A 69464-nucleotide genomic window follows, 5' to 3' on the forward strand; every position below is an offset into this window, starting at 1 on the left:
CCAATAAAAAGTGGAACACAAGGCAAGGGGGAAAGGGGAGGGAGAAAACAACTTGACAAGAATACTACGGAAAAAAACTTTTTAGCAATTACTTGTTTTTGTTGGGATATCCAAGTAAAAATAAATAAATAATTAATTAATTAAAAAAGAAAAGAAAAGGTTCATCAATTGGCCGGCAACGTTGAATCTTATGATAAAGAAGGAAAAGCATTTCATATTAGTCAGTATATTCAAGTAGTGCCTTTTTCTTTAGCACGAGTGGCAAGCAAAATTTATTAGGGTTAGGGTTTCAAATCAAATTGTACTACTCTTCTAGAAAACCATAACTAATTTAATTGAAGACTTGGACTAGAACTAAAATTCCTCTTTGTTAGCTCATCTACATCAATTTTATGACCTAACTAAAATAGGTTTTTTGTTTTTAGTTTTTTTTCTATAAAATATATGTTTGAATATGTTTATTAAATTTTGACTTTATATTTTATTAGGTTTGAAGTCCCAAGTCTTTGGATGTATATTTGATTTAAAGACAAATTTATTTGTTAAAAAATGTTTTTTATCTTTAATCCAAATTTAGGTTTTTTATAATCCTGATTAAATTAATTTAAGAGGGTTTTGTTTCCTTTTCTTTTTAACATAGGTTTTCTCGTGTAGTAGTGATCTTATTTCTAATCTATGCACAACCTACATTATTTTAAAATGTTTAATTTATTTAATACATATTTATTTAAGTTAAAAGCAAATAAAGTAATTTTAGTTTGATTTTGTAAATTAATTCAAATTTAAAATTTATTTTAATAAAGTACAATAATCCCATTTTAAATAACGAAAATAAAAAACAAGGGCGTGCGCACAAACCAAAAATTGATTATCTAGGCCATGTGTACTCACCCAACAGTACAGAGTTTGGGACCCATTACTACTACTGTATCTAACGAGACTTAATCTCGAGACCTAGTAAATATTTCACACGTTTTTTTCAATAACTATTTTCTGAATTTTCTTAGGCACTTACCTTGAAATTAACACGTGTCAAGTCACTCAACCTCCATTTTAATAAATCAAGCCCATGTTAGTGGGTCACTTTACCGGCCCATTTAAATGACATGGGCTGGTGAAGCCCATAAAAGGAAAAAGGCCCGGCCCATTTACAGAGCCCTTCTTGCTTTCACTCAGAGCTCTCTCTCTCTTTCTCATTCTCTTCGTTGCTTTTCTATGGCTTCAATGGCGGCGAGGGCGGCGACGACGGCAGCGGCGGCAGTGAGGGCGGTGGCAAGAGCAGCGCCGGCATCGGCCGGAAGAGAACTCCATGTACAAACGCAGCCGCCGGTGCAGCAGCAACAGTATCCATGGAAGGAGAAGCTGGAGAGATTCAAAGGAGAGCTCTCGAAGGGAGTGTGGGGTTACTGGCACCTTGGAGCCTGGAAACCACTCGCTCTCAGCGCTCGCAAGCGCGCTCGCCTCCGCAAAGAGGTCCTTCTTGCTGGAGAGTAAGTGATATGCCGGATTTTGCTTCCTTTTTCTCTGGATTTGTTTTGGGATTCAAAGAAGCTAGCTTTTTTTTTTTAGGGATTGGCCTTATGATCCTGCGAGGAAAGAAATGAGGAAGAAGCGGAAAGGGCACAAGTGCGATCGCGTTGCAGCCGAGAAGTATTGTTCTTCAACCATTGAATTTCTGGATTTTTTTTTCTTCTTCTATTTCTAGGGTTTGCAACTTGATTTTGATATTGTTTCTTTTCTAAATCTTTTTTTAGGAGAGCGGTTACTGCAGAACTGATGAAAAAGATGCCACAAATGCTGCTTGACTACAAGGTTAGTAATTTCTTTTTTCTCCTTGTTGGCAACTCTATGCTTCTGTATCAAAATTGAGTTTTTTTATTATTATTGAAAAATATCTCAAAATTGTTCTTTTATTCTAATCTATGTGTTGGAAGTTATTGAAAAGCACTCCTTGGAGAATATGTGTTGATTGAGAGAGTAGTTCTTAGGTTACTTGCTTTTGTTTAGTTTGGCAGCCCCCTGTATAGCTAGCATGAACAATTGAAGGAAAATTAACTAGCAACAAAGATGATATTTAATATATAATTTTGGTTAATGTTGCATGTAAATGGTGGAAAATAATGTTGTGTTGTGAAATTTGTTGGTTAATGCTGCTATTGTTTTTTATTGCTCCAGAAACAAAGTCTTCTTTTAGAAAATCTTAGAGAACAAAATGTTCGACATGTATCCACACTTACTCTAATTATCATGTTTCAACAGGGTAGTGTATGGTTACCTTTAGACATTATGGATGCAACATGTAAATAAATGATTGAGAATATTGATTGCAAAATAATCAGTTAGAGTTGCTGTCGTTTTTTCTTCATTTGAGAAATGAACTCTTCTTTTAGAAAATGTTAGATTCACTATTGTTGAACTAAATTTGGACATGTATGCACATCGTGGCTTCCAAAGTTTTATGTTGGGCAGCATGCTCTTCTTAGAGTTACAATGGATAAAATTAAATGACTAGTGATTATTAATTGACCTGGTATGTATAGCATTTTCGCCTTCAATTTATGGTTGCAGTTTACACTTGTTTTTACTAGATCCATACAAATTGTGAATGCTGAAGAATGTTGATTAAAATTACTTTATTGGGTTTGTTAAGGAGTTATTACTATACCCTTGGCTAGCATAATGTGAATTTATTTATAACCATGTGCGTATTTGAATCAAATTATTAATGTTTACAGTTTGTTCAAAATATTATGAGCTTTGGGCGTTGATATTTTAGTTTGATAATCCACAGATCCAGTGAACTATACTGAAAAATATTTGCATTACTTCTAAATAAAGATGTTTGTTATCTTATGTCTTCTGGAAAACCTGAAGAAAAGCTTTAGTTTTGCTTGGCAATTTCTCTTCTCTTTGTTTTTTCATGAACTAACATTTTAATCCTAGAATGTGTAGTCCCATCTTCTAAACTTTCTATAGTTGTAGTAGTCTAGCAGACTGAAATGCAACTTGTGATGAGCAGTTTGTGATTTTAACTACAATGAAAAAATCTTAGTTTTATTGTCCTAGAGTGCATTATATACTAGATGGCAAAAACTAGATTGAACCTCTAGCTTTACGGAATCAGTCTTTATCGTGTGGGACAAGCAGCAGTGTCTCTCTGTGTGTGGATAACAAGTGAATATAAGGTACCATATATTTCCAAGCCCTTTTTACCTTGGTTTTTAATTTGCTACTTTGTATTTAAGTGATTTGATGAAATGTGATTCCAAACTTGATTAAACTAATTTCTGATGAAAATATTACACTGACATTTTGCCATGGGCATTTTTCTTTCCTCAGAAACGAAGATGGGAGAAAAAGATGAAGGAAGAAGAATCGAAGAAAGATGATGACTGAGCTTCGCATGTCACAGAATGTTGTTATGTTTTGCATTGTTTTCAATCATCACATGCTGCATAGATTTTCAAGTAGCATACGTAGTCAGAACTATTGGCAATGTTTTATAAAGCAATCATCTGACCATTATCTCATAATTCTAGGAAAGAAAATATTCGAGTAAATGATAAGCTTTGTTGTCTTTAATAAGTATCTTGTCTGCGCATATACAGCATGAAAAATATCAAATATTGGTTATTTAATTGCCATTTTTTCCTTGCAAAGAAGATTTTAGTGGGGAGATAAGTTTTGTAAATTCTCACTCTGCTTTTACTGTAAAATACAGTGAATTAAAATTCTCCTGGATACTGCTCCACTCAAAAATAGGTATACATTGTTCATATAAATACCAATAATTCATTAACTTCACGAGTCAATTACGTTTAAAAATGTCATAAATTTTACCAGTTCTAACATCCTCTCCTTTAAAAGACATTTATATAGTCAAAATTGTGCTAATCAGTGAATTCTAATGTGCAACAATAAAGAGTAACATGGTCCGTTTACAAAAGCATCAGCTTCTGCCCAGAATGGTATATCTATCTTTATCCCTGCATGTACAATTGGTACAGTGCATAAATAATAGGGAAACTTGGGAACCACATTGTGAGAACCCTGATGCAGTGCTGATTGGAGCGGACAGTTATAACTTAACTATAAAACTCTCACAACTCTGATCGAGATTCCGTATCATCTTCGTCGTCAGTGTTAGTTGAACCATCAGGCTGAACTGGTGATGGGGTAATAGATTCCGGGGCTTCAATCTCTTCGCCGAAGATCCTAGCAGTGACTCTCCTGGCTTCCGCGTCCAGGTCTGGCCATTCATGAATGATTCTCCTGGCACCCTGTGGAATATAATGTCGTAAGAAGCATTTACACAGGTTAAGCAAGATATGATAAGGTGTATGATTAGAGGAAATTTGTTGGCTCATGAGTGTACCTGAAGTTTGGGTTCCTTCGTCATTGGATTGTTACAGAGGTCTATTGTCTTCGCTTTGGATTTGGTAGCATTACCACACCAGGATTCACACCAGAGCCATTCTTGGGGAAGTGAAAATATGGGCACACTGTGCTGAGCATAGTTTGGTAGATCCTGAAAAATCCAAGGTGTGAGGTAGATTAATATCCAGTGAAAAATGAAATAGGGCACTCTATGCTACTGTTATCGTTTCCAAAGTTCTCTCGCAGGTGATGATCCAGTCAAAAGTATTTAGCAGAATATAAAATATATCTAATAAATATTGCAACGAGACTCATTTCCTACTTTTACCGTGTGTTTGGTCATCTGATAAAGTAAGAACTGCGTGACTATAACTAATAAAATATGGGTATGAAACACGCACCGGAATTTTTGTTGAATGAATATTATGAAAAGAAAAATTTTCACAGTTCTAGGTATGTAACATGAACATATTGGAACGCTAATACTCTGCATGTCAAGAGCAAAGGCGTGTGACATGACAATTTGAGGTTTTTTTTTACCTGATCAAGATTGGAAAGACTGTTAGGGTCCTTGCTAAGAGTCTCATAGAACACCCTCAATGTGTCTCCAGCCGCTGTTTGCCGGAATTTCACCAAGTCCACAACATACAAAGCACTGTTTGAATATCCGCAAGGCAATGAAAATTCATTTTTCTTATAATCATATTAACAAGAAGAGAAAGGAAATAACGGAGAGTGGAAAATGCAAACCTAATATGATATGGCTTCCCGCGTAAGTGGTCCCTCCAAAAACCCTAAATAGTAAAAGAAATGTATGAAAAAGGAAGAGTGCAAATTCAAATATGTCTACAATTTAAGGCATTAGGGAAGGGCACAAACTTGTCTCCAAAAGCGATAGCCATCCATTTCCTTATTATTGTCACAAAATGGGGTATAAGCAAGAGGTCTCCCTTTTATATCCATGTCATAAAGTTCTCCCATGTCTGCTCTTACAACTTGATCCGCATCAACAAAAATTACCTGCAAAATTACCACATACAGAAGCATCAGAAAGAAATTAAATTTGAAGACTTCTGAGAAAAGTATCAAGCAAACTGATCATACTCTAGAAGAAGAGAAACTACATACCTTTTCAAGAGAGAGTGGGAAAATAACATCAAGAAATAAGATTTTATAAGCCCAGATGATTCTCTGCTTCTCCTTCTGCTTGTGCAACCAGGTTGGCCATTTGTAAGTGATGAGCTCATATTCAAAACCATACTCTTGTGCCATGTGAGGTATAACATCCTGCAAGAGAATAAAAACATACACAAGTTCATATTACACTAAGGATTTCTTTATTGCAGACAAATTAAAAAGAAAATAAAACCCAAGATACCTTAAACTGTGGAGAGAGGTAATTCTTTATGAACCAAAATTTTACAGGTCGTTCAGTATTCTTAAAAACACTAAGTATCATGATTTTTAGAAACCTCTCATACCTGAAAACCAAAAACAATAGTACAAATCATTCACTTCGACCAAGTATTGTAAGGTAACAAGAATTATCATGTAACACAGTTCTCATTAAAGAAAATGGAGCACAGACAGCAATTACAAACGCAAAACTTAACAAAGCTTGTGAATGGGTGCTATTTGTTCATCCAATAAGAGTGTTTAAGAAAAATACCTCAACAGAAACAGAATCACCAAGATAAAAAGAGATTGAAAGGGAAACCAACAGAAATGTGTCTCTAATCTATCACTATCGAAGCTCTAGAAAATCATAGGATAGAAAAAAGATAATGAGACACTGACTTTAGTATAATAGGATGCTGATCTTGTATCTAATTAGAATCAAAAGCTTGAGGGTTGGATCTCAATGCAAATAATATATTGAATACTGCATGTACGCACTGCCATTACATGATGGCTAAGTGGTTTGACCTAGATTCAACCAATTGGTCCAATTCATTGTAACTATGAAGTAAATCAGCCTGATACTTCCATATCAACTCGAATCTTTGCTCACTCAGGCCCATCAACTAATCCTAATTTCTCATGCTGTGTGAGAGACACACTGCTATTTTAGAATAGAATATGGTTTACAATCAATTTTAATCAATCAATAACGAAAACATGGAGGTTGCGCTGTACAAAGAGACAATATTTTGCAACTAATCATTGAGTTAATAATAGCTTTCATGTCAATTATATGAAGTACTGCACCAACCAGCACAGATTCATTCATTCACATGTCAACAAAATTCATTAGAAAGAGCTGTCATTGCAGAAATATGAAAAAAGAATATTCTCAATAATTGAACATGGCTAAGAATGCATATAGGAATACAGAAAAGAAAGGATGGTTCACTCACAAATGTCCCGAAGCTATTGAAAATATATTTATTGTTATCCCATGTCTTCCACCCTTTTTCTGCACCTAAGATTCAAGGACATTACAATATTTTAAATGAATAAGCTAACAAATTTAATGGCATTGCAGACATTAATCTATGAAAAATCAATAAAAATAAAACAGAAGATAAATGAGTAGTTAAGGAAATAAAAAATTTACTAGTATTTAATATGGCAAATATAAAGTCACAAGACTAGCATTATCATCAAAAGTCAACATGTACATGCTATGTACCCGCATCTAAAAAGAAAATCACATATAGACAACTAAGTTACAGAAGGAATTGGCTGTATATGGTTCAGCAGAAAATCTGGGAACTCCTATAGCTTTCCAACTCAGACTGCATTCATCTAGCATTTTGTAAATCAATTACAAAAAGCTTCAAATGATATTGAATCAATTATTTTAACAAGCTATGGAGGGTATAAATGTTCTGTGGACATATGTTTATCTGACAGAAGTTCAAGGGGGTAATAAATTTACCTCATTAATCTCATTTGGTTTCCTTGGCTGCCCATTGCCACCAATAAATCCAGATGCCCATCTCAGCAAGTTAGTATTCCAGCTATTACTATTTCCCTGCACAAAAATAAGACCGTAAGAGAACATTAGCCTCTTTATATGATACAGATAGTCCTAAATATCTAGTATCTACCTTCTTTCTTTCTGTTGGGTTGGCATCATCAGAAGCATCAAGTAATTCCTCATGCTCCTTTCCTGGTTTCTTCTTTACCGCTATGTGCACTAGCTTACCCCTCAAATCATTTATCACAATGCGCTTTGATAAAGGATAAGATTGATCGTCGTCATTGCTATCATTCAGTACATAAAGATCCGAACTTCTACCAGGTGCAAGCTGCAGGTACCATACACCAGGAGAGAGTTTCATCTGCCAGTAGCCTAAATTAGCCATAACAAGTGTGTCCACCACATGAGGCATTCTTTTGGTTCCAAGAATTAATTGAAGTCCACGGGGAGGCTCATGGTCTTTCTCAGAACAATGGCCTGCAAAAACAAAATCTGATTTAACAACTAACAACATATATACATGCATGCAAAAACAGCTCACACATAACCTGTCAAAAGAAGTGCTTCAAGTTCAAACACAGCTTGCAATGTCCTCATTTCACCTATGTTCTCCAGCAGAATATTGTCCACATCATGGCTGATAGAAGTAATACGGATATGCAAGTCGAAATAAAAGATATTAAAAGATATTCTCGAAAATTATAAAATTATACGTGCAAAACAGTTAAACTAAAATTGAAGAAATATAAGCAAACATACATGGCAATCACTGGCTCAACAAGCCATGGCTCAGGGACATCAAGATTCATAGTGAGGGTTTTAGATTGTGGCATATTTGCGAAAAATGCTCTGGGGCCATTTACTGCATGGTCAACAGCACTGAAGTCATCCTGCAAATTAATGTAACATATTACATTGAAAATATAAAAAAATACCAATTTTGAGTAAATTAGCATACATGCGCAAACACATACCATTGAGGGAACAACATATCTGTAGTAATTTTTTAGAGGAAGATCAACCAGAGAGCTCTGCAAAAAATAATTATAAAAAATTACTGAAGTCCTCTATTTAACGAAAAGAATGACAGTGGCAATTATGCAAAAAAAATGTGAAGAAAAATTTCCATGAAGATTTACGAACATGAAAGAGGATTTCGCTAAACATGAAAGCTCAAAAAGGTTCAGGAAATCATGCTAAGCCAATAACACATATGACCATCAAGCAGGAATCTGATTCATAAAAAAGTAAATGAAGTGACAGCTACCATCTACGTATTATTTTTTAAGATGTTCACCGAACAGCAATGGTGGAAATAAACAGACATAGAATTTTGAAAACATTATAATGATAATATAGTGGCATATTTTTTTAGTTTGCATATGTTAGTTATTTTGTTAAATACTCAATACCAGACCTCATCTGTGCTGGGGCCATAACACAATCCATGGAGTAGAATGGTTAAGGGTTATGGTAGAAGAAAAGTGTATATATGTCTAACCCCCTTGATATTGTAATATCCAAATTGATAAATTTCTTTAACAATGAGCTTAGAGAAAAATAATATTCTCATTTAGGATCAATAAATAAAAACCAGTCACGTTACTTCTTTGCTAGGTAGAGCCTCACATTTTAATAGAAAGGGTGCCCCCTCCAACAAGAATCAGAAATGAATGAAACCATAATCAGAAATTAAATTATTAGCTTATTGAAATTTCCAAAATTTTCTTAAGGTAGCATTTGGCACACTGCAATAGAGAACCTAGAAGAAATTAAAATTTGGTAACCGCACACAAAAAAAATCAAGGATTAAATAATTATAAACAAAATAACAAGGAAATAACAGAACTATTAGCATTGCTATTCCTCCACAAAACAAAATTATAATATTGTTCCAAATGTAATAATAAAACTCACTATTGGATTAAGGACAATTCTCATGCTTGGCTTAATGCATTTCCACAGTATACGGAGAAGCGGAGAAAGCTTTTGACCAGAGGGACTTAATGGATCAATAACAGCATCAATATGTATGCTAGAATTCTTACTTTCAAGAACAATAGCGCTGAAAAATAGAAGTGACACATTAGCTACCCAAAGTGAAAATTGGCATATGAATACTTTAATAAACAAGCCCAAGCAACGGGAAAAACAGTAAAACACAATCTATAAATTTTTCAGTAAGGTGACTATAAACAACATGGAGATTGGAACTTCAAAACAGATAACACGGGCTCAAAAACAACTAGTAAATGCGAGTGATGCTGCACAAAATTGAGCAGTTTGTAAACACAAGAATCACAAATGGCAATTTGAATTCTAAGATTCTCAAATCAAACAGCCCAAGGTTATCCAAAGAAAATGCCTATGAAAATCTTGCAAGCAAAATATTCAAATAAAATGCATGGCAATTAAAAAGAAGGAATGGTTCTTGTCAACACAATGATATGGGAACAAATATTAAGCATAACTTGGCATTGGAAAATGTTATAAAACTTAAATGAAGAAACTTATCCACATGGTTTTTACATTACACTCAATTCATTAGTAACTAGAACATATTGTGAACAACAAAATTTAAAAGAGAATGAGATCCGTGGAAGAGTGTAAAAATATACTACTGTATGCTAACTAGATGTCAACTAACCTATATTTTGCATTTAAAATTTCAAAATGAGCCCGTTCAGTGCTGCGCTCGCGTGTTGACATTGCAGACGAGACAAGCATGATAACATCACTATAAAATTTGCTGCAAACAATGAGTGAAAAAGATGTCAAATCATCATAACCATTCTTAGCCAGTTTAACATCAAGTGTCTATTAAATATGTAAAACACAAAATTGAACCCATACAAAAGCTACAAATACGAAAGTAACCAAAATAAAAGGTTCACTGACAGGAACCAAGTACACTGGGACAAAGATGCTAAATCCTCTTTATTATTTTCATGAAAATTTTAACATACACCTATTTAACCTTTTTTTTAACTAAATGAAACAAATTTGTATCAACGTGATGCACATGACAAATTGAGTTCTTTTAATTTCATTTACCATGAAATAAGGGAAGCTTATGCCACATTGCTGGCAGCTGTGATAGATAAAATCACTTGATCCTGCTTGTAGATGGCATCAATCCTACTTCTTGCAAAGCCAATGCATGATGAAAATACCATTTCACTTATCATAAGAAGTGAAATCTAGGCTATAGGTCTATATGTTGCAGGGTCCCCTCCATTATTCTTATTTCTCCCAATTATGACAATACTAATTCTGTAGAAGCTGACAACGCAAAATAAGCAAACAGTTCCAGATTTCCTTTAGATGCACTTGGATTATTCTAATTAATTCCTTTTATCAGTCATTGGCAAGAGCACTAACATAATGTACCACATTGAAGTGATTAATTTACAATTTTCAAAAAATCATTAAAGTATCATAGGTGTGATTTTACTTCATCCATTAAAAAGAACGATGGTGGGTATATATTGGATCACTAGTTTTACATCTACATGTGAATTTTGTATTAATTTTTAAGAATTTCAGGTTTTCAAAGAAGGAATCGTAATAGAAATAAAAAGATACATATTCTTACCTGGTTAAGTCATCAGGGTCGATATCCACCCACTCAACTTCATTAATAACTTCTAAAATGTATTTTATCCGTTGTTCATACTCCACAGATTCCAAAAGGCTAAAATCAGCACTTAAGATTGGCTTATTTTCAACAGGAACAATTACCTGGAAAGGATATAAGAGGCATGTCAATCTACATTTAAACCTATTTCAAAATAGCCAAATCATGTGGAAAGTAGCCTCATATTATGAAGTTATGACATTCTACATGTAGACATCAATAGTACTGTTCTGAAAAAACAGGAGTGTCCATGGAATCACGGAGTCAGTGGTAACATGTACACCAGGCGCCAACAAAACTTACCCTTCCATTTGTAATCACAGAATTAATGCCAAATTCAAGACCAAGTTGCCCATAGAGAAAACTTGACACCTGAACACCATTTAAGAACAAGACAAGGATTCAGCTTCCTAATATAAATTTTAATTGTTTCAAATACAGCTAAGTATCTAGAAAGAATAGGCTTTCAATAAGCATGAAGGTAGTTGCCTCTTGACTGCATCATGCACACACTCACACGCAAAACAGCAACATATTAAAGACTACTAAATATTAAGGCTCTCATCTACTGCATGCAGGCAAACATTCACACTGAGGAATCAAACTCTCTAACATTCACATTAAAAAGAATCAAGCTTGGTGCTATAGAGTAGGATAGAATATTTAACTGAGTAAATTCATGACAAAAGAAAATCATGTCAAAAGGGATTGATTTTGGAAACTTTTACTCATCTTTTTCTTTCTTCTATAAAGCGAAATCATACAAGAAAATCATAGGTAATCATTTATACTTTGACTCAAAATGATAATTAAAAAAAAAAAAACACGCAAGCTTATAATTTCCCTCAAGACAATAAATAAAAATTGAAACAAATAATGAAATTTCTTCAATTTAGCAAGAATAGTAGCAACTAGCTCCATACCTTTTCCATTTGTAGTCTTACTGCATCCTCTGAAATACCTGAAATAATTGTTTTATAATCCTCTGATGGTAAAGCATTTGCCTCAGCTAGCTCAGAGACTTTTTCTGCAAATAATTTGAGACTATTGGAATCCCAAAATGGACTTGACACATATTGACCTTCATAGAAGGAGCACACTTGATCCAAGAATTCCAAGACTTTATCCTTGTGACTAACATTAATGAAACAAATTATCAGTAACTAAAGCAAACAATAGCTTTCAAATTCAATGACAAAGATCTGTACAATAAAAAAATAAAATAAAATAAGTAAAAATAAGCTATTTAATAGTGCCCTTGGAAGAATGAAACCTACAGATCCCGCGCAGATTACACAAATTTCAAATTATATAACTCACCTGAACAAGGATGTGGTTTTCTCAAATATCTTTGCCAAAAGTAGTGCAGGTGATACAGCTCCATCACTGAGGTGAAATATTATGCCAACACGAGATCTTTTAGATGAGCCCATCTACATCAATTAGTTGCAAGTTAGTAAAAGTTGAGTTGCACACTTGTGCCATTATCATGGGATTTAGTTGCAAGGTCTATAGATTAACCAAGAAATGAAGTCCTTCACGCAACAATCGAATCCCTTCCCTTGATGCACCATTAACAGCAAGCAGATGTGTTACTGGTTTCAGATCATCAGCCACTAACAAAATGAATCATATCAAACTAGTTAGCTAAAAAGGTTTTGATAGCGTGTACAGCACAAGTGTAGCTGCAATCATTTCATTAATCAAGCTTACTTCCTGGCGAATGTAAATAATTGACATCTCCTAGTATTGATTCCTTTTGAAGATAAGTCGGAAAGAGTGAGACAAATCTTTTCATGCCTTTTCCTTCACCAATAATCTGCAGATCCAGAACCAATCATGTTAACTCAGGTAATCAATAAATTACACACGCGTGAAATATGATTTGCAGAAGCTTGGCTAAAGCTGCTAACAACTACCTGAGGATTATAGCGCTGAAAGCCACTTTCAGATAAAAATTTTTCCAAGATATCTGTATGTGAGCTGATATGTCCATAATAAACTTGTTCCTGAATTCTGGGGAGTTCCTCATTCATAGCATTTATAGAAGCCTCCTACAAAAATAAATAATATACTACTTCAACAACAACAAAGATAAACAATAAGCAATTTTCATGTCAGCATAGGATTATATTATTTTAGTAATCAAATATTATGTTTGTGAAGAAACAACAAATAAAGAAGAGATTCTCAAGAGTATTGGTCTTAACAAAGGTTAGTGCACAAATGACATGATTAGAGAACAGTGATTAGGTAGACACAAGATGTGTGCAAGCAAATAAGTAGGTGGTAACTTAGTGTGCCTTAACTCCAACATTCAGTGTAACATACAAAAAGAAGGCTCAATGCATCAATAATTCCACATAAGCTCAAAAATATCATATCGAAGCAACAAAATCAATGAATTTAACAACAAATTCCATCAAGCAAATCCAAAAAAAAAAAAAGGGATTTGACCACAGTAATTAGGAACAATCAGACTAACAAAATGTTATATATCCCTCCACTGAAGATTCCTATCCAAAACAAAAACTGCCTCTGTAATTAAAAAATAATCACCCAAGATTATAATGTTATGCTTAACTCACATGTATCCTTTTGTTTTAAAACTATCTTTCCCAACTCAGGCAGTTTGCTTTTCAAAAAAATGATAGCATTGAAGCTTAAAAGATGAAAATTGCATGCAAATATGCAATCAAGCTCAGTATGCATATTTCCAAAGAAGGCATGCAAGAAAACACAGTTTGATACCTCATTGGACTCATGGACAAGCCCATTCATCAATAAGCAGCAATGTAGCTCAGATAACCCTAAGTTGAAAACAAAACGGGAACTTTCTTCAGCTTCCACTTTATATTTTGATTCCTTTCCTATTTTTAGTAACATCTCTTGAGGAGGAGATTTAGCCTTGGATCTGCAAGAGAAGGGCTTGGATTAAAGTTTAAGGGTAAATCATAAATGGTACAATCTAATTACAATAACCAATTAATAATATAAACATGAAGTGTCAATGCTTACAGAAGAACTTCAACAAACGCCCCTTCAACATGATGCATTTCAAGGACGTCGTCATCAGTATCTTCTCCAGCATGCCATAACTTGTTTACCTGTCGTAAATGCGAATTAGGGTATTGTCCTAGCTTTTATAAGCATTTACAAACACAAATATATCTAACATAATATACCATAAACAAACAGCATGTATATGAATAAAAGGTTATATGAATATAGCATGGAAATTGAATTTAAAAGCAGATTATGAGCAATAATGTCAGCAATGCAGGACACCAACTGTGTGATTTCAATGCCTACATATTATACTTCACAAACGTTTGGCCACATGCACCATATAAAAATATATAATAGTGATTGATGCAGGAATTGATGAGCCAAATTATGAAGTGAACATACGCAAAAGCCAGATCCATCTCACTAAAATCAATACTTTATTAAGGGTTAATTCTGCAAGCAATCCAGGAAAACATCAATCAAATTGTATTGTTTCCATTCGACTCCAAAGAAAGCAAAAGAACATAATCAATTTCATCATCTGAAAGGCAAACAAACTAAATAATTGCCTCAGCTAGGAAAATAACATACATTGCTCAGAAATTGGAATGCCAACTGACTGCTGTAGTTCTCCTTAATGTACAGAAAAAGTTGTATGATCTGGCACAAGATGCAAAAAATGAAACAACAGCAAAACAGAGTTAAAATGAAGAGGCAAACATAGATCACATAATCAGAATAAAATCAAGCTAAGAACATATAAAAAAGAAAAGCACAGTACATGATCTTTCTCAGTGACATCAATGTAGAAATGAGCTGGCATTAGCATTACTAAATAGAGATTGATCAATTCGAAATTAAGTTTTAACAAAGTGATCAGCAGTTTATCTACCAGTTTCCACATAATACTGTTTTCCTAATTTGCTATATAAATTATTCAATCAGACTAAGTTCATAGGTATAATGCCAAAGCATTGATTTATATTTGAGTGAAATAACCTTGCCAGAAATAGTCTGCCATCCGGACAAACTTCAGATGGACCTGAATCTCACATTCAAATGCTAAAGAAGAAACAGAGGGACAAGCAAGCGAAAATTGCAAGGATGAATAGCAATGCCACTGAATTGCAGATTGTAAACAAGAAAACATTGCAGAACCATAAAGATGTAGTGCATGCCAGAAAAGGTTCCACTGTTTTTTGAGTAAATTAAAGAAATAAAACTATTGGTTCAAAAAAGGAAAGCAATAGCAGCATAAGAAAGCAAATAATTACTATTACCTACTTGAGAAAGTTTCATTATGAACAGAACATAGCATTTTCAATCCAAAAAGGAGAAAAGTCTAAAAGGGTCGGCCTCACTAATAAACGACAAGTTGCAAAGAGCATATACTTATATTTATTATTGAAAGGCTTTTGAATGCCAAAAACTTGGACAGGCTTTCTGCCAAGCAGAAGAACCAGTTGGAGAAGTTGCAGAGAAAAATCAACAGTTACAAATTCACAATGCTCTAACAAATAACATTTTCATTTCTAGAACTAACACTACAAGGATATGATGCCATTCAGTTGCTTAATTTGAATAAATAAAAAAATATCACTCCAGACCTACCCAGATAATAGAGAATTAAGTTCATTCCTAAAAGGAAACATCAATTATAAACAATTAAGCATCATTTTTTTTCATGCTTCTTAAGCTGTTAACTGCTGCTAGGATGGCATGAAATTACCGAACTCGATATATCCTCTCCAACTTTTTGGCTGTCATGCATGGTAGAAGCTGCAGGAAGTTCACGGCCTTCTTCAATAAGCTTGATCATTTTTGAGGAATACAGCAATACTCCAAATCTCATTGGGATGCTACTCTCATACATTGATAGGATCATGTCAATTGTCTGTAAAGTTTCAAGAAAAACAACATTCACACAAATAATTCTAGGGCGAGCTACAAGTAACATTGAAGCCTCTAAATATAGAGATGCCAAATAATTTTGCAAATCCACATGTATGTAAAATCAGCATGCCTTGGCACCACATGATGTTGCAGGATCAATAACATAAACTGCATGGAATAGATTCTTGCGGATGTACCGAAGCTGACCAGGGAAGACAGGCATCAAAATCTACAGCACCATTAAGAATTGTGTCAACGGAGATGAAGATGAAAACAGAACTTTCATTTATTCAAGTACACTAAAAATATATATGTACACAACAAAAACCATTGTGTAAATACAACCTCATTGATGTTGCTCCTCCACCGCCTATACATAGCATCCTCCTCCAAGTTATTAAGGTAATGAACATGAGTTGAACGAAAGTCAACACGGAATGCATTAGACTCAGAAGGACGTGCTGCACTCAACAGCTTCAGAACAGCATCTTGAGGAATCTGAAATATTTTAGTATAAGTAAAGCGCATGAAATTATTTACAGATCACAGGTGTTGATTCATAGCTGTTCAATCATTTTGATGACTACAGCACAAGAAATTGTACAAAAAGGAAAGTGAAAGTGAGATTTATTCAGCACACTCCAAGGAGATTGCTCTGTTTTCTATTACTATCCGGAAAGACATAGCTCATATCATGAGAAGAAAGCACAGAAAAAATAGAAGGATGATAAGCATGCAAAATTAGCGAAAAGTAAATATTTTATTGCCTCCCTAGAGAAGTTATAATAAACTAAAAGATTAAGGTTTCAAACACCACCATGGGTACATTATGAGAAGTAAAACATTATAGCAGATGTTCCTAGTCACACAGTTGGAAGCCACTGGATGCGTAAATAACCAAACAACTCTTAATTCTTAAAATCTCATAAATATAAATTTTATTGCTTTATGTAATTATGAGAGAATATGACATAAATATACAGAACGGCTGCATTATGACAAGTGAAACACAATTGCTGGCTTCCAAGTCACACAATTGGAAGCCATTGGATGTGTATATATCCAATTACCACACTTAATCCTTAAAATCTCATAAATGTCAATTTTATTGCTTTATTTGATTAACAATGAATAAGACACCAAAAAATACCAAAAACTCCAAACAGGCATTCAAATAGAGCACAGAGAAAAGAAGTTTGCTAATATCACCTTCAATTCTGAAAACTGATCAGCCACAGATAGTTCTTCATGGACAAGTTCAAGCAATCTACAAAATCAGTATTAGGTATTCAATATACTACCACATCAACTCAAACAATGTTATCTTACAGCAAAGGTAGGAGTTGAAGTGACAGAGTAAAAACTGGTATTTAACCTATTAAAAACACTTAAATTGAGAAATTTAGTTTTTCAGAATTAACTAGACAGATAAGTCTAACATGAAGGTCACATAACTGGTAAAGATCAATATCTTCAATATTGATCAAAGCACCATTCAGAGCCATTAAAGATTTCCCAGGAGGGACCATCCGCTGGTTTGCAATTATTTCATCCTTAATAGAATCATTGATCTGCATAAAAATAATAAGTAATACAGCTGAGACCTTCAAATGTATACTTAATCCTGAAAAATAATCCAAACATCAACTGGCATATGCCATCCACCTTCATTCGGGACAATGATGAAACTATGCTGGGAAAATTTTGATTGATTTCCTGCATAGACTGTAAAGGATCCAAAGCGTGCACAATCCTTTGGGCTGTTTGATGACCTAAATCTACATATAGTCAAAAGGCACCAGTTAGGACTTGGTATATGTTCAAAAAGCTCAATGTGCATAGATAATCTCCTACATAAAACATGAAATAATTACCCTTCAGTTCCCAGACTTCCAGCGTATCTGATATTGTTGACGATAATAAGTAGTCCCTGAAGGCCATTATCTCAGCAGTTAAGTCAGGCTTGCGTTCCTACAGATTTGAATGTGAAAAAGAACAATCTATAAGTTTAATAATGTTACATGTGACATGTGTGCATCTTATACAATAACCTATCCATATTGCTACACTCATAAGATTCAAAGAGCGAACCAAGATCTTGGAAAATATAAATCCTCTAACTTCTTGACTAAGATCCTCAGTCCTGGGATCCTCCAGACTAACACCTGAAAAATGAGGATAATCATTTCAGTATGCTCTTGATATGTAACAGAAGAAAGCATCTTAACTGTTTAGAAACACAATATAACAAACAAGATAACTGCAAGGCTAAATCAATCAGAAGACGTGATGTCAATCCTCTAAATGACATGAATGCACAAAATAATATCAAGTACTTGCAGGTAGATCGGACCTCTACTAGGCAGGGTTTTTCAGAAATGATACCTGGCTGGCTATTTAACTCCTACACTGATGGATGGTGGTGTATCTCATGTAACTAAAGACTGACCCAAAGGAGTTAAAAAAAAATCATGAGCTACATAACATAGAATTTTCTTACCTGCTTCAGAGTGTTGGAACTCATAAAACGACAAGATGCTTCATAATAAAGAATATGAATAATTAATATTATATTCAAGCACAAAAGAAGGAACTGAGTGCTTGAAATTTAAAATATGACTAAGGCAGCTTAAAATATTCATAAAGAGTACCTTATCTCAATCTTCAAGGGGCAAATAAGAAATTGTTTATACTCATAAAGAAAAAAAAACAAAGATCATTATTGTTCACTTTACAAGCAAGAAATAACAATATTTAAAAAAAAAAAATCATTGGTCTAGTAATGTAGATTTTATGAAGTGTCTTAGGAATCCCAACCAATCTTCTCTAATCTTCTCCATTCATAATGAAAAACCATATCATTGCTACAAATTCAGTCATGATGAGCTGAAGCAATTTTCATAACATGAACCATCTGAGCATATCAAAGTAGCATACTGGAACTATTAACACTTTGGTCCTTAAGTATGTTCCATGTGTAGTCCATCTATAGAAAATACATACTGAAAGTATTAAAGGCAACAAAATCAAGCCACTGTTAAAACATTACAAAGATAACATCTTGAGGTTTATCCAGAATTTTTTCTCACAATGAGGAAAGTGATCACCTTTCTTTATTGCACTGTCGTCCATTGCTTTGTACTCCATATTCTTCAAAGCAAGTTCTACTCCATAACCACCCAAATGTACTGCATCTGATGTACCAATACCCCCGCAATAGCTGGTCACGGCTTGACAACCAGAAGGTAATACAGGTCTAACCACATACTTAGCTTTACCCTATGAGCAAGGGATGGCACATGTAACATGAAAAGGTAAGAATAGGGTGAAGAATACTAAACATAACAAGAAGTATATTTCTGGATTCAACTCACAGAAAATGATAAACAACAAGATTAAGAACTAACCAACAGGGAAAAGGAACTTTATGAAAGGCAAATACTGAATCATCAAACAGTCCAGTAGTTCAAACAGTCTTAAACATTGAAAATTTGATGCTTACTCCAAAGATTCATCCAAAAATTGTTCAACGTTTACACAATTTCAAATGGGAACGGACATTCAAGGACCAATATCTGATGCCATTTACACAAACAAGAAGTTTAAAACTTTAGAACATAAGAGTCTGCCCTACACTCCCAACTAATCAGTGCCCTCTTTTCTTGAGCCCAAAGCCTATAATTCCAAACCATACACTGATTAAATAAGAACCCTGGAAGATCTTCTGCTGAACTCTAAACAATACATGCTAAAAATCTCAGATTGCCAACTTAATAATTAATATAAAACTCCTAGGCGCTCTAGAGAAGATCAATATAAATACAAATGAAAACACAATTAAAGAACAAAGTGTGCATATAACCACGTCAAAATACAGAGAAAATTGGAATTTATTTACAATTAATGCACTTCCACATAAAGAGGTACCTTCTTCGCGTATTCCGCAAGTACAGCATGGAACTCACTGAAGCATTCGGTCCCAAGAGCTCCATATAAAATAGCAACTGGTGCAGAAGCATTGGAACCAACATATATATGATCAAAGTCAAAGAGCTCAGGCTGTTCTGGAGTATCCAAGGCACTGCAACATATCATTTCACATGTAAAATCCCTAAAAACAAAATTAGGATACAACAGCAGACCAAATGATCAACAATGTGACTTACTGTTTGGTCGAGTCTAGCCATGGCCTTAGCTCCGAAACTTTAAAAAGCAAGGTACTACCATTGTCTACCCAACAACAACTCTTTCTTTCTTCACCATTGCCTTCATCTTCCATGGGGAAAGATGATAATGAATCCTCAGCCAACTGCTGGTAAAGCACCAGTCTTGGAGAAGCCGAACGAAGAGTAAGAGAAAACTCCAAGACTGAGCCCAAGTGCTCACTTAGCAGTGCACGCCCGTCATCAACAATCTTCTGAACACAGCATTTGGCTGAAGAACACTCAGAAGCCTTGTCTGACTGCATCCAGCCTTCAGCAAACTTCCAAAATAAGCCCTTCCATTCTTTCGACAGCAACTCACTATTCAACCAATTTATACACATTGTTAAAGCTCCCACCGAGACAAAATTCTTTATATGCTTCATAAATCAAGTCGCACTTAATTAACAGAACCAAAAAAATTTCAAGAATAGCATTAATTAAAACATTACATTGTTCATATAAATCTCATTTAGATATCACTAGATAAATCAAAGCCAGAAATCCAGCAAACAAATAACAATTTGCAGCTAAAACTAAGCCAAAAAAAGATTCGAAAACAATTTCAGGAGAAAAAAGTTACCCAGCTTCAAGAAGCAATGGGGTACCCGGCCACTTGGCCCGGAGCGAGACCTGGACATTCTTAGGCCTGCGACTCTCGGCAGCACCGGAACCAACAGCAAGGCTCAAGAAGAAGACAACGATCAATACCAAACCAAAAACCCTAGCACCAATCCTCCTCTCCATCTCCGAATTCGAAGAAACCTCTTCACGATCACAAAGAAGAACAACACATCATAGATTCAAAAACCCCATTCCTGAATCAAAACAAACAGATCTAGGGTTAGTATTCGCGATCGAGAACTAGGGTTAGGGTTTCAAGATCACCTTCCGATCTTCTCGGAGGAAAGCACCAGTGGACTTGGCCGTGGACTCCGGGAAGCGCTTCTGAAGATCGAAGGGCACTATTTATAGAGGAATAAGCGAACAACGAGAGCTTAGAGAAACATATGGACCGTTAGATCGTGATCTCGCCTCGAGATATGTTGATGCTTCTGTTTCAACCGTTAGATTTGGATACGGATTCTTGGAAACCCGATGTGGGAATATGCTTTTGATCCGATTAGTTTAAACCGTTGGATCGGATTTGTTGTTTCTTGATTTCTCATATCAACGGTTGAGAATTCGTGTGGAGCACTAAGTGGATTCGGGTCCAACCCGATATGGATATTGGATACCCGCATGTGGTTTTCATTTCGGATTCGGAGCTGTAATGAGATGAATCCGTTAAGAAAATATTGAGAAAATTATTTTTTTGTCTTTAAAATTATTTCAAGTTCGTTGATTGAACTTTATTTTATGTTTTTAATGAAATATATTAAAAATATATAAATAATTAAAAATATATATATATTCATAATTAATCTAATAAAAAATAATTAAAAAAATACTATAATTACATTTACCTCCAAAACATCCAATAAAATGCATATTTCTCAAATTTAGATTTACACGTCCTTGAAATCAAATGCAGTATTTTCAATTATATCCCACCAAACAATACTTTACAATAACACATAACTGGAAAATTCACTAGATTTACAATTGCATTCAACGAAACACGATAGTTCATAGGGCTCATAAAATACAAATTTGAAGATGAACACAAACAACACATTCACTCAAAATGAAAGACTTGAAGCATTCACAATCACATGAATCCTTGTGTTTTCGAGTTTTTCTCGGCTTTCTGAAGCATTCTTTGACCAGCAAGGAACTCTTGATACCATTTCGCAGATTGTTTCGGAGTTCTCTTCAATGTAGCCCAGTCGACATGGAAAAGACCAAAACGTACCGTGTAACCATACAACCATTCAAAACTATCCATTAGAGACCATACGAAGTAACCCCTCACGTCGGCTCCTCGCCTACAATCATATATATATATAGTTACAAACTTACAGTAAGTTGTTACCTTAATAGATCGTTACTTTATATAGTTATATCCTAAGCATCATTTCAAGTACATTGTGACTTTGGTGAAACTAAGAGATCTCTATCGATGTTAGTAAACAGAAGTTAAGGCTGATTAATTGCTTGCATTGACATTGGTTAAAATTTGTCAGCGATCATAGAGTTCAAAATTACCTCATGGCTTTCGCCACGTAACTGAGATAGTCATGAATAAAATCTATTCTGTCGGTGTCGTTCACTATATCATCCTTCGATGTGTCATTGCTGTTCTTCTGGCTTAAACCTGATAAGATATAACTCAAATTTAGAAAGAAAAAAAAAAAGACAATGTAAAGCATAGAGCTTTTTAGATATATATACCATTTTCAGTGATGTACATTGGCGTGTTGTTGTATCTTTCTTTGAAGTACATAATCATCTTTTCAATACCATATGGAACCACGTACAAAGATTTCATCGGTGTCTGTAATATCATCAACACCTTATGAAATCACAATGTGTTCAAATGTATTGTTGCATAAGTTGGTATAACAATGCAAACATTCCTTAAGATTACATTTTGTTGATATTTTGATTTCATTATATCTTACCGGAGGTCCAATTAGCTGCCCATTTATTTCGCCGCTCGCGAACACCAATGCATTTCCATTATATTTGTCCAACTCACAGTGAGAAAATATGCAATCTTGAACATAGTGAGTTGTGTAGTGATTAATTCCGATGAAATCTATTTTGTGACGTAGTTTTATTCGGTCTTCCCTTGTGAATGTTGGTAATTTTGATCCTAAGATTTCCCGCATTTCAGTCGGATAATCACCGAGAATTATAGGATCGAGAAACCTGTACCAAAACAGAAGAAAATTATTTCTTGCACTGCCATGCTAAGTAAAACGCTACGACGCACTTTGTTAATTCTCATTTCGATAATATTGAAGATATGAAGCAACTTAATTACCATCCGATATCAAAGGCTAAAGCCCGTTGAGCTGCTATATAATCATCTGAAATATTCCTAAGTGGCTCATACCACCTGGAATTCAACACAAGCCCAATAACACCTCCTTGTTTCATCTAAAAAAGATAGTTTGAAAGTCGAAGTTAGTATTTGTAATAGACGAAGATGATTTAGAACAATTAAGTGAGAGAGCTTTCATACCAGCAAACTCTTACCTGATAATTCGATTTATAGATATCGACAGCAATTGCATGGGAAAGAATACTATTATGGGCTGCAATGTAAGGCTCGCGAGTGGAATCTCCAGAAGTACAATTTCCAAATGGCTGCGAACAATGACTGGGAGGGTAGCCTCCAGTGGCATAGCCAAACTTCAGTATGAGGTTTGGTTCATTGATTGTTATCCAATATTTTACTCTATCACCAAATTCTTTGAAACAAACTTCAGCAAAGTATCCAAAATCCTCCCTGTAAACCAAATTTTTTTAAAAAAAAAAGATCAATAGGTTTAGGTTTAAGTACTACTTTCAATTAAAGCTTGTATGCAACTCTTCCAATTGGTTCAAGCGTGCGAGATTTTTAGAAATGCAAAACTAATGAACAACAGGAAAATTGGTGTTGATTTATACTGTATTTCTGAACTCAACCATGCACCATATCTATCTTGAAGCTCTTGAGGAAGATCAAAATGACATATCGTTACAACCGGTTGAATCCCTGTTTCAACAATTACATGCTATAATGATTGCTAATTTCTGACCTGTTTCATGTATACATTAATTAGGAAAATATGCAAAGAAGATACAAATACCTTTGCTCAATAGGGCATTTATGATGTTGTTGTAAAATTCAACACCCTCTGTATTAATCCCTCCAAACCTTCCTCCTGTTTACCAGAAAAAGAAGAGTGCCTTTATTTTTGGGGGCCGGGAAAGCACTTAATAACAAGAAAATAATATTATTGAGTAATAGAACTCACTTGGAAGAATTCGGGACCACGAAATAGAGAACCTGTATGCATTAATGCCAAGGGAATGCATCATCTTGACATCTTCCTGTACACAGAATACATACTTATATCCATAAGTTCTCTAGTTTCACTAATTTTTACACACAAAGACGATGACACTGCAGCCAGTGCTTACCAAATAGTGGTGATAATGGTCATCGGCAACATCTCCATTGCTCCCATCTGTAATTTTACCTATTATAATAGATCCAATGGCATCAAGAACACAATTAAACTTGTCTTTAAACACAGAAAAACATAGAAACAGACTCATATTAAGTAATTCAACATCCTATAAATTAAAGATGTGTTGATTTCAATTGTCCGGTATTCAATAAATTGAAAGATGCATCACAAGATACAAACTTGTTCACCCAAATACAACAATTAGAGTTGCAACATATGTCTAATTCTTCATCCTCAAGGAACAAAACAGAATCTAAGGATCTTTTAATCCTGGATATATAAACAATATAACACAGTTCAATTCATTCACTCCCTTAAAACTTCAAATATCATCTATAACAACAGCACAATATGTAAACCTCTTAACACTAAACTGTTTCTAAAGTGAGATCACTTGCTGCATAAATCACCTTGAAAATGAGAAAAAGAACAAAATATATTCCCAAATTGTTGGACTGTTGTTCCCTTCCAATTCAATCTTTCCCTTGATATCAAACCACACAGATGCTAAAACATGAGCATATCTTATGACAAAGTTGAATCATTTGCTGCATAAAAAAAACACCTTGCAAATGGTCATATTTTTTTATCCCTTCCAACTCAATCATACTCCTCAACAGAGATACTCAAAAATCAACAAAGTTAAATCATTTACTGCATAAATCACCTGGTAAATGAGAAAAAACATCCCAAATCGTCAAGCTTTTATTTCCTTCCAACCATGCACCTTCAATCTGGCCAAAAAAAAGGAAAAGGACATTTGCCACTTGCCATTAAATGCTATGCAATATCCAATTCAAAAACTAAAGCTTTTCAGTGACAAACACTGCATTTTGGAAAATCATCCACTAAACCAGAATGAAAACAAACAATGCTGATCTGTACACACACACACACACAAATACCTGATAACAAGAAGTTGCAGTTCCAAAAAGAAAGGAATCTGGAAACTGGTTCCTATGAAGGCTGCCAGAAACCAAGAAGAGCTGAAGGAGCTGGAAGATCAAGGCCAATCCCAAGTTTTTCTTGCTCTCCATGATCCAAAAATCCAAGCTTTTTCCAATCTAGACAACTTTTGCTGTGGTTGTGGGCCTTGTGCAGGTGTACTCTAATGGTTTTAATGGTTGGTACTTGGTAGGTGTATTAATTAATTATAATTTGGATTTATTTGATGTTAACCTTTATTTAAAAATAAAATAAAAAATTGTTTTCATAAACCAACTGTTATTAACAAAGCAACATTTTTAGTAAAATTAATGAATCATTACATCAAATTTTTTGCTTACACGTTTACTTTATCAAGTGTCAAAAACTAGATAGATCAGACCATCTTATTTTTACGTAAATTTTTTTTATATATACATAAAGACATACGTTGATCACGTATATATCAATAATAGATGTTGTTGTCGATATATGTCTAATTTTATACTAATCGATTTTTCTTCTTTTAACTTGTGAGTGATAGATGTGGTTTTTTTATATAAGTCAAATAAATTTATTTATTAATTTGTCATTCTCAATAACTTTTGATATCTATTTTAATATTCTCATCTCAGTCTTAGTTATTATTTTAGTATATTATTTATTAACCACTTGACATTTTAATTGGTCCAATTAACAATAGTTTTATAAAACTTAATTATGTTACAGTCGATCCCAAGTCTGAATAAAAACAATAGAGCTATTGCGCATCTGTTATTTTTTATCTGTCATTTTTAAATATCAAGAAGTATTTTTTTCCCAAAATGACCCTAACACTCAATTCAATTCTTTTTTTGAAATTTAATATGAAAAAAAAATGAATATGTAAATTATGGGTAATTTTAAAAAAATAACTAATTTTTTATTAAATTATGTTAAATAACTAATTTTTTAATACGTGAGATTCGGTTATTCTGATAAAAAAAAAATGGATGAAGTAATAATTAATTTTTTTATATAAAAAACACTAGATTTGACCAGATCTTTAGTTACAGACATGTGCTTACACAGCTGAGTTCTCCTGAGGAATCTAACTCTACAAATGATGAGCATGTTCAACTTTCACAGTTCTTTATTTTCATAATAGTGTAGAGTTAATCCATATTTCACCTGAGTGAAAGGGACTAAAAAGTTTTGCCCGCAGTTAAATTTTTGTCAAAAATAAACATAAACATTAAATTTAAACTAAATGGTGATAGTCAACGAGTGAAATAAAAAATTAAATATTATCAATTTTAAAAAAAAGTTTTTATTTGTTTTTTATGCACTGACAGTAATTTTTTTAATGACAAATTGGGACCATTATTGTGTTTTATTGGACCAGGTCACTTAATAAATAATCATAGAATCTAAATGCAACAGATGAAAATTTAAAAAATATCTTCGTGTCGTTATATGTAATTGTCTATATTATATGCTGATCTCATTGATTAATTAATTAATTAGATTATGAATAAGAAAATTGATTCGCATGCTTCATGATTTTTATTCATTTATTTGTTGATATGACATAAAAAATTATAAATTTATTAAATCAATTAAAAGGAAGAAAAAGACAAACAACAAAGTGCTTTTTTTTTCTCTATTCCTCATTTAGGTTGATAAAGTAGAATGAGATAATGACATTCATTTAACCAAATTTAACCAAAAAAAAAAAGAATTAAAATTGTGTTTTACTTATGTTTACATTTGTTTTTATTGAAATATAGAAATGTTCAATTTAACCGTTACATTTTTATAAATTTGTTCACTTTTTTAGTCTTTTAATCCAATATAATGATTGATGGGGTAAGGCATGTGTCATATTATGTTCATACATATATGATGTATATAAATAGATATATATATATATATATCTATATATATCTATATCTATATAAGGGTAAATATCTATTATGCACGAACACAAAATTATTGTTCTATATGAATGTTTGATAATTACCCGTTAAATCATCATTTAATGTCCATTACTTTTATATAGAATTATACAAAATTATTGTTATTTACTACACATAATTGCTATTTAGTGTTGTCCATGGGACGATAGTAATTATTAGATATAAATCTAATAGCACAGTGGGGTGTTTTACACTTGAAATCTAATTACGTCTTTAAATGATGTGCCTTCTATATACATAGGAATTAAAAGTGAGTTTTTATTACAATAGTGAAGTAAAATCTAAAAAATTTTTATTTTAAATTTTTAAATATTCAAATAACACCAATTTTTTATTCAATAAAAAACACTTAAAAGTCAATACGCAAAAACTCAAATTAAAGCAACAACAGATGAGTATAACTATATTGTTTTACTATATTAGTAGATGAAATACAGTAAAATCTTCCCATGCTATACTTAATTTTATACGTAAATAACAATTTATAACAAACAAAACACATTTTTACATATAAAATTACTTACTGAAAATGAACAAAAAATTCCTCCAAAGTTCAGGTATTCATAAAAAAACCCCATGACTTTGAGTATTCCCAAAAGGTCATTCATTTTCCTGACAGGTTATTTTTCAGACCTCTGACATAAAAGTGATTGATGTTGACATAAAGATAGCAGATGTTAATTGGGTTGGCTCTCAGTTTTTAAGCGAAAACAGCAAATTTTAAGCGGAAACCCATAATTTTAAGCGGAAAAGTCAAATTTTAAACGCAAATGTGTTATATATTAAGTGAAAACTTATGTGGTTAAACAAAAACACGCTATGTCAAATAGAAACTATATATTTTAAGCGGGAAGTACATGTTGTAAAATAGAATAAATTAACGGAGTAAGCTGCATTAATTGAAAAGTAAATTGTAAGGATTGAAAAGTAAACTGTCAAAAAAAGGAGGGACTGTCCGATAAATTCAAATGTCAGAGGGTCTGTCTGGGTTGTTTTGAAACTTTCAGGGACTAAAAAATAATTTTCCCAATTACTTACTTTACAACCGTTTATATCTATTTACTGGTATTTTGGTATTTCTTTAAAAAAACGAAAAGAAAAAAAAAAAGTATAATATCTAAATTGGTCCTTTTACTTTTCTCTCCCTTCCCTTTTGGTTCCTCTGCTCAGAAATACTCCCAACTAATCTCTCTACTATTAAAAATATACCCACTTAGAGAGAAATATTCATAACTAATCCCTCTACTTTTGAAAATAGGACTAAGTGAAGGGACTAAGTGAGCTCATTTTCAAAAATAGAGGGACTAGTTGAGAGCATTTCTCCCTAAATGGGCAAATTTTCAAAAGTAGAGAGACTAGTTTGAAGCATTTTCCCCTGTGGGCAAAATTTCAAAAATAGAGGGACTAGTTTGAATCATTTTTTCTAAGTGGGCACATTTTGGTATCACCAAAATAGTCCTTGTACTTTTCTCTCTCTTCCGTTTTGGTCCCTCTACTCAAAAATGCTCCAGGCAAGTCCCTTTACTTTTGAAAATGTGCCCACTTAGTTAGAAATACTCCTAACTAGTCCCTCTACTTTCAAAAATGTGCACACTTAGTCCCTCTAGTTGGACCATTTTTAAAAATAGAGGGACTAACTGGGAGCATTTTTAACTAAGTGGGCACATTTTCAAAAGTAGAGGGACTAGTCGGGAGCAATTCTGAATAGAGGGACCAAAAGGGAAAAGAGAGAAAAGTAAAGAGACAAATTAGGTATTATACCGCACATTTTCAAAAGTAGAGAGTAGAGATTAATTGGGAGCATTTCTGAGTAGAGGGATCAAAAGGGAAAAGAGAGAAAAGTAGATGTACCAATTAGGGTATTATAAAAAAAAAAAATCATGGGCTTCATGCGCTTTGGTGGGCTGCACTGTGACCCGGCCCATTGAATTTTTCGACGCGTGCGAAGCAATACGTGTCAGCGAAGGGAAGTCTTAACAGCGAACGAGAAGAAGAAGAGAGCGAAGAAGAAGAGTTGTTCTTTTCTAGGGTTTCCCTCTTCCGCTCTCCGCTCTCTAGAGGAATGGCGTGGAGATCTCTCGGCAAATTCGTGTCCCAATCCCTCTCCGTCGGTGGCCGGTGGCAGCAGCAGCAGCTCCGCCGACTCAACATTCATGAGTACCAGGTCCGTTTCTCGATCTCGCCTTCAATCCGTGATTTTCTCTATTGATCGGAGAGGATATGATTTGTGTGCTGGTAGGGTGTTTTATGGGTTGTTTTGGGTGTTGGCAGGGTGCTGAATTGATGGGCAAGTATGGGATTAATGTCCCTAAGGGAGTGGCTGTGGCATCAGTTGAGGAGGCAAAGGAGGCTGTTCAGCGGGTTTTTCCTAATGAAAAGGAGGTATTTTGATGATTAATCTGTTGAGAACCGGCAGTTTCTTTGTTTGATTAGAATAATGCATCTCTTATATTTTCCTTTTTTTTTTCTCTCTCTCTTTTTTGGTTGCCAATGACGAATTTTCTTGAGTTAATGAATATCTAGTTCTAAAGAATTTATTCTCCAATGAAAAGGAGGTATTTTGATGATAAATATGTTAAGAACCTGCAGTGATTAAACACCTGATATATAGTTTTGCACCCTTTTTTGTGGCAAATTGCCTATTTTTCTTTGATTCATGAATTTTTATGTGAAGGTTGTCTTCAACAATGAAAAGGTGGTTCCTTGTTGATGAAATAAATCAAGAACCTGCTATGTTTTGGTTTGATCAGAATAATGTTTCTCCTGATGTATATCTTTGCATCTCTTTTCCCAGCAAATTGCTTATTTTTCTTGTGCTCATGAATATTTTGTTGTAAGAACCTGTGAAGTGTGATGTTTTGCTTTGATATTAGAATAGCATATCATCTCTTGTAATACTAGCATAGTTGTTGTGAATGACCTTTTTTGTCCGAGTTCATGAAAATTTAGTTGGAAACTTAGATTATGGTGTTTGGTATTGTTGCAGGTAGTTGTCAAAAGCCAAATTCTTGCCGGTGGCAGAGGTTTGGGAACCTTCAAAAGTGGGCTAAAGGGCGGTGTTCATATTGTGAAAGCTGAAGAGGTGGAATCTCTAGCTGGTATGACATTCTGTGTTTGATTTTTCCTTCGGTTTTATCATTTTAATGTGATTGAATAGCCTTCTATCTGTTCCTAATTTTAATATTCAGCATTGTTGTGTTCCTAATGCTCTGACTTATTTTGTACAGGAAAAATGCTTGGCCAGATTCTTGTCACCAAGCAAACTGGTCCACAAGGAAAAGTTGTGAGCAAGGTTGGTTAGAGATCACTGACTTTTGCAATAGAAAACCAATATCTCAACCAACTTATCTGTCTGTGTTTTTCCATATGTAGTAAAATGATCTCGTAAACTATGTTTTATAAGTTCTGTGTATTAATAAAGCGTCTGTGTTATTCCTATTATGTTTTCTGACATAATATGCTTGTTCTGAAAATCATTCTTAAATATTTTATTTTGTCAAATCTAGTCTCATGTTTTCCCTGGATAATTATTGATGCCACTCTTTTCTCTTGATATAGGTGTACTTATGTGAGAAGTTGTCCCTTGTTAATGAAATGTACTTCGCAATTACACTTGATCGCACAACTGCTGGTCCGGTATGCTCTCAAATTAAGTGCTAAGCTTTGTTTTTCACTTTCCTTCTTTCTCTCATCTGATATGACACGCTAATCTCTTGAAACATGGTTTTTGAGTTTCTAGAATAATTGTTCTCTTTTATTCCATTTCATTTATATCTTTTTCACCAGCTTATTCTAATGCCTATGAAGCCTGAAAGATGATTCAACTTTTGAACCATGTTGCTCTATCTTTTGGATGACGCTCTTACAAAAATCCATTATTCTTCCTATTTTATATAATTTCTTTTTCAATATCAAGTTATTTGCTGAAGCTTTTGTTGATTTTCAAAAGCATATTTTTTTTTAATCCTGTTAGGCATCAAATGCATCTGAAAACTGAAAAGCCGCCAAAGGGAAACTTCACATCTAGGCAATCGTTACTTTGGAAAATTTTTCTTCCTCTCTTGGAATGTCTTCTATGTATGTCTGTGCCAAATTCATATGTGCACCTTTCTTTGCTAGCACAATCTGTGAGACCAAGCAATGGTGTCACTCACCTTTTGAGATTCTTATTGTAAATTTCAGATTATCATAGCCTGTAGAAAGGGAGGAACTAGCATTGAAGATCTTGCAGAAAAGTACCCTGATATGATAGCCAAGGTAAAGATATGTGCTTTCAATGAGGGGGCCTATGGAATAATTGTTGATCTGGATCCTTGTTTTATATTTAGCGTAACATGCTCTAGATTTGTATTACAACCTTTGTTTCTTTCAATGTGAAGGTGCCTATTGATGTTTTTAAAGGAATCACAGATAAAGATGCTGCTAAAGTTGTTGATGGTTTGGCACCAAAGGCTGTTGATAGGAATGCTTCAATGGAACAAATTAAGAAGCTGTACAAACTATTTTGTGAATGTGATTGTACATTGTTGGAGGTAATGCCATGGAAAAGATCTGCAGAGCACAATTCCCAGTGCATAATGTTAATCATAAGTTTTTGATTGTTTCTACTTCTCTCATGCAAATTATTTCCTTTGGTTAGATAAATCCGCTTGCTGAAACCGCTGATAACCAGCTAGTGGCAGCAGATGCCAAGTTGAACTTTGATGACAATGCTGCTTTTCGGCAAAAGGAAGTATTTGCTCTCCGTGATCCATCCCAAGAGGACCCTAGAGAGGTGAGATGGTTTGTGATAGGGTATTTATTTAATGGTTCTTTTGAAAGGTTGTCCATATCTGATTGTATTCTGTGCAAACTATAGCATAATTCATGTTTATAGATGGCTGACCATGACATGATTTCAAGCTTGCTTTGCAACCATGTTGATTGTTCTTTCAGAAAATATTGTTTCTTTCATTTAAGTTCTGTGCTTGGATTTCTTTTCCTCTTTCAGGTTGCTGCTGCAAAAGCAGATTTGAACTATATTGGCCTGGATGGAGAAATCGGATGCATGGTGAATGGTGCAGGATTGGCTATGGCTACAATGGATATAATAAAGTTGCATGGTGGTACCCCTGCTAATTTTCTAGATGTTGGTGGAAATGCTTCAGAAGGCCAGGTCCAAATTTCTGTTCTATATTATCTCTGTTTTAGTTTTTGTTGTTGTTAACTTATTACTGGCTCAAATACTGTATTAGTTTTACTTTTTAAATGAAATGGTCTGAAACTGTAATACAGAACTTTATCAACTGAATTTCATATTTTTTTCTGTTCTATATTATCTCTGTTTTAATTTTTGTAGTTGCTAACTAATTACTGACTCAAATACTGTATAACTTTTACTTTTTAAATGAAATGGTCTGAAACTGTAACACAGAACTTTATCAATTGAATTTCATATTATTTCTGTTCTATATTATCTCTATTTTAATTTTTGTAGTTGTTAACTTATTACTGACTCAAATACTGTATAAGTTTTACTTTTTAAATGAAATGGTCTGAAACTGTAACACAGAACTTTATCAACTGAATTTCATATGCTTCTGTTGAATATTATTAATAGCTTCTTTTTGTTTCTTGGTTGTGCCAGAATGCTTTCTCATTCCTTAATTAATATATTTATGTTTCATGTTGCTTATCAGGTTGTGGAAGCATTTAAAATATTAACATCTGATGATAAGGTGAAGGCAATCTTAGTCAACATATTTGGAGGAATCATGAAATGTGATGTGATTGCAAGTGGAATTGTCAATGCTGCAAAGCTGGTATATTTTTCTTAATGTGTCTTAATATCTTTGATATAGACTCTGATTTTCAGCATATCTTCTCCCATTCAAGGTTATCTACATTTTAATTGAACAAGTAGGAAATATCGAAAATATTCTTGACAAGTACCAATAAAGAGTTACTGTAATCTCAATTTGAAGTTCAACCGTATTGTGTATTATGATTTTCTTGACAATAGTGATGTAAATCATACAAGAGTGTTTGTGCTGATGAAGATTGATTTCCATGCTCTTTAACAAGTACAATTCGGTTCTTATTAGCACGAAATGTTCTAATTAAGGTGGTTACAAACTGCAATTTATTGGTTTCTACTTTATCTGCAGGTTTCTTTGAAAGTACCTGTTGTTGTTCGTTTAGAAGGCACCAATGTCGAGCAAGGGAAGAGAATTCTCAAGGTAGTAAAATTTAGTATTAATTTATGGCCTTTTAGTCTCCGCTACTGGTGCAACTTATTCGATCTTGAAAATACGATTAATGATGTTTTGTGATACCAATTTTAATGTATAGGAAAGCGGAATGACTTTGATAACTGCCGAAGATTTGGATGATGCAGCAGAGAAAGCAGTAAAAGCTGCCGCACAATAGGCATCCCGACACCATTCCCGGTTCTTTCATTTCGATGAGTTCCCCAATTGTGTGATGATTTAATACGAGATTCACTTCTCACAATAAAGTCATTCGGTTTATCACCGTATCGGCTTAACAATTTTGCACTGCAACTTGCTTCATGTTTATTGACAAGACAATTGTTTGTGTATTTCTCAATGTTTTAGTATACTATTCAATCTACAAGTGAAATTTATCCATGCTCTGTTTCCTGGTTCATTGCAATCAAGACTTGGGAATAGTTTTTTCATTCACAAATGATACTTAGTTCAGAGTTTGAACATCATTGCAAATGTTTATTCATAGCATAAAATTACAAATGAAACTTGTTCATTTATGATTGATTCTGAATTTCACTGTTCTTATTCTTCAGTCATGCATTGTTTTCATACTCTTTGCAATCCTTTTAGCCAAACAATAAGCAGTTGCTTGTATTGTGATCATAGGATTAACTCCAATTGCACTTGGAAGCACACTTCCATCACAAACAAACAATCTATCTGCTTCCCAACTCTCACCGTTCTCATCGACGCTTCCTTCGTCTTCATTTCTCCCCATTCTGCAACTCCCCATTTGATGTGCAGAAGGATATATACTCCAAACTTCGTCTTTTTTTCCTGGTCCTCCAACAGCACCAACACAATCCAAGAACTCCTCCAATTCTTCCTCCTTCATCCCTTTGCATTCAATCCTTTGCCCGTCACTCCGATAAGTCCCGACTTCCACCGCTCCGGCAGCAATGAGAATTCTAAGTGCTCGTCTTAGTCCCACCGTCAAGTTCTCTTTGTCGGTTACACTCATTCTGTACCTTACTCTACCTTCATCTTCAACTGTCCCTAAACCTTCATCTCTGATTAGTACAATGAGGTGTGCCATTCTGCTGTATTTCAGCATTCTCTCCTTCATGTCTCTCCCTGAATTCCAAGGAAACAATCCTGCCATTGAAGCTGGTCCTAGTGCCGGTGTTTCGATGATTGCTCGCGAAGAATTCATGTTCGAATCATCAGCTTTGACATCATGCAGTGATGTTATTATTCCACCCTCAAACACTTTGCCACTAATGTTTGTTTCTTTTTACGGGAAAGTATCCCCATGCAAACATCACAGGATGGAGATGAAGGTTCTTACCGATGTTTTTATTCTTTAGGCCGCTCCGCATTAGTAAAGCTGGTGTCAAGAGTGATCCACAAGCCGAAATTGTTATCTTTGATCGAATCTCTAGTTTCTTCGTCATAGTTTCACTCAAAGGATTTGCCACCAATCCTACACATTTCATCGCCTTTTTCTCACCGTGTTTGTTCTCCTCAAACACAAGTCTTTCGGCTTTGCATCCTGCTATGATCAGTGCACCATTATTAACTGCATCAACAAGCCAAGTAGTATCAGTCCCTCGTTTTTCTCCGGTCTGACAACCATAGCCACAAGTACCGCAGAAATGTCCTCCCGGAGAGTTCCTCGCCACCGAATTCACATCGAGACCAAGATTATTACAACCTTTTCGAAGAACCTTATTCTGAAATCCTTCTTCGAAACAACTCTTGGTAACTCCAATCCTTTCGCTCACTGCATTCATTGCAGAAACATACTCTGAACTCTTAAAAAGATTTAGTTGATGTTTTTTACTCCATTCATCAAGAACATGTTCTGGTGTTCTAATGCAAGCAGACCAATTAATAGCGGAGCCGCCGCCAACTGTTGATCCTGCCAAAAGCATCATCTTTCCATCAATGCTACCAAACAGACCACCAGATTCATACAATTCCGACATCGAAGGTCCTTCAATGGATGTATAATCTTCAAAAGTAAAGTAATTCCCTTTCTCAACCACTATAACTTTGTAACCGGAACTTGCGAGCAATGCTGCTGCAACACCACCACCGCAACCTGAACCGACAATCACAACGTCGCATTCAACTTTGTATGCTTTCCCGCCTCCGTCTTCGATCACTTTCAGGCCTTTCTGAGTGAGTGAATTCTTAAAAGATAAGTCATTGAGCTTTGTAGCTTCGATCATCCCCTTTTGCAAAGGCCTCTCTGTTTGATTTCTGTTCGGCTTCTCCTCTGATGGCAAACTATATCCAATTGCTTTCCATGTTGCATTCTCCGAATTCTCATTAGTCTGAAATCAAATGAAATCAAATCAAAGGATTGCATTCCGTTTAACTGTCAGCTAGCGCACTTCGAGGCCAAAATTAACATTTCATTTTTCCTTTTCCTCTCTTCTTCAACTTTAATAATACATCGAGAGATTGAATTACATGATATCGGGATAGAAATACTTACAATGGAGTAGAAGGTATAGAAACAGAAGATCTTGGCCACAACAAAGACAAGCTTCAAAAGAATAAAGCGCTTTTCTTTCGACCATCTGTTAAGGACTTGTTCTCTCTTATCTAAAGGCATGTCTGAGAATTTGTCGATGAATGGGAAAGCTCTGGATAAACAGAGAGTTCCACAGAGAAGAAGTGTGCCAAGTCTGATAGAAAGAAGCCATAAGACTACCTTAAACAAGGGTACAACCTCTTTGATTCCCCTCTTTTTCACCAGCTCCGCAACCTGTCAAATGCTATGTTTATGATCTTATTCAGAAGAACTAAGAAAAATCAACAACTTTGTAGTTTAAATTTGCCATTTAAACACTGTACTTCCACATTCGTTGCAATTCAAACTATTTGTCCATTTTTCTGTCAAACTGTCATTGACTAATAATGATATGGCAATCCATCGGCAATGCGAATTGGCAAGTCCATTTCGATTTGAATTGCTATGTCAGCGGGAAATAATAGATAGAAAGTCTAAATCACAACACATGTGAATATATTATGTGGACTTTGATACAAACCAAAAGTTTTCACAAATAAGATGAGAAACACAGACTTATATATTCAAATCTATATTTACCAAATTAACTGATGTGGGACTATTTGTTACTCCAACAAATACAATACTAAATTGGTAAAGTTGAGACTTCAAAAATTAGCGGTGAAATGGAAGGCAAACTACATAGTTCGAAAGGGGTAATTTTCATCAAAAATTATCATTGCTTTTGACATTGATGAGCTTTCAAACTGTTTCTAGTTTCTGTTCAGAAAGATATATATACATATAAAGAACATGGAGCAATTAAGAACAAAAGTATAGGTTACATCACTTGCCCAGAATCAAATTTCAACAACCTCTATTCAATGCACCAGTATAGTTTTGAAGAACACTTATATCTAAAAGGGAAATTCAACACTCCATTCAATGCTACCTAACAGTGTGGGTCTTTTTTTGTCAACTCTTACCTAGAAGGGAAGACAACACTCTAACCCATGTTTTGACTAAATATATAGAAATAGGGAGATTGCTGTAGAGAGAAAAAGATACATAAATGAACAAATCAGTAACTGCATTCTGGAGAAATATAGCTACACTTAAAGAACAAGATTGGATGTATGTGTGCAATAGAGGAAAGAGTAAATTCATTAGTGAGAAATCTAGTACTAAAAACACTGTAAAAACAAGGGATAAAGAGAGAATGATATATAAATGGATTAGTTTTACTGGTAAATTCAAGCCAAAAACTAAATTCGTTCCAAGTAACTACTGTAAAAACCAAGTGAGAGAGAGAAAGAGAGAATGGTGAGCATAAATGAAACACTACCAAAGTGAAAAACATTGTAAAAGTAAATGAGAGAAAAAGAGTTAAATGAACTTCCAGTGAATTCATTCTTGAGCAATCTAGCACCACAAAAATACATAGTAAAACCAAGTGAGAAAATGATATATGAATGGATAATTACTAGCAATTCACGCCAAACACTAAATTCATTTTTGTGACATATCTAAGTAACTACTGTAAAAACAAGTGAGAGATACTATAAAATTCACAACAAAAAGTAAAGAAAGGTAAATGGAATGGTAGTAAATTCATTCTTGTGCAATCAATTACCACAAAAACACATAGTAAAAACAAGTGAGAGAGAAAAGAAAGATAATGGTGAACATAAATGAAAATAATAAAAAACACTGCAAAAGTAAATGAGAGAGAGAGAGGGAGAGAGAGAGAGAGATAAATGGAATGGCAGTAAATTCATTCCTGAGCAAACTAGCACCACAAAAACACACAGTAAAGACAAGTGAGAGATACTGTTAAATACACAACAAAAAGCAAAGAAAGAGAGGTAAATGGAATGCTAGTATATTCATTCTTGACCAATCTAGCACCACAAAACAGAGTAAAAACAAGTGAGAGAGAAAGAAAGAGATAATAGTGCACATAAATGAAATACTACTAAGTCAAAAACACTGTCAAAGTAAATGAGAGAAAGAGAAGTAAATGAAAAGGCAGTAAATTCATTCTTGAGCAATCTAGCACCACAAAAACACACAGTAAAAACAAGTGAGAGATACTATTAAATTCACAACAAAAAGTAAAGAAAGGGATATAAATGACATGGTAGTAAATTCATTCATGAGCAATCTATGACTACATTCATAACAAAAAGTAAAAATTCAATCTTGATAAAACAATTAATTTAATTCATAACTCCACTTTAAAAAACATCAACCATTAACAAAAACTCAAACATAAATCAAAGAAATTCACTAATAATATAAACCAAAAGAGAAAAATTGTAAAAAAAAAAAAAGGAATGATCTAGAGAAAGAGAATGACCTCATCTGGAAAGGGAGGGTGAGAAGCAGAAGACAAGAAGAAAGCTTGAAGGTTAGAGTTGATGGAGTTATCATCCTCCCTGCCAATGCTGGTGGCCATTGGCAAAGAAGGGATGAAAGCTTCACAAATGGCAGACAAGGATTGGATCTGTGAGGCTGTGAAGCCATGAGTGTAAGCTTTGGACTCTCTCTTCACTCCTCTGAGAAGAGGGTGACCTTCTCTTCCTCTCTTCATCTTCTTCATCACTTCCTCTTTTTTTTTTTCTCTTCTTTGTTTTTCTTCTTCACACTGCTTTATTTTGCTATTGTTTGTTTTTGCTGGTGTCCATTTTTGTGTGTGTATATATATATATATGCACAGGGAAGTTTATAATAACAGTGGAATTTTGCAAATATATACCTACTATCTAGGATAAAAGAGAAAAACTTATTGGCATTTAAAAGAGTTGCAGTTGTAATTAATGCCCGGTTTGGAGGATTGTCTTGTGATATCTTTAATATGTATATATATATATATATATATATATATATATATATATATAGTAATTTCATGCTTGAATGCCTTTGTAATTATTTTTAAATATGATTAAGCCACATAAATTAAAGAAAAAGAAAATTAGAAACATTACCAAAATATATAAAGAGAGAAAAGTGTTTTTGCGGATGTAGACGTCCGCAAGTGATAACATGTCTGTTTTTTTTCCTTAATGTAAGTGTTGATAGGAATAGATTTCATAGGGTGTGATTTGTTTGATTACTGTACAAAAAAATTGATTGAATATTAAAATTAAAATATTATGCATTCTATTTTTTTTATTGTGCACTATTATAAGCAAAGTAATTAAAATAATATATATCACATTTTCACTAAATAGTAGCACAATAATTACTATGTATTCATAATCAATAAACTATTGAATCTCAATCTAATAGTTTAAATCAACGCCCATAGATTAATAACTTATGGACATTCACAGAACATTGCACTTATATATATAGATTCAGAATTTATTATCTGTGAAAGTAAATGACATTGTAGAGCTGTTTATATACTTATATACTTAAGAAAAAAAAAAATATTTACTAACACATTACTATGATCAAATGTCACACAAAAAAGTTTTATAAAACGCATGTTTTTTTTTTCGCTTTTTAGTTTATTCATCTTACAAAATAATAATTAAAAAAAATCAATAATTAATTTATTTGTTTATATAAAATTTATAAATCAAATTTTAATCATAAAAATATATAAGAAAATATAATTTCTATTATAGTAGCAATTACTCACTTTTACATGAGTACATCGGCATTTATATATTGCCATTATTACAATTAAATTTTCCCTATTTTGAGGGTGTTTCATGGACATGAAAAACTTAAAATTTTTTATTAAAAGCAATTCTAAAACAATTTGGTGGTAGAATATATATAGCATATGTCAACTGCAAACATTCTACGAATATCTGCAGTAAGTACAATAACAATTAAATAGCTTAAACATAATAAAATTATTTAGCTGAATAATAGAAATCATTAGATTACGATCCAACGGCTGATCATCAATCTTTATGAGGACACTATATATATATATATAGGTTGATAAATAACTTGGTTGGGGATTAACATACCTAGAAATGGATTAGGATTTCATTAGAAAAGCAATTTCAATCACATAGTTTTAACTTTTTATAATTGCATGTCACTACTTTCAATCAAGAATAAAAATTAACTTCATTGAATGAATAAATGAATGAATAATAATCATAGAGACAGACATAGACTGATAGACATGCTTGAATTGATTTTTTGAAAAATTATGCATAAATTAATATTGAATTGGTTGGTGATGTTAACAATCAATGTGAAAATATGAAACTATATCATCAATTTAATGCCAGAAAAATGCAACAACTAACAATTAGATCACATCACAAAATCTCTGGGAAACAAAAACTTGCAGCAATGCAGTTGAGCAATGAAGAGTACATGTCTACAAAAAGGCGAACAAAATAAGTTGGAACCGAAATGCAGATAATCAATCAAAGTTTTAAATATGTCGATAAACTGAAAACAATAACTCGGGTCGATATACAGTTGTAAGGAATCAATGATTTCCGACGGTGCATGAAACTGTATTATCGATTAAACAGCTTCAATGCATCGATAAAATGAAAAATTCACTAAAAAAACAAGTTGAAAAATAGATGATTTTATAACATTGGATTGGCATACAAACATACAGAATTTTATATTGATAACACATGGGAAGCGCCCTAAACATAAGACAAGTACCGAACAAAATTGAAACCGGTCATCAGCAAAAGTTTGTTTTCACCAGACAATGCATGGTAGGACTAAAACTATATCATTGATACTTAAGCAGACAGTGTTTATCATTAACTAGAACAACAATGGTCCACCATACAGCTAGAAATGCAGTTGAGCAATCAAGAGCAGAAATTGCTACACAAATACAGTTTAGCAATTAAAGCCAAAAAATGCGATAGATGAAACGTGAAAAATAACCTTCAATAAGTATTTATGCTGAGAAATTGAAAACAAGGTATGTGCAAGAGCAATACATAAGAAAATAAAATGAGAGAAAACAATTAATGTTCACAAATATTTCAGTCAAAGTAGAAGGAACTAGTACAGTCTGTCATCGAGATTGTATATATCTAGGAACTGGCATGCTAGGTCTTGTCTGAAAAAATTGCATAGGGCTTAATGCATAGATTCATTGTGAATACATTCAATCATCTCAATGCAGTGATGAGAAATATATCTAGGAACTGGGAATATCAAATTATAAAAAAAATCTGAACATGAAACAGTGCATAAGGAACGAGAACAGATTTAGAGAAAATTTGAAGCATCAATTCAGAAGAGATCTTGCCAGGTGCTCCCGTGCTGTAGCAAAGGCTTGAGATAACGTCTGGTAGAGAAAGAATAGATTAGAATATAAGAAAGCATTTTGGTTTTATGGCTTAAAAAATAAGCTTTTAACAGGTTGGTGGAATGGTACAAATGAATTACCTGCTCAGAGAAAGTTACAGTATTATCTCCGCCATTAGTTGCTACCTTTCCTGCAATAGTGTTTGCATCGGTTTCTAGAATAATTCTGCAATTGAGATGTCACAGATCAGAAATCTGAGTACACATGAATTCTAAAAGAAAGATACAATCCAAATGAGAGGCATCACATCCTCATCACACTAAGTATGAGGAAGTATTTAGTTGTTTAAACAATCACAATCATAATAAAGAAGCCGGAGAAGTCTATCATTTATTTAGCTACACAAAAATAATTATTACAATAGACATTTTGAAAGTTGCTGGATTAAAAATTATCATGATCTATATCAATGGCTTTACAATTGACCATGGTTATCAAACTTGTAAGATCAAACAAAAATTTAGCTAAATGCTTCGGCAATGCATACCCTCCATCAATAATTTCATCAATGCATAGCAAAATTAAGTCCAAGTTCTCAAGGGCAGTTCGCTTCTCGACATCATTCCTGAACAAAATTCAAAAAGCTTAGAACAAAGAAACACAAAAGATGAGCAAACTAAAGGTGGCAGTCTATACCTGAGAAGAAGTCCAACTGCATCAAAGAAGCCTTGGAGAACAGCTGCCAATATGAGCTCATTTTCATCTGAACCCGCAGTAACAAAAAAGTGCAGGTCTTGAACAAACTTATAAACTACGATATAACTATCAAACATTGTTATCTCCGCTGCAAACAACAAGAAACATTGCTGACGACTAGTTAGCAAGAAGCAAAGATGATGCATCTGTAAAGTTTGTTTTGAAACAGGCCTCTTGATGGTAGTTAACTGAACAAAGCAAGAAAAATGACCATGGAAGACAAACCCACATGTCATGCATCAAGCATCAAATAAGGTACGCAAGAATCATCTTAATTAGATGCTTAAGTATTGGTTGTAAATAGTCTGAAATTGAATGTCGAGATATCATACTGAACTGTGTAGGGCAGTAGAATTTGGTGTGCAAGCGCGAATGCACACACACAAGTAGTAAACACACACACACACACACACACACACACACACATTATTTAAGGCTACAGCATAACATTCGAAACTAGCAAAGAACTTACAAGATATGCATCAATAGACACCATGATACAGAACAGCATTACCTTCAGAGCGTGCATTTGTCTTTGCAGTTTTTGCAAACAGAGATTTCTCAAAACTTAACTTTGCAGCAAGACTAGGCCAATCATCTGAAAAATACTTCACAGCAACACGCTTCCCTTCAGAATCCAAAAGAAGAATGTTCTTTACAGAAGGATAAGATTCCTGTTCGCACAAGAAAAATAAACATAACAAAGCAAAAGCAAACGAAATCAGCATAAATCTATATATTGCACATAATGGAAAGGCTTCAGAGACGCATGCAACTTGCCATCTAAATATTTAAAATTTTATTCTTTTCCTAACCAGTTAAAAAAAAAAATGCAACGAAACACAGGTTCAGGATACACAATGCATCTTAGGATATACTGATATACATGAGAAATAATCCTACATTTGTGCTCTTAGTCACTCTCAAATCAGTGACTTGGTTGTGATTTATTAAATATTCCTGTTTAATTTCAACTCCTAAACACCCCCTCAGAATTCGAAAACGCAACACCACTATTATCTTCCTTTCGTACACTAAACAAACTCCAAAACTTCATCTCAGACAATCATAAACATCAAATCCTTCTTCTAGTTTCTAAAAAAAAATAGTCTTGGAAAACAGCTCAAATTCCCATCACCTTCCTCCATGCTCATAGAAAGGGAATCCGAACTTCAGTGATACAGATCTGGCTAAATATAAAAATTGAAACTTTAATCACAATAAAATGAACTACTCCAATGTGTGAATTCACAGAAGAAAAGATCAGAAAAAACTAACAACAATTACATCATATTGAATCGCAAAATCAATCAAATTCATGAAAACAACGAAATTTCACAAACTCAAAGAAAATCCATGAATGAACATCAAAATAAATGAATTAAAGGAAAACAAATCACCTTCGAATACTCTCCGTAACTGTGCGCCATGCCTTCTAGATGTACAGAGATTGGTCGAGGTTAAAGAATGGAATCGGAATGTGAGATCTGGGATTTAGAGAGGAATTGAAACCCTAGATCCGAGATCGTCGAAAAGAGCCGTCCTCGAAAATTTCTATAAACTCTAATGGCTTTTTTGCATTTACACCTTCCTAAGAATCCTAAATTATATTTATAGTCTTTTCATATGAACACCTGTAAAAACTAAAGTTTAATGTCTATATAAATTAATTATTATATATATTGTTTTTAATGAAAAAAAAAAACACATATATACATCCTTCTACTCTGAGTAAATTATTAAACTATATTATTACATGTTAAATAATTAAAAAACCTAATCATTAGGTTAATATTTTATATTTACAACCCTAAAGAAAATCAAATTCATTTTTATTTATTGAATTTAAAATTCTAAACATTTTTAATAGTCATTAAATCAATATTTTACCATATGTACTCTTAAAAAAATTTAAACTAGTTTTTTTTTTTACAAACGGGCAGGGACGGAGCCAGAAATTATATAGAGGGGGGGAGAACTACAAGTTTTCAAATAATTAATTAACAAAAATTTTAAATAATAAAATACATCTATTTTTTTTTTGATTTTTTTTTGAGAAATGCGACAAGCGCCGAAACCAGGGGACGAACACGTGGGGGAGCAGCACTCACCACCAAACCGTGCACTCACCTTGCGCGAGATGGGGATCGAACTCGGGGAGCCACGCTCGACGCTCGAGGCGAACACCCAATGCCAATAGACCAAATGATTGTTGGCTACATCTAATTTTTTTTATAATAATAAGTAAAATTTAAGAGAAATAATTAAAATTAATTAATATAACAAAATTTAGATTTTTTTTTTATCAAAATTTAGATTTTTTTTATGATTCTGACTCATAGTCTAGTGGCATATAATGGAATTTTATAATAAACACTCTAATTTATTTAATAAAAATTAAATTTATTTAGATTTATTTTAATAAATACCTGTTTTAGATGTTTGTTTATCTTTTTCACATACTACTAAATTCATGATAAAGTGATATATTTAAAATTTATGAATAAAACTCAAAAAAGTAAAAAATCTAACAAATAAAAATTGTAATAATATAAAAACTACAAAAACTCTTATTTATAATTAAAAGAAATAAATATTATATTAATTTTGGAAAAGCAAATGAATGAAAAAATTATTATAGAATTATAATAGAAATTTGAAAAGTTAGTTAGAGGAGATATGACTGATTAAGCATTAAAATAAAATATTTAATATCTTACTATATTATTTTAAAATTTAACTAAAATTAAATTACATTGATTAAATATAAAATTAAAATATTTTTGTATTTATGATAATTATTGATTGTCTATCAAAATTTTAGTTTTTTTTAACTATTAATAAAAAAAAAATCTAAAGATGAGAATTTGTTTTAAAAAAAAAAGCTTAAAGTAATTGCTATCATACCCGGTTGATGTTGTTATGATTTATAATTGTAAAAATATAGATAATATTTTAAACTAAAAAATTATCATTTACAAAACATCTATAATTTAATAATTTATCTGAATTTATTTAATTAATTTTTTAACAAAAATCAATTCTTATAAATTATTTACAATTAAGATCTTATTAATTACAAAATAATCTAATATTAAATATTTTTGAAAAATCATAACTTTCATTAAAACTTCTATTTAAATTAATCATAATTTAAAAAAATCATTTATTACTTAATTAAAGCTTTAATATTTCTCAAAACTCTAAATCAATGCACGTTTAATCAATCATACATATTTTTACAAATTTTCTCAAAATTTTTAAAAATAACAAACTCAACAAAAATATCTAATAAATGATAAATAAATAAATAAATCATTCAACTGAAAAAATAAAATAAAAAATAAAAATAATGAGAATATAAAATTATAAAAATATATAAAGATAAAAAATTAAGAATTAAAAAAATATATTTAAAAAAATTGAAAGGGCAGGCGAAAGGGGAAGGCCGGAGGGCGGAGGTGACGGGCGAGATCGTCGGGAGGGAGGGCGTCGAGAGGAAAGGAGCAAGGCGACAGGGGGGGGCGCCCCCCCTTCCCCCCTGTGGCTCCGCCCCTGTAAACGGGCGACAAACATTTTCATTTAAGAGATTGTCAAAATGAGAAATATGTATATACTATTTCTTCCACAAGAAACGAGCCCATCAATAGCATTGATGAAGAGTATTAAGTCCAGATATACAATACATGAACAATATAGACACAATACTACCGGAAAAAAGATTTAAATATTTAGCCTCTCTCTTGTACTCTTGTGTTATACCATTGTTTTTTTGAGGTAGGGCGACAAGCGTCAACCCTCAGGGGCGTACGCGGGCGAGGGAATTGCCACAACGTCCTCACTCTCTTGAAACTGGGGAGCTCGGTCAGGGGAATCGAAGGGGGAATCGAACTCGCGTCTCCTCTAACGAAGGGACCCGGGGTACCGCTAGGCTACAAGCCCTTTGGTTATCCAATAGTTGGCAATTTAAATTAATTTTCATAATACGATCAAATAAAAATAAATATTAGATCAAAGGCAGTAACAAGCATGTTCCTACATATTTATCTATTTTTATAGGGGTATACTTACAAATTCATTTAAAATATTATGAAATTTTAATTGTTACAGGGGTATATACGCAAAAAGAGATGATATAAATCGAGCTAGCTCTCCTTCGCGCCTTCAATGGCGTCGTCGTCTACCTCGCTGAAGGCCCTGCTCCGAAACCCATCCGCCATTAAAGCGAGAACCCAAGCTCAAGAGCTCCATGCCCAGCTCCTCAAGGCCACCATCAACCCCTCAAGCATCCTCCCTATCTACGCCAACCTCGGCTTCCCCCATGATGCTCACCAGGTCTTCTCTTCCCTCCCCTTCACCTCCACTCTCTCCTTCATCTCCATCATCCGCGCTTCCGCCGCCCATGGACTCTTTCATCGAGCAGTATCTCTCTTCCTCAAAATGCGGGCCTCCAGCGCGCGCACCGACCACAATGTCTTCCCTTCTGTTCTCAAGTCCTGCGCTGCTCTGCGTGACCCCAAGCTCGTCGGATCCGTTCACGGGCTCGTCATCGTTCTGGGGTATGTCTCTGATTTATATACTGGTAATGCTCTCATGAATGCGTATTCAAAGTTGGCTGATTGCTCACTTGTGCGGAAGATGTTTGATGAAATGCCAAACAGAGACCTTGTTTCTTGGAATACCTTAATTGCAGGCAATGCGGAGAGAGGATTTTATGAGGAAGCCCTGGGAATGGTGAGGGAGTTGAGTGTCAGCTGTTTGAAGCCGGATTCTTTCACATTGTCTAGTGTTCTCCCCATTTTTGCCGAATATGTGGATGTTTCAAAGGGGATGGAGATTCATGGATTTGCAGTGAGACATATGTTTGACACTGATGTGTTTATTGGCAGTAGTTTGATTGATATGTATGCGAATTGCACCAAGGTGGAATACTCTCGTCGAGTTTTTGAACTGCTGCCCAAGCCTGATGCGATCTCCTGGAATTCTATCATTGCAGGGTCTGTACAGAATGGGCTTTTTGATGAGGGTCTAAGTTTGTTTCGCAGAATGCTTCTTGCGAAAGTCAAGCCAATGCCTGCAACTTTCTCTAGCATTATGCCTGCTTGTTCACATTTGACTACATTGCATCTTGGAAAACAGCTTCATGGGTATGTTATCAGAGGTGGATTTGATGACAATGTGTTTGTGGCCAGCGCTATTGTCGATATGTATGCTAAATGTGGGAATATAGGAATTGCAAGGTATATATTTGATGGAATTAAGGTACTGGATATGGTCTCATGGACAGCCATGATCATGGGATATGCTTTGCATGGGCCTGTTGAGGAGGCTTTTTCATTATTTCATCGAATGGAGAAAGAAAATGGGAAGCCTAACTATGTGGCTTTTATTGCAGTTTTAACTGCATGTAGCCATGCTGGGTTGATAGACGAGGCTTGGAGGTATTTTTGCAGTATGACTCAGGATTATGGGATTGTTCCTTGTTTAGAGCATTATGCAGCTGTTGCAGACCTCCTTGCTCGAGCAGGGAAGTTGGAAGAAGCCTATGATTTTATCTGCAGCATGCATATAAACCCAACTGCAAGTGTTTGGTCAACATTACTTGGTGCTTGCAGGGTTCACAAGAATGCTAATTTAGCGGAGAAAGTGGCTGAGAAAATCTTTGCACTTGAGCCCAAGAACATGGAATCTCATGTTCTCATGTCAAACATCTATTCTTCTGTGGGTAGATGGAACGAAGCAGCAAACTTAAGAATAATTATGAAGGATAAAGGAATGAGAAAGCAACCGGCTTGTAGTTGGATTGAAGTTAAGAGCAAGGTTCATGGATTTGTGGCTCATGATAAATCCCACCCGTATTATGATCAGATCATGGAAACTTGGGAAGTTCTTTTGGAGCAGATGGAACGTGAAGGGTATGTACCCAACACTGAGGATGTTCTTCATGATGTGGATGAAGAGCAGAAGAGAGATCTTTTGTGTGGTCACAGCGAGAGGCTTGCAATTGTATTTGGCATCATAAGTACTCCCCCTGGAACTACAATCCGAGTAACTAAAAACCTTCGTGTATGCATAGACTGCCACATAACTACTAAGTTTATCTCTAAGATTGTCGGAAGGGAGATTGTTGTCAGGGATTTGAATCGCTTCCATCATTTTAAAGATGGCAAGTGTTCATGCGGGGATTATTGGTAATTGTCAAGTGCAGCTGAATGACGCCATTTATTGGAGGTTCCATGTCTCAAATGATTCCTGAGGATACCATTTCAGCTCAGGGTGCTGGTTTATATTCTTTATTATTGAGAAAAAGTCAAAAAGGGTTGCTTCTCGAAAGTCTCCATTTCATTGTAGAGGTAAAGAACCTTAATTATCTTTAAATTCAGGTGATCTTCCCTTGATGCTAGGAATATTTTTCCACAGTGGTGATATCACACACACTGAATTTTTATTGCCTTAGCTATCTCAGGAATAGGATAGCTTGTTCTGTTATGAACTGTAAACTTGTTTATCGAGGATAAGATTGATTGTTTGAAACGCTACATGATTTTGTTGGAATTAAACAACCAACTTCATGGAGTTATCACATGCTGCAATACTTTCCAATTATTTTTGGCAACGAGTTCCGAGTTAACCATGTGAAAACCATTGAGGAAATAGTTCTGTTTTGCAGCTTCAGGCCAACACTGAATGCCCAAGAGAGACTTTTTCTTTTTAGGCTAATGGACGTAGGCTTTGGAAAATTCTGTGGTTGTCAAGAACACATGTTGGCTTCATTGGAACTTGATAGTGGCCAGATCTAAGAAGCGGAAGATAAAATTCTGGTGAGATTATTTTACTTGTCTTTAATATTCATAATGTGCTCATCCTCATTATAACCTATTGAATATAGCAAACGCATGTGAAGTTTTGCCTGCTGTGTCCTTATGTCCATGCTTTTAAATTTTAATTTCTTGTTGGTCAATTTATTGTTTAGTTTTGTTAGGCTATTCTTCTGCTTATATGAGTATTCTGCATTTGCACAATTTCATAGGCAAAGTCAAAAGGAAAATAAATCCTGCCAGCACATGAAAAACTATAGCATTATCTTGCATGTTTTGAAAATAAACAAGAGTCGTCAAAGAAATTCATGCTGGTCCAGCCAATATCAAGGCTTAGCCAACTCTACACATGCCCTTCCAAAAGACAAACCCCCATCCACCACAAGGTTATGCCCAGTCACATACTTAGACTCATCACTTCCCAAGTAGAGCACAGCATCTGCAATATCTTCGGCTTTCAATTTAACATTCTTAAGATAACCCAAAGAACTCATCATGGCTTCAAACTCTTGTTTCCCTAGTCCTCCAAGCCCTTCTGTCATCCTTGTTGCCACTCCACCCGGTGACACACAATTCACTCGTATTCCAAACCTCCCCAGCTCTGCTGCGGTATTTCTCGTGAGTCCAACCACTGCATATTTTGAGCTCACATAGGCATGAAATTCAGGAAGTACACACTGTGATACTCCACTTGCCGTGTTTATTATGCTCCCCTGACGAGCAGCAATCATTGCTCGAGCCGCATGCTTTGTGCCTAAGAATACGCCAACTAGATTAACATTAAGCACTTGTAGAAATTCCTCCTTGCTGATGTTCAAGATGTTCGGCTTGAGCATGTGGTTGATGCCTGCATTGTTGAACATTATATCTAACTTGCCATACTTTGTAATTGTATGATCTACTGCATGACTGACATTATCTTCATCTGTAACATCACAGTGGATGAAAGAAGCTTCTGTCGGACTGATATCAGCGCAGACAGACCTCCCAAGCTCATCTTGCATGTCGGCCACAACCACCTTGGCGCCGTGTTTACAGAAGAGTCTGGCAGTGCTCTCGCCAATGCCACTGGCACCTCCAGTGATGAGTGCCACCTTCCCTTCCAACCTAAACATGATGTTCAACTCAAAGCTATTAATCTTTGAAGTATTGCAAATATGATGGTTTTTCTGCAGAATCACAATTCCAGGTAAATTCCTAATCTAGATTCTATCATTAAACAGCAAGCTATATATATATATATTAATATTGTATATGAACTTCTTGCAATCTATAAGACAAGTATTTTAACTGAACAGAGATATTAATCTTTGAAGTTTAGCAAATGTTATAGTTTTTCTGCATAATCCAGGTAAATTCCTAATCTATGCTCTATCATTAAACAGCAAGTGATATATATATATATATATATATTGATATTGTTTATCAACTTATTGCAATCTATAAGACAAGTATTTAATGTGAAGTTTGATGCTTTTGCATATGTTTTTATCTTTAGAGATGTGAGAATTCATGCAGAACCATAAATGGTGATCAAGCATGAAAGATTTGAGTAAGCTGGAACATCAACTGATCATACCTTCTCTGGAATGAAGCAAGAACAGACATTCTTCTTCTTCTTCTTCTTCTGGTGAGAGAGATTTTCAATTATAAGCTTGATCAATTGGAAGATTTGAATGACTGGTTGATAGCTTTAGGTAGTACAATTTCACTGTTTTTTTTGCTTGGATAAGCTTTTGATAAACCTCAAATTTGTTAAAAAGAATTGGATAAGCTTTTTGGAAAGAGAAAAGTGTGCCTTTTCTTTAGTTGGCTGGTAAGTTTGGTGATTGAAAAATTAAGTTTTTTTTATTATAAATTAAATAAAGACAACCACTAAATAGCCTAGTGGCAGTCACCGTGAATGATGGGTGAATGGTGCATGGTCGAATCTCTTGTGCCGTAATATTATGCAAATATATTATAGAAATATTATATTAATACTGTTCACCCACTAATCATAGATCCTCTGTGAGAGGAATTGTATTCTTCACCCCTCCAAGATGATAGAGGAGATTTATCATTATAGGGTTGTAGTCAATCACTGTAATTGGTGCACATTATATCTGTCCGTCTCTTTGACAACTCCTTATAGGGCAACGATTGTCGTGTTTGTAAAAAAATTAAATAAATAAATGCAGTGTGTTAGAGTTTAGGGTTTAGGATCCCTTCATGATTGAGAATTTTGATTGTTATTGTGCTTGATTAAGTTATGCATCTACAAGCAACTTTAACTTATTATTATTTTTCTAGTAAATGTCTTTTTTCCTTGGAACTTGTCCTTGTTTATTGTTTATGAAAACAAGGAAAACTTTATTATATATAATAAAAAAAATTAAAAAAATAGTGGGCCAAGTCTCTTTTCCCTTTTTTAATATATATATATATATTTATATATATATTGATTGAACTCTTGTCCTCTTCAAAGGAAATGTGTCATAGTCATGGAGTTGGAATGAGTTGGACTGGAAGTTTTAAAATTGGGTTTGTTTAGCAGGCTTTTAAAGCAAATTGACTTAAGTTTGATATAGTTTTAAACTTTTAATATAATTAAGATTAATGATTTTTGTTAATTTTTGCAACATGATTGATAAGGGTTAATAACAAAGAGACTAATAAGTTTAAATAAAAATATTCACACATTAATATTTGTTTATCCCATAATTTTTTCAAAAAATTATAAAAAATTCATTTACTAAAATACCCATCCTAGTTTAAAAATAATATATCCTTTTCATTTGAACCCCTTAAATTTATGTGCACTCTATTGAAAAATGGAATAAAAAAATTAAATTGAGCAAAATATAAAAGCTGTTTAAAATTTCAAAATATATAATTGCTAATTCGTACAATAAAAATATTCATTCACACACTAATAATTATTAGTCTACCCTACGCGTATATATATTTTAGAAAAGTTCACATGCTTATAAATGAAAAGGAAAAAAAAAGGACAAGCAAATATAAATAAAAATATAAAATATATTTAAAAATTCCAAATATATAAATACTAAATCGTACAATAAAAATATATCAGAAAAGTTACAGTGTTGTAAATAAAAAAATAAAAAAAAGGACAAACAAATATAAATAAAAATGATCATTCACACACTAAATCTACCCAATAGGTCTTTATATATATATATATATATATATTCCCTCTTGTTATTTTATATTTGTTTTGCTTTATAAATTTTCTTTAAATTTGTTTACTTGTCTATTTTTTTAAAAAAATTATAAATAATTAAATATTATTATATATATTTAATATATTTTATAATTTTTAATAAATTATATTCAACTAAATATTTTATTATATTAAATTATATTTTAAATAAAAATAATTTTTATAAATTTTAAATTTTTAAAAAATTTCAACAGATTTTTTTAATAATTAAAATGAGCTGAGTAATATATTAGAAATCAAATGACTTATAACCTCGCCATACTCAAAATTATCATAAAAAATAAGAGTAAGATATTAAAAAAAATTTTAAGTTCAAAACTAATTAGATGTGGATTAACAGCCCAAAACCCTTCTCCCCAGTTGAGGATGTGTGAGCTAGACATTTAATTTTCAGTGCGCACCCTCTTGATATATATAGCGCCGGTCGTTGTCCAATATATATATATATATATATATATTAGAAGAGTTGGCAGCAGAAAAAGAAAAAAATAATAATAAGTTTACAAGGGTGTAAATAAAAAAAGAAAAAATATATATATATATATATATTTAAAAAAATAAAAAATAAAAAAATAATAATCATCGACGTCTCTTTCTCTCCTCCTCCTCCCGTTCTCCGACAAATCTCCATTTCCATATCTCCACTTCAATCCTCTCTCTCTCTCTCTCTCGCGTTCATCTCGATGCTGTCTCGGTGCTTCACCAAATCGCACGCATCCTTGACCCTTTGAGATCTCCTGGTAATGCGGAGTGCCGCCGGGATCCGCCGCATCTCGCATTGCAATGCAGCTTCTTTGCCCTTCCAATTGATCCGCGACTCAAAGGGGGATTTGATTTGGTTGGGCTTTATTTCTTTGTTTTCGCCGCCATGGATCGTGTCATTGGGGGAAAGTTTAAGCTTGGGAGGAAGATCGGGAGCGGATCTTTCGGCGAGCTCTATCTCGGTATTTCCGATTTCTTCTTCTTCTTGTTCTTCGTTTTTCCCTGTGGAATTTTTCTGATTTGTTTTGTGATTTTTGTTTTTTGTTCAGGTGTTAACATTCAGACTGGGGAGGAAGTTGCTGTCAAGCTAGTATGTGGTGTTTTTTCCTATTGAATCTATGAAGTATTGTTTCTAAAGTTAATGTTTTTATGTCAATAAATGTGTTATTTATGTGAAATTTGATTTTTAACAAGCGTTAGCTGTTTGAAGTGTCTACTAAATGAAATGATACTAATGATATTGTTTGCTGTCAAGCTTTTGTCTGATCTTTCTTAAAGTCTGTCTTTTGAATCTCAGGTTTTTATTTTTTTTATTCTGAAGTTTCTGAAGTTGATTTCTTTATTTCAATGCATGAGTTTTTTTCTTTCCGGTTGTAGTTTGATCGTTAGAACACTGAATAAATGAGTTGAGTTTTTATTAAGCATTGGCTGTTTGAATTGTCTAAGTGAATGAATTGATGCTGATGATGTTGTTTGCTGTCAAATTTTTGTTTGATTGGTTATGTCTGAATCTCAGATCAGTGTTTGCTCTCAGGCATCAATATGTATTGTTTGGATTTAATTGCTGTTCAAGTGTGAATATCTGGAGGAAAAAGTTGTTGCCACATCTATATATATATTGTCTGGATTTGTGATTTTTTTATGTCAAATTTTGATTTAGGAATCCGTTAAGGCAAAGCACCCCCAGCTTCACTATGAGTCAAAATTGTATATGCTTCTTCAGGGAGGAAGTAAGTAGTTTACAGATTTTCTATAATTTTGTTTACAAGTAGAATACTCCTGATTGTGCTGTTGTGTGCTTTCCTATTAGCGGGTATTCCCCATCTTAAGTGGTTTGGTGTGGAGGGAGAGTACAATGTCATGGTCATTGATCTTCTTGGACCTAGCCTGGAAGACTTGTTCAACTATTGCAATCGAAAATTATCCTTAAAAACAGTGCTCATGTTGGCCGATCAGTTGGTAATCACATTATGCTACTCTGTTCTCATTTTCCATTCCCTAGTTATAAGTATGCAGAGTTATTTTTTAAAAAAAATGTAATGAATTGCATCTTTTCTTGTTTGAGTCAGCATCATCACTTAATGTTTCTTTGATCTTTTTGTTCTACATTGCTGCGCAGATCAATCGAGTCGAATATATGCACTCGAAAGGCTTCCTACATCGTGATATCAAACCAGATAACTTCCTCATGGGTTTAGGCCGCAGAGCAAATCAGGTTCCTCTTTTGGTTTTACCAGCATTTCTTTGTTTATATTATTATATTTTTACTCAATTATATGTGCATGATTATCCAATTTTGCATGTTAGAAATGACAGTCACTTCTTTCGCAAATAATTGCTTGATTAGCTGCATGAAATAATGCATAAATTCTTGTTGTTTCCAATCTTTTGAACTCGTATGTTCAAATTCATTGCCTTATTCCTTAAATGGAGGTTAGGCTGTTGTATATATCATATTTCAGAATCCCTCTTTCTATGCAAGGATCTTCATGGTCAAATATTAACAAGCAAAATGGTGAGACAAGTACTGAATTTTTTTTTAACATCATGCTCTTATGGCAGGTTTATATCATCGACTATGGCCTTGGAAAGAAGTATAGAGACCTACAAACTCACAAGCACATACCTTACAGGTGAATCATTTGTTATTCTGTGGCAATGCCAAGTAAAAATATGTTTGTTACTTTTTTTCTGTATTCTATGAATTTCAAACTATTATTAAGTTCTATTCATGAACATGTGATGCTGTATAAGCTTAAAATTTTGACTCTTGTCTAATGGAAAGCAATCTACCTTGGTCCTTTTGTAACTCACCAGATATTATGTGCATGCAGACCTTTCTGAAAGCAAACCTGATTTTGATGTCTTTGTGTGGTTTTCTGAATATGCTGTCAGACATTCTTTTTGGTGTTGTCACTAAATTCAATTTTTCTTTAAATGTAGGGAAAATAAAAATCTTACAGGAACAGCTCGGTATGCTAGTGTAAATACACATCTTGGAGTTGGTAAGTATTCCTGCCTTACAGATTTGCAGTTGATTTATTTGTGTCTGATGCCCTTATTTATCTTATTATCCCTTGATTTTATTGGATTTGGTCATCTGCTACAGAACAAAGCAGGAGAGATGATCTGGAATCTCTAGGTTATGTGCTCATGTATTTCTTAAGAGGAAGGTCCGTGTCATATCATAATTGCTATCTTACTGATTTACTTGCCCGAACTTCTTCTTGGTCATAATAAGCACTTATAACTAATTGTGATTCTTTCATATTTGCTTTTTTCTCTAATTTGCTGGTTTCCTTGCATCAGCCTTCCCTGGCAGGGCTTGAAAGCCAACACTAAGAAGCAGAAGTATGACAAGATTAGCGAGAAGAAAATGCTTACTCCAGTTGAGGTACTATTAAGTGTTGTAGAGACTTTTAGTGCCGTCACGTTTATTCTTGCACCAGAAAAGGTCTTTCTTATGAAATTTGGTGTTAATAACTTGAAGTATCTTACAATGAAAATCTTGCAATCAGGTGCTGTGCAAATCTTACCCATCAGAGTTTATCTCTTACTTCCATTATTGCCGATCTTTGCGGTTTGATGATAAGCCAGATTACTCATATTTGAAGAGACTGTTCCGTGACCTCTTTATTCGAGAAGGTAGATGCTCAAAACTATGCGACCATTTTGTCACGTTCCCTTAAAACTCTTCTAAGCCACTTAAACTTCTTGCAAATAACATATGGCAGGCTACCAGTTCGATTATGTGTTTGACTGGACTGTCTCAAAGTTCCCTCAACCTGGTGCCAATCCTAGAATTCGAGTATGTAATATCGTTACTCTTTCTCTGTTTTTGGTCCATTTTTCACTTTATTTTTGTTATATTCCCCATCTATATTCATCGCTTGTACCTTGTCCTGCAGCCCGGTGGAAGAACCAGTGGAACAACTGGACTGCCTATTGAACGATCAGAAAGAACTTCAGGTTTTCCCTCTCATTCCCTGCAATATTTATTATCGATAAAGTGGGTTTGTAAATTATCTGGTTTTTAATTACTTACTCATTTTCTTCAGTAGTACAAGAAATCCGTGATAAATTTTCCGGTGCCGTCGAAGCATTTGCAAGAAGGAATACTTCTGGTTCTACTCATCATGCAGATCATTCAAGGCACAGAGCTTTGGAAAATTCGCCTTTGCCGGCTAAAGATACTGTATGCGACTCGATATCATCCCTATTCTCTTTCTTCATGTTATGTTCATGTTATTCACGTTGCAATTAAAGATAACATGTTGGATAGAAATTTAATAGAATGAAAAATCTAAGCTTATATTCGTACTTGATTTGATTACCATGTCTGCTTATCTTTGTAGGTTCATGAATCTGAGAAACCTCAATCAGCCTCGAGGAATGGGAACTCTTCAAAGAGAGCTGTCATCGCAACTAGCAGGCCGAGTTCTTCAGGTGAGCCCAGCGGCGAGCACCAACATGGTCGTTCGAGCCGGATTATCTCTAGTGGTGGCAGCAGCCGACTATCTAATGTTCAACGGAGTCATCAAACCGGAAGTGAGTCCAGATCCTCGTCCATCTCCAAAAATATCAGTGCGAGAAACTCCCGTGAGAATCCCCTTCTCCGAAGCTTCGAGCTCCTCTCAGTCGGAAATGAGAAGCGAAAATAAACATACAGTTCGAAGGAGCCTCCAGAAAGAAAATGATGAAGAAGAAGCTAAGTGGAGCTATAGCTGCTTTTCGGACAAATAATGTAATTCTTTGAAATTTTTTTGCAAACATTTCAAGCATGACTTCCTTCTCAAATTGATTTGGCTGAGACTGTTGTAATGGAAGTCATTAAAAAGTCAAACTCTGAGAACTTTTGTTCTGATATCCATGTGCAAGTATAAGACTGTTTATTCAACATAGAGACAAATCAATTTGAGAAGAGTTCATCCAATTTTCTCATTTGAATGTTCAAAAAAAATGAAAAATTCAAGCCATCTCATTGCACTCTACATACAACCACGGTTCATTCCATGGAATTATAATCTTGATGATTTACACAATTAATCACTGAAAATAATCATATGCGCACGCGTCTTCAGCCTCGAAGAGCAGCCAACCTCCTCTCAAGATCCTCAACTTCCGAGCTACAAAGTATAATAAAAAGATGTTAGTAAACATAAACTTGATGATTCTCATAGAGTAACATAATCGGACGAAACCATTTAATCATGGTGTATTAACATTGATACATTCGTAGTCCATTTGATCACTCGAATATTCTTAATCATGTCCGAACAATGGCATCAAAAAGTATTCGAGCAAGTACAATACAATATTATAGAAAGACATAACAAACCTCTCAGAGCTCTGAGCATTTTTCCCTGCAATTCTTCCTTTAGGAGCCGACGACAACTAAAGTGCACAGATGAAATAGAGTCGGTTAATTCATTAGAATAAAGGATAACATGAGAAGAAAATGCTGAGGCTTGGGAAAAGTGATACCTGAGATGAAACATCAACACCAATTTCATCTAGCACCTGAACACAAAATACAGTGTTAGTTGGAGAAAGATGAGACATAGGTTGTGTATTTTCCATCTCTATAAATAATGATCGATAATAGAGATGAAGCAAAAATGGGTACCTGATTCGTCAGGTCCTCAGTTTCATCTTCTGCGTCCTCGTTGTCTAAAGCATCATCAATAGCATCCGACATCATTTCACTCTGATGAAGGAAAAAGATTGAGTGTCACGATGATGAATATTTATCAATAAAAACAAGTTGGAGGATAATGTGTTGCAGAACTCGGAAGAGAGTGCAGAAGATGGTCAGAAAAAAACAAAGCAAGTGACAAAGGAAGAATCATGAACGAGAAACCCCATTTTATGGGATAGTTTGGTATAAAAAACAAGGAAAAAAAAATCTTATCAACTTAAAAGGCAAACAGGAAGACATTTGTAATCTTACTGTCATATCCATTTGTGCTGACTGTTTTTGGAAGTCTTGCATGATCTTTAACTGTTTTGCAGGCGCCATTTGCTACAAGAATATCAGCAAAAATTGCACAAAGAAAAAATGGTGTAAGAAAAATGTACAGAAAATAATAATCCGAAGAACCCACATCTTCGTCAAGGTGAGAGTGCACATTGAAAAATCTAAATCACTGAAAATTAATACTACTAAAAATTGTCATTTGTCATGTTAATTCATGCAGACCTTGTTCATAGCTCCCATTGCCTTAGTTGCACCTTTCATTCCAGCCGCTACTGCTGTGTTGGCATGCATGGCCTAATTGGTCAGAAGTTGAAATCGTCAATGAGAAAGAATGCCAAAAATGTACAGGGAAAAAAGGCCATGTGTGATGCACAGAAAAACTTATTGTATTTGCATACCTGTGTGTGAGTTGCTATACCTCGCATCTGAGCTCTGCTGCCTTGTAAATTAGCAATTTGTTGCCTTAGTCTAATAAGTTGGCGAGCTAAAATTTTAGTTGCAGCCTGAACAAGATTAAAGAAGCTATATTCAGAAACAGCTACTAGATGAAAATTAAGAAAATGAATTATGAAAAATATACAATTAAAGAAACCTATCCTACAAGATTTGCAACTAAGAATAAAAAAAGCTGACCTCATTCCCAGTTTTGGCCGTCCTCTTTATCTCAGCAAGCAGCTTCTTTTCCTAGATTTGGTAAAATGTGCATGTAAAATGGGCATAGAAGTGAATGTGGTCCATAATAACCACACTCAAAGTAATGGGTGAATGAAAAACTAAATCGCAGAGAACATGAAGGCAGTTTGATGCATGATGCTGCAACCATAAGTGCAGGTCATATGCAATAGCATGCTCACTGACATCCAATAACCATCACAATTGACCAAACACACACCCCTCGGGCTCAGTTAGAACTTTCTATAAAGAATATTTACTGCCCCATATTCTGAATGGAAAAAAAGAGCCAAGAGGCTAATTCCTAATAAGCAATAATTCACTAGAAAATGCTAGGAAGTCTACTTGATAATTGCATATACGAGGACAAACCTCTAGCTGCAATGCTCCAATCTCCCGCTCGATACCTGCAATACCAAATTAAGGAACCCACAAGAATGAGATTATGCATCCAGGCATCTAAATTTGGATAAATTCATCAAAGATAACAATGGTATTCATCTTCAATTCTCGAAATCTAATAAATTGTCACCAAAACAACACACATATAAACATCATTCAATAAAATTTATAAGTGATACCTCTTGTCGCATTTGTCATCTCTCGTTTGCTAGCCCGAAGTGCATCTGCAATAAAAAACAAACCAAACAAACATCTTTCACTTCAAAAGCACAACAAAATAAATCCTAATCTGTCAAAATTGGAAGCAAGCTCCATTATTAATAAACTATAAACCGATCAGCAGAACATAGAAGACACACAGAACCCCTAAAAATAACAGTCAAATAAAACTACAAAAAGATCACAAATTGAACGCAAAATCAGAATTGGGGTACACAAGACGGGCCAAATCACTTCAAATCAATGGCGATGGAGATAAACGCAACAATCCTAGATACTTGAAAACAACCCAAAAACAAGATAAAGATTCAGAAAAAACTAAACTTTCGGGAAATAAACCAATAAATCACCGGAAAAACCCCAGGAATCAACGAATTGGTTGCAAAAGATGCCCAAAACGTAGAAATCACTAAATTACCCAAAAGAAAAAGGGAAATCAAATCATATATCACACGAAAAACCCTAGAAATCAACAGTGATGTGGAAACAAAGCAACGAAACAATACACTCCAGATTAATCGAAAACAAGACGAAATTCTATGAAATTCAATGCCAATTAGAAACTAATGCCAATAAAAAGAGTACCTTTTGGATCGGTTTTCTTGGCGAATAGATTCATGGCTTGGAGATGGAGATGGAGATGGAGATGGAGAAGTGAAGAGAAACGAGATCAAAGATCGAAAGAAGAGATGAGACGAGCTTAGGATCTCGATTGAATTTTAAATCATTTTATTTATTTATTAATTAAAAAAACAAATTAAAAAAAAAAAACGCGGGGAGCCGTGGACTTAAGAAAGACCTGGTTGGAAAATATCATCGTCAATCATGGATTTTTAATTAATTAATTTATTTATTTATTTATTTATTTTTGACAAAAACAATAAACACCAAATCTCACAGGAAGATCTATTGCGATCTGAGTTGAGAGTCTCACGCTATAAAGTAATTATCGTAGGGCTAATTCATGGTTACTCTTATATATTAACTATGATATATATTAATATATGTGTGTACGTAAGGGCCGGTTTTTTTTTACAGTAAAAAATTAGAAGCACAAATTTTCAATCAGAACAGTTCGATATTATAATTATAGTGCTCAATATATCTCAACCATCCGATCTTAATTTTCTAACACTTCCACCAACCTTTTTAGCCACCAAGTACAATCCAGAGATAATATAAGCATCACTGTTTATATCTATTTTGGTTCATTCCTCACTTTATGTCTTTGTACTACAAACATCCACATAGTATGTAATACCTGTATACATAATATGGATAAGCCACTGCAGATATAACTCTTACCTAATAATACATTAGGAGAGAATCAACTATATAAAAGAGTCAAATGTATTGCAATAAAATTAATTATACCTTCCATTTATTTCATCAATTGTTTATTTTTTCTATAATTATGTGTAATTACATAAGATGTTTCCTATTATAGTTTTAAACATGTGATTAAATGAGGTTTGACACCCTAATTAGATTTTTTTGTGGGTGAAAAAATATATATATTAAAAAATAAAAAGAGGAGAAGAAGTTTTAGGGTTCTTTTATGTTGTATATTTAAATAAAAATTGATAATTTTGTTTCATAAGTTATGGATATAATTTCAAGAGAAAGTCATTCTAACTCAAAGAGGTATTTACATATTAATTATGAATATAGACATGGGGAACTCTTCATGACAAATCCTTTCATGGTTTTCCAATGATGGTGCCCAATGTTATCCGGTCACTTGGTTTATCTATATATTTTATTTCCTTATATAACAAGTATTTTAATTAATTTGACCTAAAATAATAACATTCTTATACTATACAACTTAGCTTGTAAATGACGTGACTCACTCTCTAGTGTTCATATGTGTTTTTGTTATGTAAATATAGAAACGTCCAACCACCTATTTCTGTAATGCCTTTTTGCTGATCGAATACATAATTATTGAGATTATATTTTTGGCTTCTCGCATTTTTCTAATTCTTTTAACAATTTTATTTTATTTTTTTTGTTGGATATTTAACCTTCACACTCAACTTAAAAGGAGTTTAGGCCATTCCATTTAGAGCTATCATTTGGAATATTTAAAACGCAAGTTTAAATCCATTTCATACTCTCAAATTTCAATTACAATTAAAATAATTTATAGGTTTATATTCTTTACATGTTTACCGTTCCTAAATTAAAGAAACAAAAACTAAAAAACTCAGTCAACATTGTAAAAAAACATTGTTTTGAGTTTTTAAAGCTCATGTAAATAACTCTGAAGATTCAATAGTCAATCTAGGAAAACATTAGTTTTCAGAGTGTGCGAAGAATATACCTCCTTCATCTTGCTTTTTTATTTTTATTTTTTTTTATACCCTTTTAAAAAAAATTAAAAATTGGAGAGTTATAATTAAAACAAAATTTATAGCTTCTCGGAAAAAAAAAAATTTATTAAAGAGCGGTGAAAAAGAACTAGGGGAGGCGTGGAATTAGAGAGAAAGGGTTGGAGTATATCAGAGAGGGGGAAGTGCATTACGATTAGAATTCCTACATGATGATCTCGTTTTTGCCTCGAGATTTGTATTTTGTGATTGAGCCCAATCAAGTTAGCCTGACCCATAACCCACTCACATAAGGAAGGTTAAAGCTACCCTCCTAAGACTTACCTTTCAATACGTAATTTTTTATTTTAATTTTTTTTTTATAAAATGAACAAATTATATATCAAAAACATACATATTTATGATAAAAAATTATTAAATTATAAATAATAAAAATGTCTGTAAAACATCTTATGTAGCGAAAATAGTACAACTAGACCAAAGATCTTTTGGCAATATAAATTAAAATCGGGATCAATTTATATATAGATTTTAATATTATTTTTTTTTGCATTAAAAAAATATGATATGAATAGATATATTTCTGTTTAACAAATAAATTTTTTTTCCCATTTAAAACAATAATAATAAATGTAATAATAATTGATATAAATTTCATATCCCTATCATTCAACGCTGTCTATTCTCACCGGGCGGTGACCAGAATCACGGTCAAGATAACGTTAATGTTTCACATCACGGGGTCAAACAACACCAGACGTGAGACGTCTCTATTTTCGGATTCGGATCCAAACACTAAACTTATCGGATTCGGATCCAAGCCTAAGCAACCCGACCCGATTACATTTGTTTTGAAAAATATTACCCATGATACTCACCAAGAATCCACCGCACACTTGTCTCGAGATCCGTGAATTTACGATCTCGAGGCAATTGTACGGCGGGCAAGGAGGTGATGACGTGCTGAACCATCTCATCCACCCAACGTTCGGCGCACGTGACTAACGTTCTCCCTTCGATCCAACGGTGGAGATCATCCAACCGCTGATCACATCGAAACGCGGATGGTTGATCCAACGGCCCAGATCATCCCACCGTTGATCTCTTTGCTCTTTGCTCCACGCTCGCTTTGCGGCATTTGTGCCGTTCTCTCTTCGCCTTCGTCTCTGTGTCTCGCTCGCTCGGGAGGAGGATTTTGGGGTGGAAAACCAGCGATCGAGATCGAATTTTCAGCGAAAATCGAAGTTCTTTGCGTGTTTGTTGTTCTGATCGATCGTATTGTATCGGGGAGTGACGGATTTTTGAGTTTGATCGAGGGTTTGGGGGGTGATTTTCACGATCTTGGGGTTTCTTAGCTGGAGTGGCGAGAATCTAGGGTTTGTCGGATGCATCGAAGCAATGGCGAGAGGTATGGAGATCTAGGGTTTTGGTTGTGAATTTGAAGGGGTTGGGATCTTGGTGTATGAGAGATAGAGGGATTTTGGTGGGATGGATGCGGAGGTTGTGGCAAGGGATGCGGCGTCCATCGACCCGGAGCTGTTGCAGCTCCCGGAAGTCTCGCCGTTGGCGCTGAAGGAGAACCCTCACATCGCTGAGCAGCTCTATTCACAGTGGCTGTCCATGCCGGAGACTCTCCGGCTGGTATATTTCCTTTTTTTAAAAAAAAAAATTTTCGGTTCTTGTTAATTCAATCACTAGATATCCATTCATTCATATGGATTATTTGAAATTACATTTATTTATTTATTTTTCATCTAGGGCATGCTCTCGAGCTTGTGGGATGGATGTGAATTGGGCATTACTTGATTTATTTTTAATGTTTGTTAAAATATGGCTAATTACCGAACTGTGGAAAGTAGTTGTAATGTTTAGAAGGTGATTCCCTGGTCAAAGTGCAGGAATTCAGGCTTTAGATAATATAAAAAATTTCTGGAGTAGATTATTTCTGGAGAAGTGGCAGAAATACCTTAAATGGAATGCAGTTTTTGTAGTGTGATTAGCTTAAATATGCTTTTCTAAAGATCTGTAATGTTTTGATAACCTATTGATTTTACTTAATGATGATATCGCCCGTTTCCTTCCACTTCTAGTTGCATTTCCATTTGGCATTGCTTGTTTGCCACTGAAATTTTTTTTCTGTTGACATTTGGAAATGCTGCTATCTTCTGCAATACAACTTCAATCAGATTTGTGATGTTGCAAAATCTTTGTTTGGTGATTTCTGTAACTTGTGCAAAATATTCATCAATTTTAGCATCTGTCTTTATATTTTTCAGCAAAAAATGATCATGGTAGCTGATATAATATTCACAAGTGATTCTAATAGTTAGCATTTTGATCTAGGTGAGATCGTTGATTAATGATGCAAAGGCAGGAGTGCCCTTGAATACGCCTGGAAGCTCAAGCAGTGGAAATGCTACTGCCACCAGTGCATTGCCTTCAATGTTCCCTGCTGGTAGTGCACCACCACTTTCACCTAGAAGTAGTTCTGGATCTCCTCGTGTCATGAAACGTGGAGGGGTTGGGCCTTCATCTTTAGGTTCTCCGCTGAAGTTAGTCAGTGAACCTATGAGAGAAGTCATACCTCAGGTGAGGACATCTGCAACTGGATGTGTAACAACAGTTCTCGTGTTTTCTAGACAATGGTAATTCATTTTTCTAACATATTATTTTGACATGTTGCATTGTTTTATTGCAGTTCTACTTTCAGAATGGCCGTCCCCCACCGAGGGAACTAAAAGAAATGTGCTTATCCAAAATTGATGAGCTTTTTTCGGGTCACTTGAATGGGCTACAAGTTCAAGGTGAGCGACACTTATCTGATTTGCCTCTTTGTTCACTGGTAAACTTATCCTTGAGATGCTAATCACTTCCTTGGTAATGTTCAGAATTCAGAACTGTTACAAAGGACATTTGCAAGCTGCCATCATTCTTTTCCAGCTCACTGTTTAGAAAGATCGATGTAAACTGCATTGGTTATGTCACAAGGTATGCTAATTCTTTAGTGTCTACATTCTCAGCTTCCAAGCTTGCATTATTTTCTTGTTATCTATGAAGTGTTGATGGTTAGCTATTGGGTCTTGGTGTATCTGGATTTTACTTCCAGAGCTGCCTTCTTAGGTTCATTTTGTTTAGTATGCAAGTAATTCAGCATGACAGATGCTAGCTTAACAATTGGTAGCTGTGATCATATTTAGTTACACCTTGTTCAGGGAGTTATTAGTAGATAGTGCTGTGTTAAATAACCATTGAGAAAGTATGATGGTTATGGATTATACTGGAGGTCTTTTTTACAAACTAAATCAGTTCACCCTTTTTCTTTGTTTTTAGGGATGAGTTTATTAATTATTGGGTCAACAGTAACATGATGACAATGGATATTGCTACTCAAATATTTATGATTTTGAAGCAACCAGACCGGAAGTATCTTACACAGGTTGGTCTTGATGCTTTTTATTCTCTGTTAACTACTTATTCTATTATTCTTTTTCGTTTAGTTAAATTTTATGTATAGTTAGCTGAGTATTATACCAAATTTTCTCCCACTCTGGTCACTATTACCAGTGCTTGCTTACTTGAACTTTTATTTTGTGCTTTGTTTTTAATTCTTACATGAAAATATAGGAGGATTTCAAACCTATTCTCCGAGAACTTTTGGCATTCCATCCGGGCTTGGAGTTCTTACAAGGCACACCGGAATTTCAGGATCGATATGGTGAGTTAATTTATAATTGGAAAACTTGCTCAAGGGGTAGGGTGAGCTTAAATATAGTTGTGGGGCTTTGCTGTTTTTTTGGTTTACGTAGGATTTAATGTCCAAATTGGTAGCTTATCACACTGTAAGATTCTTCTTCATTGATATGCAATTCATGCTAGATGTTATTAAAATGATTTTTCAGTGGGAATTCATTTTTTTTGTTGCATTCATCAGCGTATAATATATTTCCTAACACATATTGACCTCTTTGAATTATTTATAATGTTGTCAAGCGCACAAGGCGCATCCTAGGCGCTAGGAACCTTATATTGCCTGAGGCGCAAGGTGCAAAAAATGCATTCCCACTGAAAAATCATTTTAATTACATCTTACTTCGCTTGAGCGAAGTAAGGCGCATGCACACACAAATATGTATATATATATAATAATATTCAAATTTAATATAAGATAATAATGATATTAATTACATTAAAAGATTGTTTTAAGACTAATGACTTTGAAGTTTGATCCATTCTTCCTAAAATCTATTTTAAATATAGCTTATTAAAAATCAAATTCTAAATCTATGCTTCCATCTTTACTTCCATTTTCTCCATAATTTTAGCCATCTTGATCCTGCTCTTCTTTATTGACAACTTCAAAGTGAAAGAAGATTGATCTGGCAGACTTCTTTTCGTACCTAATAACTAGCTAGGTTTTAAAATTACCTAAAAAATAGTGATTTACTCTACTTATAAGAGAATTACTTCTTTGTAGTCATTTATGAAGTTTTAAATAAGGTTTTGAATTTTAAAGCATAATAAATTAATTATTTTTTTAAAATGGAAAGTCCAACAGACTCTTCAATGAGGCACCCTTTTTTTGCGCCTTGAGCCTCAGATACAGGTGCAAAAAAGCGCGCCTAAGGCATGAGCCTCATCAAAGGCACCTTGCTTCAAGAGTATGGAGGCACTATACCCATTTTGTGCTGCTCCTTAACAACATTGATTATTTATTTTACTTAAATCCACACTCTGTTATTGTTTTTAAGAAATACTCTGATTCATGACGCTAAATGTAATATGGTTATTCCCTAGGCATTTGAAAGGCTTGTGTGGGTGAGCACCACTGAACTATGTAAAAAGTTCACTGTTGCTTCTTCTATTTTGGGGGAAAAAGCATTTATATGATCTTCATCCTCCAAATGAAAATATAAATGGTTCAGTTGTATTGGTTCATGACCAAAGCAATGTCTTATTTATTCTTGGGTTTAGAGAGTGGTGAATAAATTTGTGTTCATTGTCTTGTGGAAAATCTTGCCTGAAATTGTTGTTAAATCATTTCTTGATGGTTTGATTCTTCTATGAAAGACTCTATTGCAGACGTTTTAAGCAGTTTCATGCAATACATGCTATGGCAACCTATCTTAAATAAATTTGCCTGCATGTGCAATTTAATATTCATAGTAGCATTGTGCATTAGTTTTACTTTGACTCTCTCTGATGGATGCTATCAATTTCAATGCAGCGGAAACTGTCATATACAGGATATTTTACTATGTAAATAGATCTGGAAATGGCCATCTGACCCTCAGAGAGCTGAAACGTGGCAATTTAATTGCTGCAATGCAGCATGCAGATGAAGAGGAGGATATTAACAAAGTCTTGAGGTAATTTTGTGTTCAACAAACCTTGATATGCAACTGTACCTAAAGTAAGAATTTTCCTTCAGTTTTCATTTTTTGTTTGATTGCTTATGCTTTTATATCTTGATGGGTATATATAAGAGTGACTGTTTCACTTGTAATTTGCATTGTTTCTACTATTTGGCTAATAAGTTGCTGTCCTGACTTTTGTAGCACAGATTTCCATATTCTTTCTCAGGAGGGTATTTATTGATTGTTTCCTTTTCTTCTTATTATTCGAAGGTCATTTAAAACCTCCTGAACATAACTGTTGTTCTTTGATGAGATGGAATTTGGGTCCAAATACTTTTTCCCAGATGAGCAGGAAATAATATTTATTACTGATAGTCAATGTGATTTTCTACCATAAATGATTTCTGTAGTGGTAAATTCTATACTGTGTTGGTTTTCCTCTTTGATCAATTACTGAGAGTACTTATAAGTTCTTATCATGTGCAGATATTTTTCCTATGAACATTTCTATGTGATATATTGCAAGTTTTGGGAGCTGGATGCAGATCATGATTTCTTGATAGACAAGGAGAATCTTATGAGATATGGGAACCATGCACTCACTTATAGGATTGTTGATAGGATCTTTTCACAGGTTGGTTCTTTATATCCATGTAAAATGAAATAACACATTTTTTTTTTTGTTGCAGCTTGTTAACATTTTTAAGTTTTCTGTTCTTATTCATTATTTAATTAATTATATAGGTCCCAAGGAAATTTACCAGCAAAGTTGAAGGGAAAATGGGATATGAAGATTTTGTTTATTTTATGCTTTCAGAGGAGGATAAATCATCTGAGCCTAGCCTTGAGTATTGGTAAAGTTAATTTATTTTAAAATTATCATTAGTCCTCTTTCTGTATTAAATATTGTGGATTCTTGCGGTATGACATTGTGTTTGTGTTTGAGCTTCTTATGGTTTGGATGGAAGATTCTCTACTGGTTGCGAGTTTACTGAAACTGTGCAATGACCTTTGATGTACAATTGGAATGTGCAATTTGTGATGGAAATTGTAATGTATTGTAGGACTTCCTATGGAATTTTCCTCATCTTATGATAACTTGAGCATTCACTCTACATGTTGCTCAAGTTAATCATGCTTGTTCCTTAACAGGCAAAAATGGGCCTTTTAACAGAATTGTCTGTTGAGGTGATAACATCAATGCATCGGTTTGTCTTCCTTGAGAATGAACAGGAAATGCATAGCTAGAAAAGATGGTTTTCAAATGTTTCGAATTCTCACTGCCTTTGCACATAAGCTCAGCAGCTTGTTTGTGCTTATTGACTATGAATCAACAATTTTTCTACCACTTTACAATCCTAGAATGCCTTTCTAGGAAGTGTGTAATTTACTATTCGAAAGTGCACGTGAAGCTTGTGCCATGAGAGGGCTATGTGATTGTTTCTTTTGATTCCATAAATTGGAATGCTTCATTTATGACCAACACCTTTGGGCATTTTGCTTTTGCATTCATGTGGAGAAAATAGTATTGAAGTAGAAATACCATTTATTATGACACCGAGCTTAACTGTGAATTACTACTTGTATGAGGTTTTTTATTGGATTAGAATAAATCATTCAAGTGGGAATGGAGGCAGGATCAAGATTAATGTATCCATGATTCATGTTTGGTTCTTGTTTTTTGATTTGCTTTTCCACTATTCAGTTTCTGGTGAATAATCTAATTGGCAAGTATGCCATTGATTCAAAAGCTTCTCTCTTTTTTTCCACAAATATATAGTTGGCTTTATTTATTTATTTTTAATTTTTTTGTTATTGTCAGAATAGGTGTGTGTAAGAGTTTATTTTTTTAAATTTGTTTAAGTAAAGCTTTTGCCATTATATATTCCAAACTTATCAATGATATTTAAAATTGGTTTGCGTTAATGTTATCATCTAATTTTTTATTCAAACGATTAGGTATGGTGTCAATCCAGCTTTGAATTTGAGACTATTTTAGTAATTTATCTAAAAACTTAACATAGTAACTACCCCCTAGTTATTGCCTAGTGAGTGGTGTTTGGTTTGAGCTATTTGGCGATATTTTTTGTTGACTCATGCCCAATATGTGTGGAAGTCGAATCAACTTCAAGATATCATCTAGGACCATGTACCAGAAATCAAACACTAGCTTTGGGTTAAAATCTGGAATCCATGATGCTTATGCTCTGAAGCCACACAACCAAAATATTCATAAGGGTGTGTTTTGTTGAAGGTCGTTGCATATCTTCCTGATTTGAGTTTCATGGACTTTAATTTCATATTATAATAGTTTTGTATTTGATTGGGGCTATTTCAAAGCCAGAAGTAGAGATGTTGGCAGGATTTGAAAATTTTGATTTGGAGAATGAACCAAGGAGATTAGTCCAAATGCAAGTAGAGGGAGTTGTAATGATGAATAAAATCTAGATTTCAAACTATGCCCATTTTGTTGTAAGTTGAGACTAAGATTTTAAACAGTAATTGGTTTTTTCAAATTCATGCTGTAATGAAATATAAATAAATAAATAAATATTGGATTTTGGTTACCAGATTTGGAGCTGGATAACCAATTACAATCAGCCAAACATTCTCTTAAGTGTAAATAATCATGTTGGGTGGGAGTTATCCTTGCTTTTCTTGTATTCCAGTTCATTCCATTTGGCCCCT

General features: G+C 34.0%; 10 protein-coding genes and 1 pseudogene across 11 annotated transcripts in view; 5 read left to right on the plus strand and 6 right to left on the minus strand.

Moving 5' to 3' along the window:
* The first annotated feature begins 1189 nt into the window (after nt 1-1189).
* On the plus strand, nt 1190-3585 carry LOC120275335. The gene is made up of 4 exons (XM_039281872.1): nt 1190-1490; nt 1570-1650; nt 1755-1812; nt 3340-3585. The coding sequence occupies exons 1-4, from the start codon at nt 1216-1218 to the stop codon at nt 3394-3396; spliced, it is 471 nt and encodes a 156-aa protein (XP_039137806.1). The 5' UTR covers nt 1190-1215; the 3' UTR covers nt 3397-3585.
* A 193-nt stretch (nt 3586-3778) lies between these two features.
* On the minus strand, nt 3779-21065 carry LOC120275171 (UDP-glucose:glycoprotein glucosyltransferase). Its single transcript, XM_039281683.1, has 38 exons — nt 20933-21065; nt 20628-20862; nt 20009-20365; nt 19770-19923; nt 18950-19121; nt 17934-18007; nt 17717-17813; nt 17508-17620; nt 17298-17413; nt 17052-17109; nt 16188-16340; nt 15973-16071; nt 15679-15843; nt 14541-14609; nt 13959-14047; nt 13692-13854; nt 12860-12994; nt 12654-12759; nt 12462-12556; nt 12261-12373; nt 11864-12074; nt 11244-11312; nt 10899-11044; nt 9951-10052; nt 9221-9368; nt 8278-8334; nt 8063-8193; nt 7852-7940; nt 7431-7780; nt 7259-7354; nt 6735-6799; nt 5756-5858; nt 5506-5664; nt 5257-5397; nt 5128-5171; nt 4918-5032; nt 4376-4528; nt 3779-4280 (listed from the first exon to the last, which is right to left on the minus strand). The coding sequence occupies exons 2-38, from the start codon at nt 20789-20791 to the stop codon at nt 4101-4103; spliced, it is 4851 nt and encodes a 1616-aa protein (XP_039137617.1). The 5' UTR covers nt 20792-20862; nt 20933-21065; the 3' UTR covers nt 3779-4100.
* A 497-nt stretch (nt 21066-21562) lies between these two features.
* Nucleotides 21563-25240, minus strand: LOC120275204 (beta-glucosidase 18-like). The gene is made up of 12 exons (XM_039281727.1): nt 25074-25240; nt 24836-24902; nt 24119-24177; nt 23953-24028; nt 23785-23859; nt 23603-23690; nt 23189-23441; nt 22974-23089; nt 22609-22858; nt 22379-22481; nt 22193-22301; nt 21563-21972 (listed from the first exon to the last, which is right to left on the minus strand). Exons 1-12 carry the CDS (start codon nt 25203-25205, stop codon nt 21756-21758), a joined length of 1545 nt encoding a protein of 514 aa, XP_039137661.1. The 5' UTR covers nt 25206-25240; the 3' UTR covers nt 21563-21755.
* Nucleotides 25241-29023: 3783 nt separating this feature from the next.
* LOC120275608 (succinate--CoA ligase [ADP-forming] subunit beta, mitochondrial-like) lies at nt 29024-33765 on the plus strand. Its single transcript, XM_039282236.1, has 12 exons — nt 29024-29214; nt 29322-29432; nt 30037-30148; nt 30278-30342; nt 30609-30686; nt 31233-31307; nt 31430-31582; nt 31690-31824; nt 32041-32205; nt 32729-32851; nt 33197-33268; nt 33381-33765. Exons 1-12 carry the CDS (start codon nt 29113-29115, stop codon nt 33456-33458), a joined length of 1269 nt encoding a protein of 422 aa, XP_039138170.1. The 5' UTR covers nt 29024-29112; the 3' UTR covers nt 33459-33765.
* Nucleotides 33766-33811: 46 nt separating this feature from the next.
* Nucleotides 33812-38435, minus strand: LOC120275607 (annotated as a pseudogene).
* A 2274-nt stretch (nt 38436-40709) lies between these two features.
* On the minus strand, nt 40710-43375 carry LOC120275131 (coatomer subunit zeta-2-like). The gene is made up of 6 exons (XM_039281632.1): nt 43194-43375; nt 42308-42467; nt 41734-41881; nt 41585-41662; nt 41178-41262; nt 40710-41076 (listed from the first exon to the last, which is right to left on the minus strand). The coding sequence occupies exons 1-6, from the start codon at nt 43221-43223 to the stop codon at nt 41017-41019; spliced, it is 561 nt and encodes a 186-aa protein (XP_039137566.1). The 5' UTR covers nt 43224-43375; the 3' UTR covers nt 40710-41016.
* Nucleotides 43376-45960: 2585 nt separating this feature from the next.
* On the plus strand, nt 45961-49684 carry LOC120275099 (putative pentatricopeptide repeat-containing protein At3g23330). Its single transcript, XM_039281593.1, has 3 exons — nt 45961-48146; nt 48464-48614; nt 49551-49684. The coding sequence occupies exon 1, from the start codon at nt 45961-45963 to the stop codon at nt 47986-47988; it is 2028 nt and encodes a 675-aa protein (XP_039137527.1). The 3' UTR covers nt 47989-48146; nt 48464-48614; nt 49551-49684.
* LOC120275101 (secoisolariciresinol dehydrogenase-like) lies at nt 48856-50343 on the minus strand. Its single transcript, XM_039281596.1, has 2 exons — nt 50191-50343; nt 48856-49718 (listed from the first exon to the last, which is right to left on the minus strand). Exons 1-2 carry the CDS (start codon nt 50217-50219, stop codon nt 48938-48940), a joined length of 810 nt encoding a protein of 269 aa, XP_039137530.1. The 5' UTR covers nt 50220-50343; the 3' UTR covers nt 48856-48937.
* A 2089-nt stretch (nt 50344-52432) lies between these two features.
* LOC120275100 (casein kinase 1-like) lies at nt 52433-56716 on the plus strand. Of its 2 annotated transcripts, none has more exons than XM_039281595.1 (14): nt 52433-52781; nt 52869-52909; nt 53480-53549; nt 53630-53778; nt 53939-54034; nt 54382-54452; nt 54763-54824; nt 54929-54992; nt 55129-55213; nt 55338-55464; nt 55554-55627; nt 55728-55788; nt 55878-56014; nt 56175-56716. In XM_039281595.1, exons 1-14 carry the CDS (start codon nt 52706-52708, stop codon nt 56478-56480), a joined length of 1419 nt encoding a protein of 472 aa, XP_039137529.1. In that variant the 5' UTR covers nt 52433-52705; the 3' UTR covers nt 56481-56716. The 2 variants fall into 2 exon arrangements, with proteins under 2 accessions (XP_039137529.1, XP_039137528.1); XM_039281594.1 differs by having other exon boundaries at nt 52577-52781; nt 55881-56014.
* On the minus strand, nt 56690-59831 carry LOC120275102 (vacuolar protein sorting-associated protein 2 homolog 3). Its single transcript, XM_039281597.1, has 11 exons — nt 59675-59831; nt 59050-59094; nt 58841-58875; nt 58430-58480; nt 58195-58299; nt 58019-58090; nt 57770-57841; nt 57446-57526; nt 57304-57339; nt 57158-57213; nt 56690-56945 (listed from the first exon to the last, which is right to left on the minus strand). The coding sequence occupies exons 1-11, from the start codon at nt 59706-59708 to the stop codon at nt 56897-56899; spliced, it is 636 nt and encodes a 211-aa protein (XP_039137531.1). The 5' UTR covers nt 59709-59831; the 3' UTR covers nt 56690-56896.
* Nucleotides 59832-62549: 2718 nt separating this feature from the next.
* Nucleotides 62550-69464, plus strand: part of LOC120275535 (serine/threonine protein phosphatase 2A regulatory subunit B''beta-like) — a 9006-nt gene continuing 2091 nt past the window's right edge. The window contains exons 1-9 of the mRNA XM_039282153.1: nt 62550-63063; nt 63766-64011; nt 64121-64226; nt 64311-64410; nt 64753-64858; nt 65047-65137; nt 66647-66788; nt 67263-67410; nt 67521-67630. Of these exons, the coding sequence (XP_039138087.1) occupies nt 62911-63063; nt 63766-64011; nt 64121-64226; nt 64311-64410; nt 64753-64858; nt 65047-65137; nt 66647-66788; nt 67263-67410; nt 67521-67630 (1202 nt within the window). The 5' untranslated portion in view covers nt 62550-62910. The remainder of the gene's footprint in view (nt 63064-63765; nt 64012-64120; nt 64227-64310; nt 64411-64752; nt 64859-65046; nt 65138-66646; nt 66789-67262; nt 67411-67520; nt 67631-69464) is intronic.

The sequence above is a fragment of the Dioscorea cayenensis genome, chromosome 14 (genome assembly GCF_009730915.1).
Source record: "Dioscorea cayenensis subsp. rotundata cultivar TDr96_F1 chromosome 14, TDr96_F1_v2_PseudoChromosome.rev07_lg8_w22 25.fasta, whole genome shotgun sequence".
NCBI classification, from domain to species: Eukaryota; Viridiplantae; Streptophyta; class Magnoliopsida; order Dioscoreales; family Dioscoreaceae; genus Dioscorea; species Dioscorea cayenensis.

Coding starts and splice junctions, on each gene's coding strand:
- LOC120275335 (XM_039281872.1), top strand. CDS start 1,216: ATGGCTTCAATGGCGGCGAGGGCGGCGACGACGGCAGCGGCGGCAGTG. Junction 1,651..1,754: donor GATCGCGTTGCAGCCGAGAA/GTATTGTTCTTC, acceptor ATCTTTTTTTAG/GAGAGCGGTTACTGCAGAAC. Junction 1,813..3,339: donor AAATGCTGCTTGACTACAAG/GTTAGTAATTTC, acceptor TTCTTTCCTCAG/AAACGAAGATGGGAGAAAAA.
- LOC120275171 (XM_039281683.1), bottom strand. CDS start 20,791: ATGGAGAGGAGGATTGGTGCTAGGGTTTTTGGTTTGGTATTGATCGTT. Junction 20,366..20,627: donor CCATTGCTTCTTGAAGCTGG/GTAACTTTTTTC, acceptor TTGGTTGAATAG/TGAGTTGCTGTCGAAAGAAT. Junction 16,072..16,187: donor GGAGGAGCAACATCAATGAG/GTTGTATTTACA, acceptor ATGGTGCTGTAG/ATTTTGATGCCTGTCTTCCC.
- LOC120275204 (XM_039281727.1), bottom strand. CDS start 25,205: ATGGAGAGCAAGAAAAACTTGGGATTGGCCTTGATCTTCCAGCTCCTT. Junction 24,903..25,073: donor CTGCAACTTCTTGTTATCAG/GTATTTGTGTGT, acceptor TTTTTTGGCCAG/ATTGAAGGTGCATGGTTGGA. Junction 24,029..24,118: donor ACCATTATCACCACTATTTG/GTAAGCACTGGC, acceptor TTCTGTGTACAG/GAAGATGTCAAGATGATGCA.
- LOC120275608 (XM_039282236.1), top strand. CDS start 29,113: ATGGCGTGGAGATCTCTCGGCAAATTCGTGTCCCAATCCCTCTCCGTC. Junction 29,433..30,036: donor TTTTTCCTAATGAAAAGGAG/GTATTTTGATGA, acceptor GTATTGTTGCAG/GTAGTTGTCAAAAGCCAAAT. Junction 31,583..31,689: donor GTGATTGTACATTGTTGGAG/GTAATGCCATGG, acceptor TCCTTTGGTTAG/ATAAATCCGCTTGCTGAAAC.
- LOC120275131 (XM_039281632.1), bottom strand. CDS start 43,223: ATGGCGCACAGTTACGGAGAGTATTCGAAG. Junction 42,468..43,193: donor GTTACGGAGAGTATTCGAAG/GTGATTTGTTTT, acceptor TTGTGCGAACAG/GAATCTTATCCTTCTGTAAA. Junction 41,663..41,733: donor GCAGTTGGACTTCTTCTCAG/GTATAGACTGCC, acceptor AATTTTGTTCAG/GAATGATGTCGAGAAGCGAA.
- LOC120275099 (XM_039281593.1), top strand. CDS start 45,961: ATGGCGTCGTCGTCTACCTCGCTGAAGGCCCTGCTCCGAAACCCATCC.
- LOC120275101 (XM_039281596.1), bottom strand. CDS start 50,219: ATGTCTGTTCTTGCTTCATTCCAGAGAAG. Junction 49,719..50,190: donor CTTGCTTCATTCCAGAGAAG/GTATGATCAGTT, acceptor CATCATGTTTAG/GTTGGAAGGGAAGGTGGCAC.
- LOC120275100 (XM_039281595.1), top strand. CDS start 52,706: ATGGATCGTGTCATTGGGGGAAAGTTTAAGCTTGGGAGGAAGATCGGG. Junction 54,035..54,381: donor TAGGCCGCAGAGCAAATCAG/GTTCCTCTTTTG, acceptor CTCTTATGGCAG/GTTTATATCATCGACTATGG. Junction 56,015..56,174: donor CTTTGCCGGCTAAAGATACT/GTATGCGACTCG, acceptor TTATCTTTGTAG/GTTCATGAATCTGAGAAACC.
- LOC120275102 (XM_039281597.1), bottom strand. CDS start 59,708: ATGAATCTATTCGCCAAGAAAACCGATCCAAAAG. Junction 58,300..58,429: donor CGGCCAAAACTGGGAATGAG/GTCAGCTTTTTT, acceptor AATCTTGTTCAG/GCTGCAACTAAAATTTTAGC. Junction 56,946..57,157: donor AATGCTCAGAGCTCTGAGAG/GTTTGTTATGTC, acceptor TATACTTTGTAG/CTCGGAAGTTGAGGATCTTG.